The sequence below is a fragment of the Struthio camelus genome, chromosome 2 (genome assembly GCF_040807025.1).
Source record: "Struthio camelus isolate bStrCam1 chromosome 2, bStrCam1.hap1, whole genome shotgun sequence".
Lineage (NCBI taxonomy): Eukaryota > Metazoa > Chordata > Aves > Struthioniformes > Struthionidae > Struthio > Struthio camelus.
In genome coordinates, this window is record NC_090943.1 from 28384448 (window position 1) to 28445395 (window position 60948).

At 41.3% G+C, this 60948-nt stretch overlaps 1 protein-coding gene across 2 annotated transcripts; it reads left to right on the forward strand.

The window, feature by feature from the left end:
• Positions 1 to 17820: 17820 nt before the first annotated feature.
• On the forward strand, positions 17821 to 60548 carry COL1A2 (collagen type I alpha 2 chain). Of its 2 annotated transcripts, XM_068934861.1 has the most exons (51): positions 20838 to 20947; positions 21213 to 21230; positions 21909 to 21947; positions 23607 to 23690; positions 25064 to 25120; positions 27352 to 27396; positions 27500 to 27553; positions 27882 to 27935; positions 28319 to 28372; positions 28902 to 28955; positions 29268 to 29321; positions 30992 to 31036; positions 31287 to 31340; positions 31448 to 31492; positions 34080 to 34133; positions 35867 to 35965; positions 36053 to 36097; positions 36187 to 36285; positions 36820 to 36873; positions 36975 to 37082; positions 37970 to 38023; positions 38124 to 38222; positions 39076 to 39129; positions 39502 to 39600; positions 40366 to 40419; positions 41171 to 41224; positions 41351 to 41404; positions 41502 to 41555; positions 42374 to 42418; positions 44693 to 44791; positions 45520 to 45627; positions 46982 to 47035; positions 47608 to 47661; positions 48248 to 48301; positions 48405 to 48458; positions 48564 to 48671; positions 49665 to 49718; positions 49812 to 49865; positions 50934 to 51095; positions 52458 to 52565; positions 53064 to 53171; positions 54940 to 54993; positions 55098 to 55205; positions 55391 to 55444; positions 55792 to 55899; positions 56581 to 56634; positions 56772 to 56879; positions 57347 to 57593; positions 57999 to 58189; positions 59314 to 59556; positions 60131 to 60548. In XM_068934861.1, the coding sequence occupies exons 5-51, from the start codon at positions 25118 to 25120 to the stop codon at positions 60275 to 60277; spliced, it is 3819 nt and encodes a 1272-aa protein (XP_068790962.1). In that variant the 5' UTR covers positions 20838 to 20947; positions 21213 to 21230; positions 21909 to 21947; positions 23607 to 23690; positions 25064 to 25117; the 3' UTR covers positions 60278 to 60548. The 2 variants fall into 2 exon arrangements, with proteins under 2 accessions (XP_068790961.1, XP_068790962.1); XM_068934860.1 differs by lacking the exons at positions 20838 to 20947; positions 21213 to 21230 and adding an exon at positions 17821 to 18191 and having other exon boundaries at positions 21893 to 21947.
• The last annotated feature ends 400 nt before the right edge of the window (positions 60549 to 60948 follow it).

The following is a 60948-nucleotide window of genomic DNA, read 5'->3' on the forward strand; positions in this document are numbered from 1 at the left end:
CGTTAGTGCCCTGCAGAAATGGCTAGGAGCAATCTATGTCCCTTATCTGTAGATAGCAACAGTGTCTCCTGCTAAAGACCAACACTGTGTGGCATTTACTCAGTGCAGAGCTACACTGTCTCTCCGAGAGAGCACATGCCTGAGAGGGCAGGCCAAGGTCCCCAGGCGCATTGCCCACATCAGAAGTGTACATCCGACCATCCATGCAGGTAGGGCAGACAGCCCCGTTGGCAGGGAGACTTGGGCCCTAGTGGGGAAGAGAAGCCACAAATGATGGTTTCTGGACCACTGCCACGATCATCTGCCTGTGCACCATGTGTGTATTTATTCACCCTCCTTCCTCACCCTTTCAGGGGCCATGCCTCCTGCTATTCCTGACAGAGAGGCGCCTGAAATAAATTCGTGTAGATGAGAATACCCTGAACAGGTGTGCTATGCCTTGTTCAGGAGCTGATACTCTTTTGTTTTCTTTCTCTCTTTACAAAGGTGATCATGAGGTAGGTGTTGTTCTTGGAGGAAACGAAGTTAGTTAGAAGAGAGTCAGCCTTCCAAAGGATAGGAGAAGGGGGAGTGTATGTTGTAGTCTGACTCAGATGCGAGGATCTACAAGCCATATTACACTCCAAGCAGAAAAGCTGCAGAAACTCAAGACCAAGTTGGAATTTGGCAGCTGCTGCCTGGAACCCAATTTTTAATACTCAATTTGTAATCAAAGTCCATAAGATGAGCCACATAGTTACTGCTTAGAGACTTCACTGCAATGCATGGAAGAACTTTATGGCTTTTGAAACACGTAGGGAGAGCTCTAAAATCTTTAGGCATTTGACTCTAAAATGCTGAGCCACAGAAACCCTTTTAATTACTTAGACACATAATTTTGCTGGAAAAAGCCTCATTTATGTTAATGAACCACTGCTAAAGTGGATAGGAGCACTACCTTTTCAGCTAAGCATTTTTCCTTTAGCCCAGGGTGTATTTGGCATCTCCATGCCAACAGCCACTGAGCAGCCCGCTAGATATGCTCAGACTATACAGAAACACCACAACAACATAAAGTAACTCTGTCGTTAAGCCACACAGACTGAGGGGATCCCCCCTTTTGTATATGGCCAGCTGTCCACAGCACTCACCCAGGAAGAACTGGCTGCACCACCTTCCTTTCCCTGAGATATAAACCCCCTTTTTCTCAGGAGAATGATCCGCCTTCCAGGATAGAAGAAAAGTATGCACCACAGCTTCCTCTCCTCACACCATTGTACAAAATGGAACGTGTAGGGCCGGCAGGAGAAGATAGGAACCACTTAGACTCTGCAGCCCAAACCTGAGGATGCTCAAGTTTTCCTAAGTCTATCAGTATCTCTCATGTGATAAAAGAAAAGCACAAGTCAGCTATTCAGGCCCAAGGAGATGGGATAGGAGGTTATGTCCAGGATACAATCTCAGTCCATGAATCCTACTTCCACAAGGGCAGAAGAGAAAAAGGATTTTGCAGGTGACCTTTTCTCCAGCTCTTTGCCTATTAGCCAGCTTGGAAATCTCACATTCACTGTTTTATGTGTTGCAAATCCTCCCCAGAAGCCAACTTTTCCTGGGCCCTAAGGGAACTCCAGTTCCCAGGTCAAATGCACCTGCAGACTTGGCTATGCGTCTTCCAGGTGCTGCATATACAGTATCATAATGCTTACAGCCCACTACAGAGATGGCCAGAAACTGCTTTTTGCATAACTTAATGCAAGTCTCCTGCCTGCTCAATGGGAACTCTATTTCTATTGCAAATATTTCATGTTCAAATTGCTGGGAGGGGGTAGAAGCGTGTGTGTGGGGGGGGGGGGAAGTTCTCTTTTTTTTTTTTTTTTTTTGAGAGCTCATAATTTTAAGCATAGATTCTGAGAGCTGAACTGTCCGTGGAGCCCAAGAGAAGAAACGTAATGATGAAAGAATCCTGTTGCAGCAATAGCAGCAGTGCCACATGGCTGAATAGCTGGAACAAAGTCAGACCCTCGCTCTCCAACCCTCTCCTTAAGATACAAGCAAACGTGGCTCAGCAGTAAACTCTCCAAACCAGGGCTCCTGCTCTCATGTGAAGGGATTTCAAGGAAACTTTGTCACGCTCTCTTTAGGCCTGATAGACTTTCTTCTGAAAATATTTCCCAGTATTCTTTTCTCCCTCATCTCTCTCTTTCCAAGTCCCTTTTCTGAGGCACAGCCTGCCAAAGCTCTCCAGGATCGTGCTGATAAAAGTCAAATCAACCTTTTCAAGGCTTTTCTCTCTTCAACATTTGTACCACCAGGTCCATGGGCCATAGATAGGTATTTTTGACTATTTCTTCTGCACTAAATTGAAACATTTGTAATATATTTTTTAGCCTGTTTGGTGGTAATTACGAGCTAACTCTATTTACTCCAGACTAATAGGGAGTTAATATGAAATAGCATATCTGATACGCAATACAGTGAAAAGCGAAGGCCCATTCTAGCAATATTGCCAAGCAATTTTCAACAATTCTCACCTCAGCAATAAGCCCTTTTGCTGTCTTAAAAGCCATGGAATAAAGCTATGTCCAACCCCATCAAAATGCTGAAGCCACTTTTCTAGCATTTACTGGAGGAGAACAAAGCAATTATAATATTTTACTAGATAAAATATGTAGTTTTCACACACATGGGATGATCAGGGTGGTCAAAAATGGGATACGTACTTTTACAAGAAGAGTATGGTATTAAATGAGGCCATTCAGGCTGTGCCAAGGGGGCAAACAGAGGGAAGATCTTTCAGAGAACAATGAGGTGGAGAGGTTAAAAGGATTAAAGACTTAAAACACAGTCTCTCCAGGACTGACCTTACCCAGAGCTAAAGGAACAAAAGTAATCTGTAGTGGCAATGAGTTTCACTGCTCTTTGTACACATACACCAAGGCACTTTTCAATCTCGTGATTAATCCCAATTCTAAAGACATTGGGTATTTTTCTTTAGCTGAAGGTCCTGGATTCAGTTGACTAAATAAGAATGTAAGCTTTCCATGTGAACAAAATCAACTCCAGGTCTAATTTTTATGCTCAGAAATCACAGAATGTGCACAAAGAATGTCAAATGTGTATTTCCCATGTTCTGATTTTTAAGGCAATCTCATGATGAGGAGCAGAGAGAAGACATTGAGTCAAGAGTCGTTTGTATCATCAGCAGTGAGATTTTAAATCATCTTTCCACTTTCCCACTCAGAGTCTCACTCTGAATCAGAAGCCATGAAAATCCCTTGTATAAGGGCCTTTGAAACGGCTTTAAAGTATACTCTAAAATAACAGGATTTGGGGCAGATAAGTTATCTGGTGTGGGGCTTTGGAGCACGTATACAGCACTTTGGGGTTGGGGGGAAGCTATCAATAGGAAGTTTCACTTAACTGAGAAAAGAGACAATACTGTCCAAGAAGTGCAGTGCACATAACACAATTACTCTGAATAAATTGCCACTAAAGTCTAAAATGGGAGTTTCACTGGACATTGCGTTTAAATAAGAGAGTAAAACTAGATGCCACAGCCAGATAGAAACTATAGCTCAACCAGTCCTTCCCAGCTGCCTTTCATATCTCAGAGTAATAGATATATTTAGTTCTTTACTGTGTCTGGTTAAAGAGCCATGAGTCATGTGGATTTCACTGAAAGGTAAATGGTTATTATACTGACCAAAGGGTGTGCCCTTCTCTGAGCACACCCTTTTGCTCAGAGCAAAATTTTGGGGTCCATGTTTACATGCTGTGAGCTGAATGCCTGTGAAATGCTGCACAGCACTGATGAGAAGCAGAGGAGCAGGAAAATGAAAAGGTTTTCTCAAAAGTGGGTTCTGACAAAGCAGCTAATTTATCCCTGCATCATTTCATACCCCCTATTTTTCAGGTGAATCAAAGCGCATTGCTGACAATTTCTGCTCAGACTTCTTTCTGGGACTAACACTCCTTCTCTTCTTCTGAAGGGCTGCATGAAAGAAAAGAGTGGTTTAAATATGATTATTTTCAGTCACTGGTGGCTGTCTCTTACTTTCCTATGACAGCCAAAGGCTTTATTCATGGTGGCTTCTCTCCCCCTCCCCTCTTACTGCACTCAGGATAAGGAGCATACTCAGAATGAACTTTCTCTGCCTCAATACTGAAATCAAGAAGGAACTGCACACAGTCTGAGTAAGAGGAAGGAGGGGGAAATGGCTACAGCTCTAAAGAGCATTTGGAGGACGGGAGAGACACTGTACTTCCCAACAGCTGCACTGCATCAAGGCAAACCACAAAATAGTTTTGCAGCAGCTCCCTAGAGCACAGTGGAAACAAAAGCCAGACAAGACTGTTTTGGGTTGCTTTCTTTTTTAATGGCGGAAGATAGAGGGGAGAAAGAAAAGGGGAGGAAAAAGTGCCAATATACCATTGTATATAGGCTGGTGTACAAATATGGGTAGTTGTCAGTAATATAGATCATCAGATGTTATCTATTTTCTGTGATTTATATGCTAAGTTTATAGGATAGAATCCATATAGTAGTCCATTATAGTATTAATCTACTAATATAGACATGTGCATACGAGACAGCTAAAAGTATAAGTAAATGCGATTACTCAAACTAGTGGTAGCATGAAAAAATTTCACTGAATTTACTAGCTACTCTAGATTAAAACTTGTGCATATGAAGGAAGCTTTTCTTTTCCCTTTCCCAGTTATTTTGCTTGCGTCTTTATTCTCCTTGTCTTATTTTTCATGATGGTGTATCTCTTGTTTTAGTAAGAGCCAGGCAAAAGATGCATTGACTGTCAGCACGGCTGCCTGTAGCTATTCCAGTAGTCAAGTACTAGTGAGAGGGTTAAGAAAAATAACTCCTCCTCAGGACCTGAAAAACTTCAGCTGAAATCAGAAGAATGTCTGAGCTGAAGTTTTGTCTCCCTCCCTGCCCCCATTCTTCTGACTGTGCTTTACTTAAATAAACTATTTGGGATGGAAAACATTCCTTAGGTCTACTCTGACTCATGATTCTCTGCTGCTTTAGAATCTTTAAAACACCAAGCAACTTGTCAAATTTTCATTCTACCTAATCTGCTGAAAAACAGGCAGCACCTCAGTTCTTTGAGCATAGGAAGCTCAGTCGGAACAGACAAAGCCACCACTCCGGGTGACGGCTGTAGCGTTACACATGAAGAAGGTATATCAGCTCATTCCTAGATTTCCTAACTGCAATCTCAGAGGGACTCAGGTTGATAGAGAGCTGACTATGCAGAACTCCCACTTTTTCGTTCCAGCTTTTTCTCTCTCTCTCTTTTTTTTTTTTTTTAAACAGATCTTGGGACCAGTCCTTCAAAACTTAACCTTTGACCCCTCCAAAAAAGGCTGACCATTCCATATAAATACAAAAAGAAAACTTCTGTAACAGGGAGTATGGCTCTGAAATAATAACTATTGATGCTATAGCAAGACCGTAATCTCATCAGAATTAACATGTGTTTACTTACCAGACGTTTCTATTAAGAACATATTTAGCTCTTCCTTCTTTAAAGGACACAGTGAACCTCTATAATTACACAGTTTTAGATGGAAACAGATATAATCACAGACACACAATCAAATTAGTTGTTTAAGATATGGTTGTATATTAACTATTTCTAACATTGTGTATGTGCACGCTTTCAGTTCATGTAAAATGTAAGATAATACAATTTACCTTATCCCCTAGGGGAAGAGGGATATGATAATCTCATTTTCTCATGTTTGTCACAGACTCTTAATCTGTGCATGTTCAGAGACACTGATTACATCTCAGCTGGTGCCAGACAATTTGTTAAACCACTTATACTCAGTAGTCACGTCTTTATTTATGATTGCGTTTTATACAAAGACTCTGTGCTTATTTTGCCAATTATTGTGACTGCAGAGTGTTCTGTCACAAAGACTGGGATGTTCTTCATCTGCCATCAAAGGGCATGTGGCATGGTGAAGAAACTATTCTAGTAGCTCATAACAATAACACACAACAGACTGTAGAAAAGAAAGTGGAGAATCTTCTGTGCAGGCAGGAGCAAGTCAACCTACTTCACATCCAGGAACTGCAGCTCTCGCTTGTTAGCTGTTTAGACCCAGTTGCCTAAGAAGGTCGTGAAGAATAACTCAGAAATCAAGTGGTAAGTGATCCCCATTTCATACAATATTTTCACCCACTCCTTGAAAAGCCAGCTCTGCCTGCTCATACTTCTCTCATGCCTCCCCACAGTCTTTCCCATAAAGCACACTGTTCCTGCTTCTCTCACAGCTGGCACACAGCTGCAGCTCCTGGCCCATTAGGATAGAGGCAGATGTTTGTTGCCAGATGAACAGCAGCCATTTCTCAAAGATCCTCACCTTCTCTCCATCCCTTTTCCGTACTACTGCTACTTGAGTGCTACCTGAGTGAGCCTGGCTGCTTTCCCCACAACACAGCACCCAGCTTATTAGACTCAAGCGTACTGCAGTAGGGATACCAGAAGCCAGGTTACTTAAAGACAAGAATTGCAGGTCAAGTCCTGGGTCAGTTATTTGCCACGCAACAACACACACAACCAGGTAATCTGAGTAGAACTGCTTTCCTTCTGCCTGAAAAGCAGATTATGTCACATACACAAACACATATGTATACTTGTAACACTTAAAGCAATGGAAAGGTTGCCTTAAGCCATTTCCTGACCTCAATCCCAATCCCTATGTTACAGGCCCATCTTTGCATCTTCTTACTGTACTTTGTCTGCTCTTCCCATGTAGAAATGCAACACATGTTTGCATTCTGCCTACCAGACAGGCTTCTGCAAATCTCTGATCTGCAGTCTCTGATATAGTTAAACAGTTGTTAGCTGGCTCTACATAAACATACATACTGTTCAAATTAGGGCTTGAAGGCAAGGTGTTCTGTTTTTCTCTGATTGTTTCACAGCCTTACTTGACCGATAAAGTTTCTACAAGTGACTAGGCAACTCATTAAGAAATATACATGAGAAATAGAGAGAGTAGCTAGAGCACAGCTACCTTCCTCTCGTTCAAAGCTAGTATCTCAGGTCCTCAGAAGCATATCCAGCTACAAATTTACCTCCAGAAGTTCTTTAGAACTGACTTACGTAGAGCTGGCCATCAAGACACAGTCTTCCAAGTGCCATGTAAATGGCCAAATATCTTCTGTCCACGCCTTCATAACGTGAAGAAGGCTGAAGAGCTGGATTATAGTCATGATTAAGTTCAGGTAGTGAGAATGCAGTAGGTTTCCCAACTTTACTCACAGTTATACCCACTCAGTAATAAATAAGGCCTAATGTCTGCTTGGTGGAATTACAACGATTAGAAAGTATACAGGTGATGACTGAAAGACAGTTCCTGAAGGATCACTTACTTGCTCAGATATACTGCCAAGGCATAATTAGAGCTAAGTGAATAGACACAGCCCTAAAGATTCAGACTAGCATTAGAGCTTAGTCATAGTTTCTGCTTGAGCCTAAACATTAACATTTCTGTGTCAGTTGAAATTAAGGCAGGGCTGACTAAAAGAAGAATATTTAGCATCATTGTTGTACTTTGTATCTTCAAAGACCTGTGCCAGCATGAAACTATTAGCATGCATCACACAGCTGCAAGGCCTGTAAATGAAGGCTCCTGTATGTATTATGCAGGGGCAAGAAACAAGAACCCAGGAGGTAAATTGCCAAAGGTTAACTACTAAATCAGCAGCTGCAGGTAAGGTTAAATACTTGACTGCTGGTCTTATGGCAACACGATCGTGCTGACTTTTTGTATAACTTGTATGCAAATAGCCTGCAGCTGTAGGAAATTAAGAAATGATCTGGAAACTTAATGGCCTTTGAAGTCACGGGATTCTGAGCTCTATTAAGACAGAGAGCAGGGTATGTGCTTAACTAATCTAAGTTCATTGACTATATTAATGACTTAAGGATTGAATACTGGTATATGCTACCAGTTTATCATGTAATTTATTTGCCAGATTTCTAAATGTGAATCATATTGACTGCTAAGCCAGAGCGTGGAGGGGGGGAAAATAGCAAAATAGGTTGAAAACTGAAGAGCAGAAAACTATGAAATTGATACTGCAGAGAGTGACTGTAAAGGTATTCTCTGCTTTACTGTGTCTACTTTTGGCAACTATATTGAGAAGGAAAGACAAAGTACTGTCACTTCTAATAGTGTCGTTCTTGCACCAGTGAGGTTGCATGCTGTGCTGTGATAGATTTTCCCATGTGTAAAGGCAATCCTTATTAGTTCTGGATCTCTAATAAGTGAACCCTTGTTCCTACTCTGACCCCAGTTTAGGAGTAATTGTTAGTTTGGTGAAACAAGAACTGAGAACCTGAAATCAGTGTAAATAACTGGTGTGTTTTTGTTTTTAATGAACAACTTAGCAAGTGTCAAATGCAGTCTTATATAAAAATAATTAATCTACAAGCTAGAGAGACTTTTTTTATGCTTACAAAAAACAAAACTGAGAAAATCTCTCATATTGCCAGAAAATGGACTGTGGGTGTAGGAAAAAAGGCTAATTGTGGGGAAAACACTGAAGCTATTAAGGGTAAAGATATAGAGTAAAAATCCTCTCTAGGCTGATGACTGATGGAAATGACCGTTCCCTGTTACATTTTCTATCATTGTTTTTTTACCATAGATACTTGCTACCTCCTTCCAGTTTTCCAACAGTCTTCAGAGACAGGTTAATGTCTGTCTGGCATTTTCACTGCCAGCCTTGGAAGGCTAGCTTTCCCACACCCCCATTTTTGAGATATCCCCATCGGTCAGCATAGAAACAAAAACGGGGAATCACAAGACAGAACTGGACCTATCGAATATCTGATGTCCTTTGAAGGATGCTCTACTTTTGGCAGTTTTTAAATGATCTGAAGTTTACCTTGAGGCTTTTGATTCAGAAAGCATTGGGAGCTGGAACTTTTGAGGTCTATCTAGGCACACTTCTTCCCTGGATTTCTGAAGAGATACTACTATTGATAAAATATTATTTGGAAGAGAGAGAACAAACTTAGATTTTCTGGACTTAAGAATAACAGTGTAGGAATGAATTTACAACAGGCTTTCTTCTTTTCCAAACAAAACCCTAAAACCTCAATTCTTCCCAGGCATTCACTCAGTATTTTGGATTAGAATAAGAAAGTCTAGCTGCTCAACAAATTATGATGTCAGCTCTTCCGTTCCAGCTAGTTACTGAACAAGGCTTCCTTGTAAAAGCCAGAAAAGTTGCCCACAGACCCCTCTGATTCTTTCTTTCCCCAACTGCCCTGCTTGTAATTGGTGCTCTCAAGCGCACCAGAGCTGCAAACATGCAGGCTCCCAAGGGGAAGAGGACTCAAACTCATCTTTCATAGTCCTAATTCCTGTGAAGGCACTAGCAGCTCAGAATTGAGTCACTGTGGCTCTGTGCTTATTGGAGAAAAGTCTATAATCGAATCCTATGACTCTGGCTATAAGGTCTGTATCCCATGATACTAAATAGTTATGGCTTACAGTTATTTTGTAAGTATATATCTACCTACAAATTAATACCCTACCTTGTATGTGATGGACTTATTATCTATGTGTTACATAAAGTCTATCTATAACTCAGTGTATCTCCTATAGTAGGTGAGAAATGTTGTTCCAGATATCGTCAGTGAATAGCAGTCAAAAAACCTTGCATAAAATAACCATATTTCATTTAGCTAAAGAACTAGCATTATTTTTTTTAACTATGAGCTGGCTTCTATTTTTGTTGAACTATTTCCTTCTGTATCTTCTCAAATGCGGATGAGAGGGAACTTTACACTATTCTCTAGATTATTCCATTCTTCAAGTCAAGTTTGTGAATCATGAGAATTTCTTGGAGAGCAAATTAACCCTTGGTAACCAGACAGAATGATTCAGTTTCCACTGACCTCTCCTGTTGTTTTAAAATAGAAGCAAGTTCACTGCTTCGCTACTGCTGTTTAATGAAATGCCAGGATATCACCAGGATATTGTGTTGTATGACAAAATTCACCGTCCAAACAGAGTTGTAGCAGTTGGTATTGCCTGAACATCAAGAATGCCATTCCTTTTATCCCCAGCTCATCTTTGTGCACGAATAATAGACAGCAAGCTTGTGTGTTTCACTTCCTTGTAATAAGGGGCAGCAGTTCCAGCAACTTGGAAAGAGCTAAGAAATATGAGAGTCTGGAAGCAGAGCAATAAAAGTTCAGCTGGGCAACTGCAGTCAGAAATCATCTGGAACGTGGCAACATTGAGTGCTTTGCAGGGTAAATTATGAATTTGGAAGCAGCTAAGGAAAATGTAATTAACCCAAAGCAAAGAAAAAAGTGAAATCCTGCACAAGCTCAGATGCACATTCTCTGCTGCAGTTTGCTTTTTCCTTTGTTACCACTCAGACTCCACTGATGATCAAGTATTTGTACAGTGAGGTTAGAGTTTGCCTGTAATGAACGAGCAAATCCTGTCCTGAGCCTGTGATGCAGAGACAGGATGAGGCCTGCATTTTGAACCATGCGCCTGTCTGAGCTAAAAGCGCTAAATGCTTAGAATACATGCTTGCAAGACGGACTGTGCCGATGTGTCTATATGCACAAAGGTATGTATGGTTGCACAGGTGTCTGGGGGCTGGGATAGTGCACAAAACTGGAGTCTGGGAGTAACTGAGAGCACAGACTGTCTCACCATTTAAAATTTGAGATGAAGGCATGAGTATTCAGTACAGAAATAAAAAACTAAGGCTGATGTAACTATTCCACACTTTCTGTTTTAAATGCTCCTAGAAATTATCGCTTGAAGCTATTTATTTGCATTCAATTGAGATGAATTTTATTAATCAGTATTGGAGGGCATACACACAGTTAGATTGTACTTCCAGAAGTACACAGCAGCTCTCAGAAGAGCTGAAAGCGGCCCTCATCTGAGTTTCCTTCAATTTCATGACCGAGATCAAGGCAGGGAGATGCATTTCATTTGCAGCAAACATATTCGCCTTACAAAAATAGTGTGTCATTTGATGGCTAAGAAAGAGTTCAACTTCAGATGACTGAATAATCCAAAGTCTAGATCTGCTGGGGGGAAAAAAAAGAGCATATATAGCTGTGTGTTCTCTCAGGAAGAGTAATCTTTTCCAGCGTGGGCCCTGAGGCTTGGAAAGAAGATTGGTAAGGAATGATTGTGAAAATTAAATCTCTGGAAATAATCATTATGTAAAGTAGTAACACTATAGTCATGTTGCTCATGTTCAGGCTTCTCAGACCTAAGCCTATAAACCTTTGTTGTGCTCAGAGTTTGAAACTTGACGGGTCTGAATGAGATTCCTTCTGCTAGTGGCTGCCTCGCACTCCACAGGTCATAGCACTATAGGTGCTTCATCCCAAGCTGGACGCCTCTGAGCAGGATCCTGTTCTTGCAGGGCCTATACTGAGAGAAAGCTGCCCTGGAAATCTCTCCAATGCCACAACGACTTCCCAGGACCTCCTCCTGCGTATTTGACTACTCTGTGAACTGGCTGTATAGGACACCTGCCCTGCTCAGTTGACACCATGTATGTGAAGTGCTCCTATGGGGAGGGCCACAGCATGGTAAACGCAGACTGACAGATGAGGCTAGATCAGTATTTAATTAAAGTCCGCTTTATTTTTAAGTGTGAATTTAAAAAGAGCTAAGTGGAAAACAAAAGCTAAGTTTTGTGGGGCTGCCGCAAGTGGCACTTCTGAACACTTACCCACTGTTTAGCAACAACCTTCTGTGCTTTAGGACACAGGCTATGGGCTCGACACTGCTGCCATTCAACTGAATGGCAGTTTTCCTTCTGATTTCAATGAAGGCAGGATCTGATCCCTGTCCCAGTAAATGCCTGCCCGCAATCATGCTCTGCTCAGAAAATTACTTGGAGTTTTCAGTTTAACTAGATGGAAGGCAGCTTGGATTAGTCTCGCGGCTAGCTTTCCTGCCATGTGCTTGAGGGGACAGTAGTAGGCATGATCCCCTATTCCTGTCTATAGCAATGTTATAACACAAAAGCACCATCCCCTGCAGTTGGAAACCTTTCAGAATAGCCTTCCAAAAGGCAAAGAAGTACTAAATTGTAATTACTCACTTAATTAGCCAGTCTGTTTTGTTTTGAAAGCACTTTAAGTCTTTATCCCTTTGTTTCTTTTTCCCTCCTATGAAACTTTTTTTTTTTTGGTACAAGGTTTATATATTTAAGGAAACATTTTTGTTTTCAATTTAGATAAACTGTGATGTGATCGCAGCCTGTGGTCCCAGTCCTGTAACGGGCTGCGGGAGATGCTGAGTGGCTGCTGAATCACCCCTCTTGAGGCTATCCTGGCTTCTTTAGTTGCAGCCCCAAATTATCCTGAGAGGGCATTGAGCTCTGCAGAGGCTCAGGAGGGAATCCATGCAGCTCGTGTTCTTGGACTTTGTGCCATAGGGTTCCCTTTTAATGCATGCTCTTCTTTACCTTACCTGTAGCCACTTCAGAGCAGGACAGCTTGCTCACTAGCGGTATAGTCCTACTCTTCTTCAGTACCTTTCCTACGAGGCAACATAGCTTCAGTTCCACTGGGGATCTTCCTAGGTTCTTGCAGTTGTTCCTAAGAGGCAAAACATGTCGGCTTCCGACAGAAGTTTCACAAAGAAACAGAAATTTCACAAAGTCCTATCTCTTAATCATTCATTCTGTAATTTCTAACACTGAAAAAGATGCACTAACTCTAAAATATATATTTCATCATTTGTACGAGAGCAAGCATTTATATACGTATCATTCATTTAGAGGTCTTCTGCCCAAGTCTTATCCCTGCTCCCTACTGAGCATCTTGTTTCATATTACAGACTACACATAAAGCAGAGCAGACCTCTGTCCCTAGCTGCTGGAGGAGATTAAAGCATGTCAAGCCTGTTCGTAAGGGTTTTCTCTCTGTGGGATGACAAGGGGTGAAAAGCTTAAAACTCAGGGAAAAGCCTGAACTGACAGCGCAACATTGTTCTTAAGTCTTACTGATATTTAGGTGCTGCCTCATTTTTGAAAGCAGGTTTTAGATGCATATGAAAACTACACCCACTGCCTGTGGGAATTCAGCTGCTTCAGAAGCTAACTTCAGTGATGTGCACTGTAGGTAACAAGCCATTACATGCACCGCTGCTTGTGTTAGACTGTCAGCCTGCATACCAAGCAGTATCCATATACTGAAGGATCAGGTTGAAGGTGCTTCCTTCATTGATAAGAGCTGGATTTCTTCCAGCTGGAAATTATCGCTTGGTATTTAAAACTACCTTTTATTAACATTTGCTGACATTCAGGACTTGAAAATAACAAAATGACTAATTAGTTTTTCACAAGCTATAAATAGCTGTGGGGTGGCTGAGCTTTTTTTTCCTTAGTGTGCACAAACTTTCAGTTGTTAACTTCAAGGCAAGGTACAAATTATTTGTCAATCTCCTGGAATACTTCCTGCGTGATTTTTATTGCTATTTTAATTGTATCAAGCTAGATAGTGTAACTAGAGCTTTATGTGATACCCTCCATAATCTTTTGTGCAAATACATATTCACATAAACCAGATACAGCCCATGATCACGTACACTTATATTCGATTACTCCACTAATCTCGATCTCCTACATTTTCTAGTGTTTATGATATTCATGTACTTCTAAGTCGTTAATCTTATTACTCCCAAACCTATTGAGAATGTGAAAGACTAGCTCTATACAGATCTGCTACAAGTGACGTTCATTGTTTGCATTTTCATCTTTCTTTACTCTGTCTGTGATGTAAAGAAAATTCTGAAACGCCCCAGGAGCTGCGGGCCTCTGTAGCTGTCACATCACAGGGTATGCTATAGAGATGCAATGGATTCTTTTCTATTATTGTCATTGCTTGATCTCCATCTTCAGCGACCTGCTGATTAATAATGGTGCAACCTTGGTATACCAGAACACACTACCACATTAGAGACTTACCAGCACATTTAGGATCTATTTACACACATTCATTAACATTTGTGTGCATGTAGAGAAAGTATTCTTATCAGCATTACATGAGTTTGCTTACTGAGACTGAAGATCATTTTAACAGCACCACCTGCCTTAATTTTCTCATCTTTTTTTTTTTCCAGAATCTTGTGTGCTTTACACCAAATTTCTAAGGCTAGTAAATAGAATGGGTCAACAAAACTAATTAGATGGTTAAAACAGACAAAAACATCTTTACAGTTCATATAGAACCTGTTTGGTTCTCATTAAAAGTCAGTTTGCTGGACAACTTCTCAAAAGTCTTTTTAGATGATTCTGAAAGAACTCTCTTAATATATCAAAGATGCATTATGAATGATGGTTGTGAGCTTTTTGCATTAAGAACAGTGTTCCCACTTCCATACCTTTCTGTGGCATTCTACAGGCTCCCTCTAAATGTGGTCCATGAACCAGCACGAGTTATGACTCTCTGTGTACCTGTGCCAGCCTCTCAGAGTCTGCGTACCTTCAGCCCTATGGGGAATGGTGTCCTGGCCGTAGAAGCTCACTACACCTGCCCCTTCAACACAACATGCAGTTGGCTGGTGATATTTGCACTCCCTTTTCTCTCCTCAGGTTATCCATACAGGGGCCTGACACAACTAACTTACTGCTTGCTTTCTTTCTTTCTCTCTTTCTACTAAACAGGAAGGAAAAAGTAAAGGTGAAATAATGAATTGGAAGAGGGAGGTAAACTGTTTTTGTTTTCTCTGCTAACAAAGCACTGGTCTCCTTGTTACTCAGAGCAAGATACTGGCTACAGCCAAGCTAAGAAGTGCAGAACCATGCAGAGTTTCATTCAAGCTAGTGCCAATTAAGCTGATAGGTCTACACAGCAGACACGAAGAAGAATCTATCCAAGGTCCGGCTTAGTGCTGCATTATATCACATAGGCCCTGCTATCTCCATGTATCCAACAAAAGAAAGTTCAGAGCACTGTGCTACAGCCAGACTGTGTCATTTAACCAGCCCCAGCACTCAGAGAAGACCCCCTGGAAAACTGCTTCCCCTAATGGAGCTTTGTTACTGATCGTTCACTGCTATTTAACTGCACATGTATCCATTATCTGGACTAGTGGGTGAAGCTTTGTGTTGAAACAGAAGTGGAGAAATCTGTAACTAATTACAACCACGAATGCTGCAGTCCTCCCATTCATACCAGCCTGAGGAGAGCTGGGCTCCGAGAGCATTCCAAGCCCAGTTACCAGCCTCGGGGTATGAGGTTTGGGTATAGCCTAAAATGATGCAGATTCTTCCTTCAACCTCTGTCATTGCTCTGTTCTATTGTAAAACGGTACTGGCTAGATGGCATTAAAGTGTTAGACTGAACAGTAGCCCAAGGACTAATTTTTGAAGGAGTAGGCAGGACAAACACTTCCCACTGCATTTATTAAAAGCAATTATAACTTTCAGAATTTTAGGTCTGCATTTTAATGAGTTGCTCAAAATTACAAGAAATAAATCTGCTTTGACAGCGCCTGGAATCTCATCTCTTTCAAAGCCTGCCATAACAGCAGATTTTCCAGAGGTTTCAGCTTAAATTGTGCCATAGGCGTTATTGGCCCCAGCATGAAATACTTCCTTTAAATTGATATAATGCAAAGGGAAAATGAGTTCCTTGTTAAAGCTGGCTGACCAAATCACTTCTGTTGTGCTAATACCTCCAAAGACTGTCATGTTGCTTCTAATGAATTTAGGGGTTCCTGTACTAGTGAAGATATTTGCATAACAACAAGCACTTGTAATAATCGTATTTTAAGGAAAAAATTATTTTCCAAGTTGACACCATATATCTAATTTCACTGAGCATTCCCTTTTTTTGAAATACTTCTATCATTTTTTTTCCAAGTTTCTAACAAGGTAACTTTTGCATGTTTAGACCAGCCAAGTCATGTAACTTGTCTTCAAAATGGAAGCTGTGACTGTATCTGCCTGACAAAGATATGGTTAATTTAAGTCCTATTCGATTTAAATTTCTGCCTTCACATGAAAGATGCTATCACAAACAGTATTTATGTACTGTTCATGCTATATACTTTAATGATATTGTTTCCATATAGCATCATCCATTGGTCTACCATCTTGTGGTCAGACATATTTTGGTAGATTAGATTCGGTCTTCTAGCCAAACTGCAGGTAATCAGTGTAATTCCATGCATGTTTGTCTTGCATGTTACCCATTCCATCCTACTCTTGATCGCTAGGGAAGGTCCCGCGTGTGCGACCGGTTTCAGGCAGGCTGTTTGGCCTGCGCGCGACCAAGCCTCCCAGACACGTATGCGGGGTGGCCAGTTCCCGCAGTGCCCGGCCAGCAACGCCCCTGGGACGCGGCCCCCGGGCAGACCCGGAGCACGGTGGGGTCCCTTTCAAGGGGACGGGGACAAAGTTTCGACGTTGTCTGTAAGCGTCCCTCGGAAGCAGCGTGCAGACGCCGTGTTGCGGGTACCCCGCACCGGTGCCGAAGGGGGCCGCGGGCGGGGACAGGACGCCGCGCTCGGCGGCGGCCGGCGGGCTCCCGACGTGCTGCTGCTGGCCGGTTTATCTGCGCAGGAAGCCGCCTGGGTTTGGCCACCCGACGCGGGGGCCGGGGGAGGGACGGGCTGCGAGCAGCCGCGGCTCCCTCCTCGCCCCGGAGAGGGGCCCGCTCCGCCCGCGGCTCCCGTCCGCCGTGGCGGTCGCCTCCGCCCTGTAGCCGGGCTCCCTCCGGCGAGCGGAGGGGACGCGGTGGGGGCCGCCCTGCGGGAGCCCCACGGCCGGGCCCGCGCGGCCCCCGGCACCACGTCGGCTCCCGCGGCCGGAGGCGAGCGGGGCGCGGGGGCCACCCCAAGTGACTCCCCCCGCCCCGATCCCCGGCTGCCGGCCCCCAGCGCCGGCCCCAGCCCCAGACACCGGGCGGGGCGGCCCGCGGCTCCGGCCTCGCTTCCTGCCTCCAGCGCCGCCGCGCCGGGCGAGGGACGGGCCGGCTGCCGCACGGACGTGGCCAGCCATCGCGCCAGCCCTGGCCTCCGCGGGCGAGCAGCGGCCGCGGGCGCCCCTCCGCCTCGGGGCGCCGGGCAGCGCCCCCGCGGGCGGCGCTCGGGACGGCGGCACCCCCGGCTGCCCCCGCCCGCAGACGTCGCGGAGCCGAGCGGAGAGGCTCAGGGCTGCAGAGACCTGCTGGGGGAGAGCAAATGACCGGGGTGCAGGCGAGCCCTGCCCTGGCCGGCTGCGAGCGAGCTGCTGGGGCTGCCCGCTGCAGGGAGCCGAGCATCCACAGCGGTTATCTGCGGGGAAATGAGAAGGGGTGAGGGAGCGGGCTCAAAAATTGGCCGTATCCCGTGTGCGGATGCCTCCGGACCTCTGTTTTACTGGCTCGGCAGGAGCGTCTCGCTTTGCTCGCGGTGGCGGTGGGGCAGCGGGGAGGGCTTGGATGCAGGACCCAGCGTTTTCCCTGCGCTGCTTCCCCACCCACCTTGATCCGAGCTGGGCGAGAGGTATCGCAGGACCTGGACAGCTCCTGCTTTGAAAGCTCCCGGAGCGAGCGGCCGGCCGCTGCCAGCCCGCTGCCCTGCGAGGCTCCCAGCCGCGCAGCCGGGGGCGAAAAAAAAAAAAAGCGCGAGGGGCGGGGGATGTCTGAAAAGAGAAAGAAAAAAAAAAATCAGACGACGAGTCAGATTTTCCTTCGGAAAGCCTCAAAGTGTCCACGTCCTCAAAGAATGGAACCAATTTAACATCGCCGCCTCCTCCTCCTCCTGGCCCCCCTCCTCTGCCCAGGCGGCCGCTCCCCGCCCGCGGCCCGGCCGCCCCACGGCTGCCGCGGCGGCGGCGCGGGGCCGCGCAGCACGTGACGGCCTGGGAGCCGCGCGGGGCCCCGCGGCCGCCGCGCTCCCATTGGCTGCGCCGCGCGCCCTGACTCGCAGCCCCGGGACCCTCCTGCGGTATAAGTAGGGCGGACCGGGGCTTGATTAATTTAGCATCCCGGGCAGCAGGTTTCTGCTAAGTTTGGAGTTACTCCTCAAGACTGTATGCCTGCGTCCCATAGGTAATAGCTAACCACGGACCAGGGACTCTGCAACACAAGGAGTCTGCATGTCTAGCTACTAGACATGCTCAGCTTTGTGGATACACGGATTTTGTTGCTGCTTGCAGTAACTTCATACCTAGCAACAAGTCAACGTAAGTGCTTTTAGCTTGTTTGTGGCATGGGTGGTATCACGGGGCGGCTGTCCTACTCTCTATGCTCTATCCCGACGTCTTCCCCGCGGACGGTAGTCTGCGGGGCTGGAAGTGTCGATCTGCAACTTTCCAAGCTAGACAGAGCATCTCATAAATTGCCACCTCCGTCCCAGTTCAGAATCTAGCTTTTTTTTTTTCAGAAATGGCAAAGGATGGCAAAAGGCCAACGAGATTTTCCCCCTCCCCCCCTCCCCCCCGCAAAAAGACGGGCTCGTATCCAAAGGAGAATGCAAAGCCCTAATTCAAGCGCAGATGCTTAAAGTCTAGGAGCACGGTATCCACGGCGAGCGGAGCAACGCCGGCTGCACCCAGACTGCACTTCTGTGAGGCTTCAGGCGCGCTTCCTGGGGCGGAGGAGACGGGAGGTCCCGGGGAGCCACGGCTGCCCCTTCCTCCCGCAGCGGCAGCCTCCACGGGCGTCGCAAGAGCGTTGTGCGGGGGCCGCCGCCGCGCTCCGCCGCCGCCGCGCTCCGCCGCGCCCCGCGCCGCCCCCTGCAGGCGGAACGGCGCCGCTGCAGGGCCGGCGGCGGCCGCCGCGCTGTGCGCCCGCCGAGCCAGTCCCGCGGGGAGAGCTGTGCAAAGCTGCCGGGGGGGGGGGGTGTCCCTGGAAGGGGGGGGTCCCTGGATACGAAGGCTGGCTTTTTTGAGGCCTCAGGAGAGGGAAACACCGTCCGAGGCAGTGAGAAGGAATCTGTCTGAGCCCGAGTGCAAGACGTGGACGGGGCTTCCCGACGGTGTTGCGCTGCTCTCCTCCGCTTGCGGGGATGCGGGGCTAGTAACGCCCCCTCCCTCCCCCCCGCTGGGGAGAAATGCAGGCCCCCTCACTGTCCTGAGGGAGAAATGGAGCCTCCTGTGAAATCCCCCCACGGCTCCTAGCCGCTGTCTCTTTGAAGGACTTGCTGTAAAGCGGGATCTGGCTGAGTTCTTATGCACAAGATGGCCGACTCTGCCGTCGGCGCGTCCGCCCTTGGCGCGCCTCGGCCACATGGGCGCTGCGAGCGCCGCCGCCGTCGTCCCGACGCAGCTCCCGGGCGGCCACCTGCCCTCAAGGCCTCCGCGCAGGGCGCCGTGGGGCCGGCCGCGCCCTGCCACGACGCCACGCCGGCCGGCCCTGCCCCGCCACGACGGCCCGGCCACTGCCGCCCTGGCACCAGGCCTTGGCCTCGGCCCAGGGGAGGCCCGAGGGCACGAGGTGGGGCTGCGTCCTGGCCGCCCTCTCGGCGAGGCTGGGCCACTGGGGACGTTTTCTCCTCCTGGTGACAGGCAGGAGTAGCAAAAGCTTTGTGGAGGATGGATGAAAAGTGAGAGGCTCGTGTGGGAATCTAATTACGTCAGTCATCCCCATATTCACAACAGACTATATTTTTCCAGAATAGTCAGCTGTGTCATCATCATTCGAAGGCAATCTTTTTTTTTTTTTTTTTTAATTTTATGTTGTATTAGTACAGGTAATCACAGTTTTTTCAAGGTATTTCAGTGCTTTTAAAGTTTTGCGCTTCATTGTTTGCCTTCATCTTTTCGCTGTGCTGTATGAACCATTTGAATTTGGTGTGGTAATACATTGCCAGACTGATACTTTCTGGGGAGCAAAACCCAACAATCTATAAGCGGAAGCATATTCCTGGGATAAAAGTGTGGTGCAGGAGATTTTCACTGTGGTGAATTTCAGACAAAATAGATTTTTTTTTTTTTTAGTGACATGCGATTTGGGAAACAGATTTTTACAATTAATTCCTCCAAGTAATTAATGAGGATCTATTTAATAGTAAATAACATACAAAAGTAAAGTTATTTTCCATTTTGTAGTTTCAAACTGTTCTGTTATGCACAATTTTACAGGAAATTTTGAGAATAGGTATGTTTAGTTAGGCCCATTCCCCATAAAATGTTAGATGGGGCCACTTATATTAAAGTCTAAAATTATTCATTACAATTAATATCTTTGCATGTATCAGCATTTCTGGGTTTGTCTATTTCTAGCATGTGTGCATATATGAATATATATATATGCGCACACCATTTCTTTTGTTTTTTCCACAGCTTTTTGAGAAGTATATTTAGAACAAGCTTATATAAAGTATATTCCTTTTTACTGTATCAACCATATCACTTGTTTTCGTTTCAATAGAAAATCTCTTTTGAGTTTAGGATTGTTCCTGTAAGTCTTTACATTTTGTTTTAAGGTAATTACATTGAAAGAAAAAATTACATTAAGAAAATGTTTCTTACATTAGGAGAATTAACAAAATTATGTTTTAAGAGCATTGAAATGTAAACCTGCTAAAATAATTGAATCCACAGTCTAATTATCTCTTTTTCTCTTCTCTCCCTTCTTTTTCCAGATGTGAATGAGGTCAGTATAATTATTTTTTGTCTAGTATGTAACATTCAACTTCATTTAACCTGCTAGACTACTTTTCACGAGACTAGTATTTACTAACTTTAATTCCCAAGATGGTCGTGGAACGATACGGATTAAGTCCTGAAGGGACTGCCCGGGAATGTACCCACCCCAATTTTTCAAGTGGGCTGGCCTTTTTAAGAGCCTGCCTTCATAGGTGTAAAGAACATGAGGAGAAAGTAGCAGAGCAGTGACATTTGGATATTATACCTGGCAGTTTGAATCAGAGATGACTATACTCTAAAGCCAATCTTCCTCTCTAAAATTCATTGCAACAGAAGAATTATGAAAGAATTCAGGTGTGACTTTCATTTACACCACTCTTGTATGGTTTTGGGAAATATAAAGTAGTCAGCCTTCACTGGAATGGTGTAATGTAGCTGCATATATCTTCGCAATGCAGTGAACTTCTAGCTTTCCTAGTAATTTGCAAAGCATAGGGCATGCTGAAATATATTCATCAAGGAAATTGAAGTGTGAGAAGATGAGCCAAAGTCTGTATGTTATTTTAGTTTAAAGTATTGGGGTAATTTTTTTTTAATTATCTGCTTTATTTTTTTCCAGGCACCTGCAGGGCGGAAGGTAAGCATTTTTATTTTTCTTCATTGGAAATGAAGATAGTATCAGATATTCGTAGGCAGACTAATGCTTTGCTGAGTGTTAGATGAAAGGAAAATTAACCAAATTCATTATATCCAGTGTTTAGTGAGAATGGAGTTAGCACTGAGATGAGTGGGAGGTAAGAGAAGAGAACAGCGGGTGGGTTATCCTAACACCCAGGTAAATTCAAATTTTGGGCTTTAATTGCTCTACTCGAGAGAAGAGCTAAGCCTACCAAGAACCAAACTGCATCAAGGAGGCGTTCTTGTTCAGCAACAGTTGCTTTGGAAAGATTAACGTGAATTGAACAGTTCAGCAATACCCACATGGGTCTAAAAGGCTAAGTAGATTCTGTTTAATTTCTAAAAGTCATTGTTGTTAAACTAGAGCTAGTTATTCAGTAGAGAATAAAACGAAAACTTTACATGTACTTCTGTGAACTGTGCAATGATAGTTTGACTGATATACTACTGGTATTGACTAATCTATTTCCAGTAGCATACTGAGGAAAAAGTATATGTTGTCTGTGGAAAATAACTATAGAACCTATATGGGCAGTGTTGTTTCCATTTTACATGTACACTAATTATTTTTAATGTATCTGTTTTGCTGTATTTTCCTGGAAAACTTCCACAGTAACTCAGTAAGTTTTTCTTCCAGCAGGGCCCCAGAGGAGACAAAGGACCGCAGGGAGAAAGGGTAAGGAACTGGATTGACATTCATTTATTTGTGAGCTTAGAACAACAGCTGTTGGAAAAAGACCAGTAGAGAAAGAATAAGTTTAGGCATTAATGTGAGATAAAATGAATTTACCTCTAGAAGCTAGCATGTACATTTTTATTAAAAATAAAGCAATTTACCTATGTGCCCCTGTCAATAGCTCTGCAACCTAATTATGGTCATTGTACCTGACCAAATGTGACTGAGTTCCGAAATCAGCCTAGAGTTCCAAGTGATTGTTTGAATAACTTTTTTCCAAATGGACACAATAGAAATAATGCCTGAAAAAGCAAAAGGAAAAGCTGTCACATGCAGATGGAACGCTATGGCATAAAGATAAACTCTGAACATCAAACCCAAAAAGACAAAAACAGCCTTGAGGATCATTCATTACCTGTGCCCCCAAAGATGGCTTGAAAAAACTCTCTTCTTGGCAGTTAGATGTTTGTTATCTACATCCTATCGGTCAAAGAGGATATTGTATTGTTAGAGGCTATTGTAAAAGTAATCATGAATGACACCAATTGAATAACTTAATTGTAATATTAACATTCATGTTGCTGGCATGTGTTTTTCCTATTTGCTTCTGTATCACTGCTGGTTTTTGTGAAGCACTATTATGAAATTCGTATAATTACAAGAGCCCTGAGCAGTGTGCAGTTATGATGTATTCCTTTTCATATCTTCTCCTGAAATGAAAATGCCATGGTACTGTTAGTTACTGTTATATTTCGTAGGTCATATAATGCCTACAAACATCATGAGAACTATTAGGAAGAGTATGTCTACATGGTGGATTGTATATTTGCTTTAGGCTACCACTATCTAAATCTGTTCAGTGAAATGAGATGCATATTTTATGTCCAGAATATAGCAAGCCTAATCCTGCTCCTTTAGAAATTCATAAGAAGTTTATTTTGGATTTCATCTAGCACTGAGTTGGGCCTGAAATACAGACCACATGAAATACTACACCTCAATTACCTTGATGGAAAAACTTTACCAGCTTTGTGTATTAAGGCATAAGAAGAATAAAGGCTAATGTTGTTGAACTGAACGCATGTCATTTCAAGCCATTGTAAAAGTAGTTATGACAATGGTAGCAGAGTGACAGTATCAAAAAAAGTCTGTAGGGCAGTGCTGTGTTACTGTTATCAAATTTGCAATTATACCGGCAAATAATCCGGACTGATAAAAAATGGCCTTTGATTTGCTTTGACTGAGCTATGCTAGTTCATATCAGTAGGGCTAACCTCTACCAATCATCAGTTTCCTGGGGAGATTTTTTGGCTCTCACTAGCAGAATCTGACAGGCTATGTGGAAATCATGGGTACAAAATTTGGTTGCTTACAGTAAAACCCCCAATTTGAAGGTTATGCTTTGATAGTATAGCTCCAATATACCCTCCATAGATCCTCTCAAATGTGAAACTGTAATAAATATCTGATACGATGAGTGGCAGAGCAAGGTTAAGTTCAGGCTGTGCTTATCTTCCAAAGTTAGCCATTAACTGAAACAACATATATAGCAATGCTACAATGTGTACTGTAGATACCTGGTTGTTAAGGAATTCATTGCTTCAGAGATTTCTTTATCCACTTCTAATATTCACTTTATAATCGTCTTTTTGGTTCTAGGGTCCACCAGGTCCACCAGGCAGAGATGGTGAAGATGGTCTACCAGGTCCTCCAGGCCCCCCTGGTCCTCCAGGCCTTGGCGGAGTAAGGCATCCAAACTTTCTATTACTGAAACTGATATCTGCTTTGTGACATCTAAAGGCTGAATTAGCACTGGTCAAAAAACACTTGAGACTGCACTGGATGATAGTGGGAACGTTCTCTGGAGTTCAGCCGGCAATTTGTTGTCCCAGTTCCAATGAGACTCTCCTTAGGATTTTTATTTTCCATGGCAAGTTCGAATTCTGAGTTCAGGAGGGACCTGTGCACAGGAGCAAATCAACCCTGTTAATTAGCTTTAGATCTGTGCACCCGTAGTGTATATTGATTAAGAATTAGCTAAATGAAACCTGTGCTATTAAGCAGATGGGCAAAGGAAACGGCACTTCGCTGTTGGGTTCAAGAGGCAGCAACTGTATTGGAACAAGCTGAAGAAAAAATCTACCGTTAAACTAAAATTCTGCACTTAAAAGTCAATATTCCACTTCCTTTTGAATTTTTTATTTCTGTCTGTATTCATGCTGTAGAACATGGGTGGACTATGTCTCACATACACTTCCTGCAGAAATAAAGCGTCCATCATTATTCTCTGAAGAATGCTTTTTTTAACTCTATCTGCTTGACATTAACTTGCACAGGGAGCATGAAGACATATAGGCAGTATCTTACTGAGCAAGTGAAGTAAATCTTCCTGCATGGAAAAATGTTCTTTTGGCTTCAATGTGGATAGTTATAATTTATTTTCCCTTTGCCAATGCTAAAACTGTTTTCGTTAGTCTCTATTTATATTTGGGAATTAAAAACAAGCAAGAAATGATTGCCTTCTATTTAATTTTTGATTTTTTTGCATAGTTTTTTTTTTTTTTTTACTAAAGAGGGAAATGTCCTCTGCAAAATTATCTGCAAGAGTTCTGTTGATGAAGGATCAAAAATCCAGTGCAATATTTCTAAAACTGCAGACTCCTCATATCTTTTTAAAGCTGAAAGGCCTACCTCGTCTGATAGTCTATCAGGGATGAGATGCGAATTTTACTTACGCAATGCACGAAAAATATGTGTAACTTCTCTCACTGGAATTTGTGCAGAATGGTTGTAGTGTTTCAAGAATGTTTTCAATTTTAAACATTCATTCAGTTTGTTCTTACTTTTCACTTCACAGTATTGCAGTGCCTCTCTGTCGCTACTGCATAAGTATTTGAGGCCAATGTGTGAAACAGCCTTCCTAGTGAAATCAATCTTTCTGGAAGCAAGTGAACAGAAATGTATTTATAGTAGGGCCATGTTTACTGAGTTTTAAGTATATTGTTACAACATACCGTCTAGGAAGTCAGATGACAGATATGATATAGAATGATAACTACTAATACTGGATCTTAAAATTTTTAGTATTTTAATTTCAAACTTTTTATCACCTACAGAACTTCGCTGCTCAATATGATCCATCTAAAGCAGCTGATTTTGGCCCGGGACCTATGGTAGGCATATGATCTATCACTTGATAACTTGAATAGATGTTTGTGTTCTACTGAATCCTAATCATTCTCTTGCTTATATTAACTCAAAGTGTAGTTTAAAATTAGTGTTTTGACCACGTCATTGAGTCAGACTATAAGCTGATGCTTCAATGTAGGACAACGTGAAGTGTTTAAAGTATAGTTTTTGGACTACGTCTTCAACTTGAATATAGTTTTACTACTTTTTGTGCTGTAATTCTGTTGATCACACTTCTGTGAATCAGTGAATCTCGTAATCTGATGCCAGATAACTTGTCTAATTTGATCTAGTATTGCTTTCTTCATATTGAGACAGAAGAGAATTGTGTTTTAGAAATGAGATTGATTGTGAAGATGCTATGAAACAAACATAGATCTAGTAAATAACTCCATATCTCAGCTTCAGCTGGGGACCATTTTTTCTGCCATATCTGCACAACCCTTTTGACGCCCTTCTCTTGCACAGATTTGGTAGAACATTGGCCACTGCATTTAGATCCGAGCAAGTGGGACTTTAGTACTTGCTACTACAAGGCTATTCTGAGGAGGAATCCTTCTTCGTTGCTGTTTACCTGAATGGATATTTAAGGAGACCATGGTCTCTCCACATGAATTTCTAACCTTTCCTGATGCTAACAGATCTTGTCAGTGTACATAGATAGCAGAACATGGGTTAAATTCATCACACACTGTCATCACAGATGATATTTTTAATGAGTGAGCTGGCCAGGATTATTCTGGGTCAAGTACTTGTTTTTATTCTTGAAAATAGTGTAGTGTTAAATGAATATTTGAAAATATGTTGGCATCTATACTTAATAGTAATATTAATTAGATACTAATCATCATAGGAAAATAGGAATCTCTTTAAACAAGTTCTGTCCTCATTGTCTGTGTGGAGAAGAAATGAGAAAATGATAATTTTTGGGGGGCCCTTACAATTTCAGATTTCCAGTTTTTGAGTCAAATATGGTTCATCTGACAGCAATACCAGTAGATTCTACCTACCATGAGAAATTTTTAAGTTCCGCAAAGATGGGAGAGATTGGGAAGACAGTAAGGCAGGGAAAACCAATTATGAAATGTAAATTTGTGAAGAGATTCACAGGGCTTATTTAGCACATATGATTCAGACTGTCCAGAAATAGTTTTTTCCTAGGATTGCTACATATAGCGATAAGATTGCTTTAGATCCCATACATAAATGCCTGTATTTAATACAAAAGTATTAATATAAAAGTGGACTATTAATACAAGAGTAAACTGTACAGTCTTATGGGAATGCTACATAAACTATTGAAAAGCTATTACATAGTGTTCATCTTGTAATGAGAAAATCTAAAAGCATTCCCAAGCAAGATTAAAGCCAATTAAAAACTTAATGGTTTCTGTTGAAACAATCCCATAAAATATCTATTTATTTGGACAATAGAAGCTTAAATTACATTTCATTTTGCAGTTGTTTACCTGCTTAATAAAGCTTAAGAGAACTGTTAATAAAGTGCAGTATGCTTTGAAAAATTCCTTTTAAGAATGATTTTGACACATTTTCAGGATGTGTATAAATTTCTAAATTCAGTCAAGGAAACTGTGTAAGCGACATATTTTCAGCGGTGCAGTGAAGAGAATTTAGTCAAAAACTGTCAAAAATGCATGAACTTTCCAGTTCAAGGTCATATAATTTTGTTTTGCCTTATACTTGTCTACTGTTCTAATGATCTTTCTTCCCCCAACATCTCTTCTTGAAAACTTTCATAAAATTGACAGGCCCTAAAACACAACCTCTCTTAATAATAGCTGGCTTTGGTTTTACTGCGGGTTTGCGTGTAGTTACGACTCCCCCTCCTTTAAATTCTGGAAGTGCCTGCACAGGAAAGGAGAGGGTACTTAGAGGAATGAAACAGTGCACAAAAAGCATTCATTAACAAGCCAGAATAGAAAAATAAGCTAGTTACAAGATTCTCAGCCATAATAGTACATCCTTAATGATCTTTCTGTATTCTATGCTGATTCATTGGCATCAGAAGATCTGCTTATACTTGAACCCCCTATGTAAATTCATGCAGATCTCTTAACTTCCTTTGACTTGATTTAGACATTGCACACTGAGAATTGTAATCCTTACCATGCTTTTAGGAGTATTGGGAAATGGTGTTACAGAGGAGTTTAAATAAGGGTGATTTTTTTTAATATTTTGTATTTATTTCCCCTAGGGTTTAATGGGACCCAGAGGCCCACCTGGAGCATCTGGACCCCCTGTAAGTACAGTCGCATTGATGATTCAATGGGAGAGATTAGACACACCTATACAATCCTGAAGTATTCTTTTCAAACACTAACAATATCTCACTCCTCTTTTAGGGTCCTCCTGGTTTCCAAGGTGTTCCTGGTGAGCCTGGCGAACCTGGTCAAACGGTAAGTACATATGTCCCCCCCACACACAGTTAGCGTTAGACATAGGAGATAGAGGTAGGCCTGTCGTGCTTAGGCCTATTACTCCTATCCAAATGCACATCCATGCATGTTTAAATTGGATGCTCCCGCTTGATCCTGTTGCAGAAACAGAGCTGCAACAGGATTCAGATTCCTACAGATTGGAAACTCGTGAACTGCAAAATCAATTGTGAGGGAAGGACCTTGATTCAGTTCAGGCTCCAGCTGTGCCCAAACTCAAGTTAGAAACCAGCAAAGGGTCTTATTTGAAGAATGATGTTTGAAGTAATCCTAAATCTGTTTTTAATAGGGTCCCCAAGGTCCTCGTGGTCCCCCTGGTCCTCCTGGAAAGGCTGGTGAAGACGTAAGTGGTTATTAAATATTTTTCATCTCCGTTACGGCTGTGATTCAGATCTCTACATTAGGTTATTATTAAGCTGAGCATTCTACTGGCCATAACTTTTTTACATCTTTCATTAATATTTGATAGCAGAATTAAACCCCTGAAATAGTTATTTTGCAGTACAAGAGATGCTGTATGTTGGAAATGTATACAGAAAAATGGATAACTTTAAAATCGCTCCAAAATACATTATTTAGCTTTCTGAATACAGGAAAAGCATAACAAGTCCTCCGTATTTATTGAAAAGGAGAAACTCTGATACTGTGTTTTCTTTTTCAAATGGTTTAAGTTTTTCTGTTATAAAATAAGCTTTCCTTTTCGTGCATTTTTCTTGTATTTTTTAGGGTCACCCCGGCAAACCTGGAAGACCTGGTGAAAGGGGTGTTGCTGGCCCTCAGGTTAGTAAAGATCTACTGTATATGATGTATATACGTATATTATGTATATAATATATGTTTTCATGTCAATGAAGCATAAGGATGTTTCTGCATTGCACCACACTGACGAACTAGTAATATTCCCTATATGGATAATTCTCAATTTCAGTCCTTACCTTCAGGGATATTATGTAGCTGTGGGTCTTTTTCCCCAATAAAGCCATTCTCACTGTGTCACTTCTGTTATTAATTAGAAGTTACATGGGAGGAGGTGAGCAGGCACCTTGTCATAAAAAACTAAAATAGCTATGTTATTGCATGTTAATGCATGAAATTTGTGGGATTCAGAACTGGAAAATCAGGTTAATTATTGTTAGTCTTAGAACAAGTCTGATCCTGGGAGGTTTGGGAATTGACTGTACTCCTTGTTTGATTGATCAGGGCCCCAATCTACTCACAAATTTCTGCTGAAGGGCTTATGCTTTTACTTTCTTTTTAACTGAAGTATATAACATGAGAGACAATCATTCATGCTCTGTGTGTCTTATAGGGTGCTCGTGGTTTCCCTGGAACTCCTGGTCTGCCTGGCTTTAAGGGAATTAGGGTGAGTGTGTTTGTGTTTGTGTGTGTGTATATGCATGTGTATATATTTCACCTGTATGGTTAAGATTGACGACACTTCAGCATGCTGAAAGCTTCTGGAAATTCCCTCAAAGATGAAGGTATATATTCTAAGTGCATGAATCTCTCTAAATTTTTGAATGTCTCCTGATGTAAGAGAATGATTTAAAAAAATCGTATGGTTATCATTAAGAAATCATTTTGCATGGAAAGAAGGATTTACCTTATATGACAAGAGTTTGTATATACCAGTTGGTGAGAAAAACAAATTTAATTATTTTTCTCTCCAATGTAGGGACACAATGGTCTGGATGGTCAAAAGGGACAACCCGGTACTCCTGGCATCAAGGTAAAGATGAAATCTGAAAACGTAGAATGCGTTTACATCTCTTTCTAGCAAGATACTTATTAAGTCCCCTCCAATTAATCTTCCATGTTGTCATTAAACATTGCTCAGCTGAAATAACCTAAAAGCCAGAGGATCCATGTAAGATAAATACACGTACCTTAACATGATAAATCATGCCTGGGGCCTTATGCCTGAGTTAGGTGAGTACGTCTAATGAGTAAGAGCTGCAGAGCTGGACTCCTAATGATTAGCTTTCTCACAGCACTTGCAATAAGGCTGGTTTTCCTGTCCCTGCTTCACTGTGGAATGTATTTTGAGTTTTGGTATTTTTTTAAGCACACTAAAAAAAATTCTGTTGTGTGAGGCACATGCTCTACTCTAAGGCTTTCTGCTAAAACTTTGGATAGATGCAGTGCTACTCTGATTTCAGTCTATCTGATTTTCAAAATCTTTTCCTTTTTACCTTCCTCAGATTAGCACATATTTAAAAAGAATCCTTATACAAATTATTTAAACAGTCGAGAAACATTTTCTGGCAAACTCTCCATCTCTTAAATTCTTCTTCTGTTCTTCCATTTCATTTCAGTCCCTAATAACATTGTTCTTAAAACCACTCCTGGGTTGTAGGATATTTTAAGGCTGTTGGTGACTTACAATAGATGTGGATTCAAGAACCATTTATGTTACTATGCACAACTCGAACACTAATTCTCCCTATTATTTGTTTCCAAGTGCTTAGCACTACTTGTTTATAGAGTTATTGATTGTAGCATAGCATTCTCTGTTATCAGTGCAGTTTGTTGACCACCAGAGAAAGTTTTAGTAACCAGACAGCAAATGCTCAGGCTGTCTAGTCTTTGGAGATTAAAAGCAGATAAAGCAATTAAGTAAATGAGGGAACAGTTATTAGTGAGAGTACTAATCTGACTGGAAAACACAAGCATAAGAAATCAAGGTCACTCATGATATAACTGTGCTAAGGCAGTGATGAAAACAAACTGGTGCTGTTTGCAGAGTCTAAAGACTAGATGTATCCGTATATATTCAGGATACCAGTGCTCTGGGACAGATCTTGTCACTATAGGCCAGAGTAGGTGAACTGCAGGCCTGTTGGGAGCACTTAACAGCAAAGAGAGAGAAGTCATGTTGTAATGGCTGTCATTCATATCTCAGTATTTTTGGTCTTAAGCTATGAATAGCTAAGGCAGATCCTTATTTCCAGCCATTTGACAAGACAGCATGGTAAATTTGTAACTTTAATCTAAGGCAAACAGTAACATAATTATGTTTCTACTCTAGCTAAGAAAAAGCTGTCGATTAATCTGAAGTGGTAGTTAGCTATCCAGTCTGTATCTCTCAAGTGTGTGCTACACAGTGAATATCAGAGAATAAAGAAAGAGGTAAAGAAAGCTGGGAAGGGTAAGTGAAGCTAGTGGCTCTGGGGCCTCCTCTTCTATGAGGACTGCAAACTGCTGTGCTCCAATATACGCAGGGGCAGTTGCAGCCTCTGCCCTGCCAGGAGCTGATGTGCTGTTATTGTACGCTCTGTCAGTGCCGCAACAGACAATGAGAGCAGGATCCAGCTGTTGAATATCTCTCTAGATGATCTAGTGCTGTCTATCTGAAGCATCCTTGGAGTAATTTAAGCCTTTGAACTTTCTTTTTTGTAGGGAGAACCTGGTGCCCCTGGTGAAAATGGTACCCCAGGACAACCTGTAAGTATTTGCTACTGTTCATAATGTGCAAAATGATGATCTGATAGATATAGTCCAGCCAGCATTTTGGGCAATTACTGTCATCAGTGACACTCCAGCTACCAAGATGCTCTAATGTAATAGAAAGTGAATATCTGGAACAGCGTTGCCTGGCTGCAGCCCACTTCATATGGAGACTTAGCAGAAGAAAAAATAATGTATCTTTGTTCAGTGAATTGGTCTAAATGAGTTAATTTAATGTTTCTTGCAGGGTGCTCGTGGTCTCCCTGGTGAAAGAGGAAGAATAGGCGCCCCTGGACCAGCTGTAAGTGGCTTCCCACCTGTCTGTTATCGTGACCAGCCACTTACTGTGGCTTTCTCTGATCTTCAGATCTCCTACCAGGTTCTAGTTCTCATGTTCTTTACTCATAGGGTGCTCGTGGAAGTGATGGCAGCGCTGGCCCCACCGGACCTGCTGTAAGTTCCATTCTTGATCTTTGACAGTCCAGTTCTGTTAGGTCCTGTGTCTATCTCTGTTAACAGAGGACTTCTCAGGCTTCAGGGAAGTTGGCTCTGTGGACTTCTTTAACGCTGTTCTTTGCTGTATATCAGATTACCACAAAAAGAATAAAACAAACCCTTTTGCAGACTATTTCCTTGGAGCCTCAGAATTTAGATTAAACACAGCTATATCTGTGACAAGGAACCAAATGTTTATTTGCACTGGTGAATTCATGAGGAAACACCTAGTGATTCCCCTGATTTACACCAGTCTAGTAGAACAGCTCTCATCCCAAAACTAAAGATGCCGTGTACCTTTTTTAACAGTTGCATACCATGCACATGCAAATGGCTAGTATTATACACAACCTGAAACTGTTATAAGTACTCTAGGATACAACTTTCAGCACCTGCAACACTGTCCTGTCTGACTAAGAGGAGTTAACCTTTTTCATTTGAGTTATGTGAGCGAAGTATGAAAGGCTAACAAGATGTGACTCTTCTGATCTGACAGGTAAAACAATGACTGCTCTAATAAGTGCTGATCCAATCCAGAATTATCCTGTTATTAGGATAGGAGTTAGTATTGCCATAGCTTACCACTGGCTTTGGTAAACCTCATTTATTTTGCCGAAATTAATTTGTGTATAGGGGTATAGTTTTAAGCTGTAAAAACTTCAGGAATAGCCCAGAATATCCTACCCTTCCAGCCTTAAAAATCTGAGTAGATGGAGCTGATGGAGCAGCACTTGGTTTTGCCAAATTTGCTGAAGTGATGTAAATAGTCCTGGTCAATGCAAACATCTGACATACTTTAACAGGGTAGAACATTAGCAGAGGTAAGAATTTCACTTCAGTTCTCCCATATGGGGCATTTAAAAAGTATATATGATTCGGCCTTTTATTTGCAGACAAATAGAGACCTTACACCCAAGATCTGATTTATACATTTTAGTATAACCAAACCTCTTTAGGTATCTTGAAGGCTAATGAGTTGCCACGGGAAAAAATCCTCTGAAGTTGCTGACTGCTGAGGTGTTATTCTGTATGTTCAACAGCATGAGATCTGTGTTGGGTCCCAGTGTCTGAACTATGCCAGGCTGAAGTTATTTTACATGTACTTAGGATATGATGATGTAAATGTTCTGTATAGCACTTCCTAACATTTCTTTTTTAAAACTAAACTGAGAAATATTTTTATATTTATAAAATATATACTTTATATATACATATACATAAATACACACACACACACACACACAAACATCTATATTCTCCTTGCCACTGGGAATTTAAAGCATCAGAGGAGTCAACATAATGGAAATTCAGCAAGTAGATATTTTCACACATATTTTAGCGTGCATTGAGCCTCTTCCTCATTATTTATGTAATGTCAGTGAGAATTCCAGGAACCTAATATTTAACAAACACAATAGCTTATAGAATGGCAGAATCCAGTTCCTCCTTACTATACAGGTTGGCCCATTGCCTTCCCTATGATTTGTGAGGCAGCTGAAGTCAATAAGTTTTATAAAAAGTGTTTACAATTAAAAGATGTTATCTCACTAGAAATGCTACACCAGTCCCCAGTAGCTATGAATGAGTTGGACATTTCATTAATAATTTAAGAAAACTTAAGAAAAGATATCCCTTTGTATTTGTAGGTATTAAAGAATAAGCAAGGGTATGAATCAATCAGTGCATTTCCCCTGTGGTGTCTCAGTATCATATTATAGGAAGTTTGTCCCATAGTAATTATAAACCTCATAGTGATAACAAGACATAGTAGAATCAGCAAAGGCCCTCTTCAAGCTGACATGCCATTGCCTTTGCCATTAAAAAAATCTTTAGTGAGTGGGCACAGGGGCTGCACATTCTCCCAGCCTCAAAACACATCCTCTGGGTATGAATCAAGATTTCTAATCCATTCATGCCTTAGAATCAACTCTTGCTCTCAGCTGCTGTTAAGGCTGACACAATTTCTGGTGAAATCAATGGAAACTTTCTTATTGACTTCAGTATAGATTGTGTATAGTTTTCTAAAGTGGTTCAGAGATCTTAGGAAACCAGTCCGGTTCCCATGTGCAGAGAAGGATGGATGCTTCCAGCAACACAGGGCTCTTGTAGCTGGCCAGAACGGCTGCTGAAGTGAAAGTGTGCGCAGTTTCTTCAGCATAGGAAATACACTGGAAATGGCCACCTAGTACTTAACAGTAACAGGGTGCAGTGCTCTCCTTCATTCACTGTGGGAGTGTACAGCAAGACAGTTTGCCTTGTAGATGCCTGCCTCTGCCCATCCTCTATTTATTCTTTCTCAGGTGTGTGGCCTCAGGGCAAGATTTAGCCTAACATTGCTTAATTCACATTTTTGTAACTGCAAATGTTTTTCAGCATTGACCTCAACAAAACGTATCAGTTTGGAGATGCAAAAGGCACACTGATAATGTGGTGCCTAAGTAACTGTTTTTGTTTGTTTGTTTTACTTTATCTGTTTACTTCAGGAAATAGACGCTTGCGTTGTCATTGAACACCTTTACACAACTACTTTTCTTTCATTTTATAGGGCCCTATTGGTGCTGCTGGTCCTCCAGGCTTCCCAGGTGCTCCTGGCGCTAAGGTAAGAATATATGCTTCTACTGGTACCTCTGACAGAGAAGAAATATAGTAGCTAGTGTTGATGGGCAGCAAAAAACACCCCTCTCTAAAATGGGGGTGCTTTCATTTTGGACAATTATAGACCAGAATGAGGGTAAGCCCCTACAGTACTTGCAGAACTTCATTTATAGGACTACTGCTTTGAAATACATCGATTATTTCACAGTCGATTTCCCCTCGCCTTTCCACCCTCAGCAATCAAACATTCCCAAGGTATTTAATATTGTATTATATTCCTGAGAGAAGGATTCTGCTGTGGAATCTGAGTCTCTTTCTGTTCCAGAAGTGACTGTATTGGCTTGTGTGACGGTTGCGGTTCTACACGCAAAATATATGTAAAATAAAGACCAGGAAGCCAGCCTAACCAACAAGTTGTGGTCTAGGATCTATGGCTACTAATCAGGTAGATGCTGACTGAGCGAAATGATGGAAGGCAGGCTCAGTGAGATATAGAACCTAATTTGTCTTCTGCTTCTTACATGGTTCAGTTGTATACACCTTTGAAAGGTAATACGGATCATGACAGCTAAGCAAAGTAGCAGTTTGCATCACTTTACAGAAGTATTGGAGGCCACAGAAGCTACAGTTGAGTATCAGGGTGCTTCCAATGTGAGTTCTTAAAATTGCATTGGAAAATTGCATTTAAACTTTTCAGGTTTAGAGTAATACCATTTCGCGTTTGCTAACCTTAACATGGAAGATTCTGTTTATGGCTCAGATCTTAGCATTTTTACCTGAGTAAAACTCACTGTTTTGAACTCGAGTTTGTCTGAGGAACGACAGAGGATTTGGGACAAGAGTGTTCCGTTCTGCTGCATGTAAAAATTCCACTGACCATTTGTCAAGAAGCCTAGAGCTGTATTGGATCTGCATACACTTAGATGTATAGTGGCACTTTTTTCATCCTGAACACAAATACACAAACACCATATCTGAGCAGGCAAAACTCTTATCTTGATCCACATATAGAAGAAATTGGACCATTGATTGCTAGGCCTCTTTATATTAGCTGCAGGGAAGACGAGGAAAATTTGAGATCTTACTCTAGTTACTCTTGCCAAAAGACAATACTTCTGGAAACCGTGAAGTCTTCTCTCATGCACATGTCAATGTGGTTACAGCATGTAATTTTGAGAGAAGACAACCTACATGTCCAGGGTGAATCCTGGCTAGTTATAAAATTGCTGAAGAGAAATTGTCATATTCAGTTTATGCATCTATAGTTGACTTAGTGTATGCTTATACCAGGTATCCTTTTTTCCTGTTATTTACACCGCTGCAAGCATTGTCCCACAACATTCTGATCAGGCATCATTTACCTGCAAATGGCACCTTAAGGTGCAAGGTAGTGGTGAATTAAGTCTGTTAAACTTTGGGATGCATCTCAGGGCAGTTCTGGAGGCACTAGGCTGCAGTCTAGGTTAACCTTCTGTGTGATCCTGGGTTATAGTTTCTCAGATATGTCCAGCATCCATTGTTTCCATGTTAACCATGAGCTTCAATGAGGCCTGCCTAGGCTACCCAGCTTCAGTGGCTCTAAAATCCAATACAATTTCTCTGCTCCTTGATTGCCTGGCCTCTGAAACAGGAATATATATGAGTCTGTCTTCTTAATATCAGGCTGATACAGGATTGCTCCACTACTGCCCTAACACTGTGCGCGCTGATAGCGGGCTCTGTCCTTTTCTCAAATAGGGTGAAATCGGACCTGCTGGTAATGTTGGTCCTACTGGTCCCGCTGGTCCAAGAGGAGAGATTGGACTTCCTGGTTCTAGTGGCCCTGTTGGTCCTCCAGTAAGTACATTGTCAAACTGTAATTATTACTGGATGCGTTCATCTGAGACTCTAAATTAACCAGTATCTTTTGTTCTGTCTTAACAGGGAAACCCTGGTGCTAATGGTCTTCCTGGGGCTAAAGGTGCAGCTGTAAGTACAGCCGTATTCACACTTACTTTCTTCAAAAAACACAGAAAAGATAATGGGTTCACAACACATTTTCTCTCTCTGCTGGATAGGGTCTTCCTGGTGTTGCTGGTGCTCCTGGTCTGCCCGGACCCCGTGGTATTCCTGGTCCTCCTGGCCCCGCAGGTCCTAGTGGTGCTAGAGGACTTGTGGTAAGTGACCTTGTCTATTACATATCATCTTTTGAAAATTGAACAAAGTGTCCACAGTAGTAAAGGATTTTCTCTGGTTATATTTTTGTTTTTAATGCAGATATTTTCCTTGCTTCACTATAAGTAAACATCATAGCTCATTTCTGTATCTCACTGCTTGCTTCAGCCACTGAAACTGAAGAGGTTAATTTTGTACTCCTTCAGGTGCAAAGATTATTAAGCTCTGTCTATATGTTGATGCTATCCAGAGAGATCTGCCAGTGGTCTCGCAGTCAGGCCCTCAGTGGGTATCCATAGCAGAGAAACCAACCCTGAATGTTTCATAGTTCAATTAATGTCCTTTCTAATCATCTTTAATATGCTTGTTGTCTATACATAGGTCATGCCTATTAGGGCTAAAAATGTTCTCTGACTATAAAGTAAAAGCAGGCATGACATTGGATGGTTATTTTTTGATTCATTAAAAAGTTACATAGAAGAAATATTTTTAGAATGATGCTTAGTCCTATGATCTGTTTTTGTGTTGGACCCTAGGGTGAACCAGGCCCTGCAGGTGCCAAGGGAGAAAGTGGCAACAAGGGTGAGCCTGTAAGTATGGTGACATGTGGAAGTTATTTCAGTGGATAAAGTTTGATAGCATCTCCTACACAGCATCTGATGACTTACTTTCCTCTGTTTGCCTCAAACAGGGTGCTGCTGGACCCGCTGGCCCTCCTGGTCCCAGTGGTGAGGAAGGCAAGAGAGGCAGCAATGGTGAACCTGGCTCTGCTGGTCCCCCAGGCCCCGCTGGTCTGAGAGTAGGTTTTTTGGGTTGTTTGTTTTTTTTTTTCATGTTCCAGAGTAGAAGCAAAAAGGAAAGAGAAAATAAAGCTAGACTCACAAAGGAAAATTAAGAAATTATGAGTCATTAAATTTACAGTGTTCTTGCTAAGTAAAGACCTTTTGCCATTCTGAGTCTTTTGATTACTTTTGATCAAACCTACTTTTGCTTTGTGTTAATGCTGTTTGTTGTCTCATCCCTGAAATGTAATTATAGGTTGCTTTCTTTATCCGTTGTTTAATATTTACTGCATTATCTCTGCTCTTCTTGAAGCCTTGTGAGGGGATTTAACTGCTTAAAAGAAATACTGGTTCACGTGTTAATATGAGGCAAAAGTTTCAATTTAGTGTCTTCAGGGGTGCTTAGTACCCTTTTCACTGGGCAAAAAAACAGCTCAGTAACCCTCAAGAGGGACATGGTCTCCTGTGGGAGCAGGAATTCACTGGGACAGGATAGGAAAAATGACTGTTTCCACCAGGTTTTTTGTTAGAAATTGGGATTCAGTATTTTATCATGTGTAGGGTCTGCAGAGCCTTACTGGCTTCTCTATGGCTCTGCAGACAAAGTGAAGGTGAGACAGCACAGACCAGGTAGGGGTGTCTAGCTGCTGGCCAGACTCATTGTTAGGTTACACTGAACACTGAAAATGCTTTGATCCCAGAAGACTTGAATTCAAAGAATCCAAAAGGAGGGGAGGATGATTTCTTTCAGAATATACATTTGCACTGAGCTCTGCGTGTTTAGAGCTACACTCATCTCAAATTCAGCAGATCTGCTTGGAAGGCTGAAATTTAGCAGAGGTGTCCACCTCACAGAAATTGATTTCTCATTCCCTTTCTTAATTTATTTTGTGTTCATTTGCAGGGCGTGCCTGGATCTCGTGGTCTCCCTGGAGCTGATGGCAGAGCTGGTGTCATGGTGAGGCTTTTCTCTAAGTCACTGTTTCTGAACCATCTCCTTTTACTATATGGATGTGATGCTTTTTGTTACGTCTGCCTAATTTTATTTATTTTGGTAGGGACCTGCTGGTAACCGTGGTGCTAGTGGTCCTGTTGGTGCTAAGGGTCCTAGTGGTGATGCTGGCCGCCCTGGTGAGCCTGGTCTTATGGGTCCAAGAGTAAGTTTGAACTCTGATTTTTATTACAGAATTGTGGAAAAAAAAAAAAAGGACTTAAATGACTTAACTTTTAGGGATAAAATTATTCAGAATTCCAACTGCAAAAAATCGGTGCGTGCTAACCACAATTAAGGCATTTCCATCAGTTTGTTGAAAAAACACCTGTATGGAAATGATTAAGCGGCATCATAATGTTTATTTAAATTGATTTCTTTTGTATGTGGTTAGCATCTGATTGCCTTGGTCATGAAGAAGGTTCTCTTGGACTGGATACTGCACTAACTTCTGAGAGGTGATTCCTCTTGTGATGATTTACAGAACATGATCATTAAGATCACGTTTGAAGTGTGAGTGTCCTCTGTAACTCGTACTAACTAAAAGAAAAGCAAATCCTACTAAAATGTTGTAGGATGACTGATCTCAATTATTTTGATTTTTATTTTGCATCTGATTTCACTGAAAGCCATCCACTTCAGTGGCACAAGATCCAGCCAGATTAGGTCCATATCATTTACTTCCATCCTCTTTAATCCTCCCTTCTTCCCTTCCTACTCCACCCGATGGAGTGAAAGAGTTTCCAGTACACATGTGCACCATTAGAGACTTGCAAATATTTAAGCACATCCTCTGCTAAAGCAGGATCTAAATGAGTCCATAGGTACATACCTAACCTGAGTCATTTTCAGCTGAAGTGGAAGCACACACCACCAAATTAAACTTTGTGTTTTAGATGTAAACTTGATGGGACGTGCAGCCGTGTTTCCAGAATGCATATAGATACTGTCTGTGTGTATGTGTAGAAAAAATAATTTTTTTTGGTAAGCCGTTTGGTAAGAAACGTCTTCTTTTTCAGGGTCTCCCAGGTCAGCCTGGAAGCCCAGGCCCTGCTGGCAAGGAAGGTCCTGTTGTAAGTACCTTGTTTTTCACTCAGTGCTTCAGTGCATTCTAAACATAGGCATAAACTGAGATTTAGGGAGCAGAGACCTCACCATTGAGCTCTAACACAACTGTTTATCACCATATTACCCAGAAGATCAGTGAGGGATTTTTCCATTCATTTTTATGAGCCTCCGATCAGGTCTTTGTCCTGGATTAGGGAAGAAATAAGTACCTCTACAAAAGGGAGATGAATGGAGGAAGTAATGCGCATGTGATCTGTAACCACCTTTTAAAAGTTAAAGGGCATTTAATTCCTGTCAGTGCACATTTCTCTTAAAACTGAATTCTAAGCAGTAATCAAAATACCCCAGCCATTTAATAGTATGATTTCTTCTTCTAGGGTTTCCCTGGAGCAGATGGTAGGGTTGGGCCAATTGGACCAGCTGGTAATAGAGGTGAGCCTGGCAACATTGGATTCCCTGGACCAAAAGGTCCCAGTGTAAGTACAATAGAGAAACTTTCTGTTACTGTGACTTTATTTCTAGACTGAGCTGTAGGTCCCCAATCCTAACAGGAAATAAGTCTCCCTATGTCCTGCTGCATTGTTCATTGGAAAACACCTACTTACACTCAAAGGTTCTGTCTTCAATTACTTTCCAATTAATCAAAATATGATTAATCAAATGAAAACAATGATTTAGGCATATTTGGACATTAAGTGATAATATATGTTCATATTATCATATGTCCATTTTATCGTTTCCGTATGTACACTTCTGTAAAAGTTCTGTAAAAGTTGTCAAGCTTAAGTTTCAGTTCCAGGGTATTGTTATTTATAGAGCACAATCCAAAGCTCACTCATTATAGAAGAAAAGCTACCAATTTCTGCAGGGTTCTTGATACATGCCACAGATGCAGCAGATAACAGTAATTATCTCGTGGATTTGTGGTGTTGCTATACATACACATGCACACATATGTATTGTATGTATGTATGCATATGTATTACATATGTCACTATGCGGAGTGTGATAGGTCTGGATCCTGATCTCAAAAAGAAAAAAAGAAAGGAATTTTGAAAAGAAATTACATTTATTTGAACAGGTTTTCGTTCTAATTGGTTCAACAAGCCAGATGGAGCTTTTTTTTTTTTTGATTAAAGTTAAAGGAAATGTTACAATAAATCTTCTGGCAAGGAGAGTATCAGTCTCTATCCCAACACAAAGTCTTGATTAACTGTTTCATCTTTTTATTTCAACTTCAGGGTGAGCCTGGCAAACCTGGTGAAAAAGGCAACGTTGGTCTTGCTGGCCCACGGGTATGTGGATATGTTTTTTCTATGAACCTACAGAGAGAATAAAGTAGATACTCAAGGCCACGGTAACAAGACAGCATTGTCTTGTGCAAGCATGAATAGATGATGAAACTCTAGCACTTTGCAGTGCATGCATCTAACTTCATCTCAGTGGGAATTCTTATTTAAGGACTGACAGTAACATGTATTAAAGTTACCCTTCCTATAGTTGCCTTTCCTATCAATAGTAAAAAAAAAAAGTATTTCCCCGTGAAAATTTAAGAGGAGAATTTATGGTTTCTAACTTATCCTGCCAAATTCCAGAGCTTTCTTACTGATAGTTGAAATGTACTAAACCTTTAAGAGATCGAATAACTGTCATATAACTGACTGTGATAACTGACGTATTTACTGTCAGTCAGTAACTGATTTCAGGGATCAAATGACTGACTGTCTGGTGGGGGGAAAAAGGTAGTCTTTCCACCAGATTATTGTATCTGTAATTTGGAAATAAATTTTCTTAAGGACGAATTTGCTACAATAACTGGATTTGCTACAATCGCCAGGATTTAAAGTTGTAAGCACTGCCGCTATATTTTGATAGTGAAGCCCTCACAAGCAAATGGATATAAGTTGAATAAAACTAAGACTTCTGCTTAGGCGTACAGGTGTGAGTTCAAAATAGGCAGCTGGAGGCCTCTGCTTTCAGCACAGAAGCACTTTAGAGAGATTCGTAACAAATCAAAACTTTAATAATAACTTTTAACATGTTTAGGGTGCTCCTGGTCCTGAGGGAAACAATGGTGCTCAAGGTCCTCCTGGTGTCACTGTAAGTAACAGCCTCCACATAGATCCACTTCGTGGTTTACCTTGTAACCATGAGACTTCCCATTTTAAAAGCCGTTTTCCTGTATTTCTGCTTCCAAATTAATCACTTGTTTTTCATTCTATCCAGGGCAACCAAGGTGGAAAGGGTGAACAAGGTCCTGCTGGCCCTCCTGGCTTCCAGGTAAGTAGCTCTGCTCTGCTCAATCTTATCCATGATTTTCAATGTATTAAGTGCTTTTCCCTTTATTTTATTTGTATCCTTGTTTCTTTACACTTAGGGTCTGCCAGGTCCCTCAGGTCCAGCCGGTGAAGCTGGTAAACCAGGCGAAAGGGTGAGTGACAGATACAGTACTCCACAAGTAGGGACAGGGTTTGCACAAGTATTATGTTTGTGCTTGCACATGTGGTGAAACGAGAGCCTGTTGAATCCATTTGCCAAAACAAAGTGATCTGCATTATATGCAAAGTTTAATATTCCTTTTTGTTAAAGCTCGCCACAGGTGAAGAAGTTATTTGGCATTTGCAACACAATTATTTTTTTCAAAGCTTTGGTATGAAAAGGAACAAAGCCAATCTTTTGCTTTTCAGGTCTTAAGAGGGAATAAAATGCCCCTCAAAAGACAAGACAGTATATGAAAAATATTTGATTTCAAATTTCTTTTGAAATCTTCATGGTTCGATCTAACCTGCATTACTCCAGTTGTACGCCTTTGCATTTCAGTTGGTTTTAGTGGCTTAACAGTGGCATACAACTGAGGTAACTCTTGTGGTAATTCAGGCTACAGGCTCTGCACAGTAGAAGTGCATGATGTAATCTGTAAATTGTACGTCCTGCAGGATATAACCACCCTTAAAGCCCGTAGTTGCATCTCTGTGTCCCTGTTAAAAGTTTACACTGCATGTTCCTGATACATGAGCAGTGAGCTTGGAAGTTAATAACTAATTCTTTCTTCAGATGAGAAGTGTATCTTCTTCATTTTTCTGTGTATCTAAAAGACTGGTTTAGTCTGAAGATTTTTTGATATGCTGCTGCAATTTGAGAAGCACTTCTATTTACTACTAAGAAACAAAACAAGGCATAATTTAAGCTAAGAACTATAACAACTTTGCTTTAGAAATAAACTTTACTAATCCATCTCCTCTCTTTTAGGGTCTTCATGGTGAATTTGGCGCCCCTGGTCCTGCTGGCCCAAGGGTGAGCAACTCTTTTGTAATATACTACAAATTGTCTTAATGAAGTGTTTAATAATGACATTAACTATATACATTTCCAAATTCTTCAAGACAAACAGCTCCTCTCAGTTACAGAACCTAATTTGTTGCAGCAGTCTAGTAGGAATGAGAGAGAATTTTCTCTGCTCTTTCCACATGCTGGGGTATATAATTATATAATGCACTAGTTGCCAGTGTTAGTAAACTTCTAGATAAGCAATGCAGAGATTACTTGTGGGATGATATCCTGATGAGCAGATTCAATCTTCTGAATTAGTGAGTCCCACAAGGGGAAGGTGAATGACACAAGATTCATCTCCTGTGATGTTGAACGGAGGCTTGGTGCATATAAAACGGTTCAGCTCCAGTACCTCTGGCTAGACCTGCTCATCCTGGCCAGTTCAGGCATACCATACCTTGCTAGCCAGCTCCTGTCTCCCATGTAGGTAGTGTCTGACCTTTAAATGAATGGTGGGCTGGAATAGTCATTGGAAGCCTGGAATAGTCATTGAAATATATTGCCCCATCTCCCTTCACTTCTGCACTGTGGAAAAAGCATCTGCAGAGAGCTTTGTGTGGAGGCTTTCCTAGATGAGAGAAAAGTCCCATTTATGCAGAGGAATGAGTTGTCAGGTTTCAGAATCTCAGTTTATAAAATGCTTGATAGATTATTTCCTTTCCAAATACCCCTATAAAGAGACTGAGGTTGACATTTAAACTAGTTGTACTGCTTCCTCATTTCTCTGATGGTCTTAAGCCTTCTGACTGTCAGACTGAAAGCATTTATGACAAATGCTGCCATTCATTCTTATCATCGATGTCATTCAGTTTAAACAGCACTCCCCCTCCCTACATTTACTCTCCCATGCTGTATTACAGACAATGACCTTGTCCTCTTTCAGCTTTCATTTTGCTAATCTGTCCAAGCCAAGTTCTCTAAGGTGTGTTCTCTGTTCCCTTCATCACTGTAGTATCCGTACTCTGTACCTGCTCCAGCTTGGCTCAAGCATCTTGAACCCAGACAGACTATTTCATTCAGTATTCCAAATTAGGTCTTACCAGTGCTTTGTACAATGGTATTAACACTTCTAAAAATACGCTACTGCAAGCTCAAGATCACATTTGCCTTTCTCATGTCCACATCATATTGTTAGCCATCAGTGGTTATCGTCTTTCTCCTTCTGTTATTTTCACCAGGTGAAACTCCCACTTACAGCACAAATCCTCATTTTGGTACCTAAATACATGGCCTTATACTTTGCATTACTGAATTTTGTCCCACTTCTACTATTATTGTCATCCACAAGGTTATCCACTTTTTCCTGTGTAATATGCCAGTCCTCCTTCCCCTTGACAAGAACTTCAATCTTTGATATCTGCATATTTCGTAGACATTTTCCTTCTTTTTCTGCTGCTCTGGCTTTAATGAAAAAAATATATATAATAAATATATCCCTGGGAGAACAGCACTGCAATATAAGTTAGTCTTCTGCGTTATAGGTGCTTCTCAGGACAATATGCCATCTCTCCTGTAGCCAGTTTTTTGACCACAATGTAGTTCTCATTCTAACTCCCCAATTCTCCAACTTTACTAGAAGTCTCCATTTTACCTTATCAGATTATTTACTGATGGCTGGCTTAATCACGCTGGGATAATTTGAGCTTTCTTTAGTAAAAGTGATGTTTCTATCTTTGATAAATCATTGTGCATTTGAGCCTAGTTTCTGGTTACTTCCACATCTCTAGTTGACCTTTCTTTCAGAATTTATTCTTAAGCCTGTTATAAAATAGAGGTCACATTAGTAGGTGCTAGTTGTTGCCATTTTTCTCCAGTGTACCCCAGGTATTTGCCACTGTAAAAATAATTGTTTGCCAGTTACTATGGCTCTAACTTCATTAGGATCCATAATCTGCCCCCAGACTGGTATCAGGAGCTCCATCTGAAAATGTTATGCAGGACATTTATTAACAGAATGAGCACAGTAGCCAAAATCTGTGTTCAGGAAGTACTTATACTTAAGCTGTCAGCTGTTATCATGATGAAAGGCTTTGGCATTTCACTTATATGTCTTTTTGTCAAAAGCTGGAGCCAGTTCTCTTAACCACTTTAGTTAATATCTGCCCAGTTCTATTGTAGCTCTTAACATTTTGTTCAGTTAAAAACACCTTTAACCATCACTGCTACCAATCAGTGCTTTTAAGTCTCTGAGCTAAAGAACTATTCAAGGAAAAACTCAAATCAGGCTGCCTCCTGCAGGGTGAGCGTGGTCCTCCTGGTGAAAGCGGTGCTGTCGGTCCTGCTGGTCCTATTGGAAGCCGTGGTCCATCTGGCCCACCAGGCCCTGATGGTAACAAGGTATGCCTTTTCCAGCTGCTGTTGCCTCACTTGAATTCCTGATGTGGGAAATCAAACACCTCCTTGGCGTGACTGGTTGCTGATAACAGTTAGTTACTTATACACCGTAGCCACTGGGCTGTGTCCTAAGTCATGCCAAGTGGTAAAGCTCCATCCCAGCCTGTCCACAGTAATACAAAATTTTTTTTATGTTTAGCATTACATGCAATGGGAAGGGAACTCCAGTTTGGAACCTTTTTGAATGCAGCTTGTCAGCTGGGTGTACTATTAGTCTGGTTTGAGATAGGGTCTGAGACTTTAGCCAACATTCATGCTGACCAATCTTTGAACATACTCTGGGGCAGAAGTTCTTGTGTCTAATATGCAATGTTTTCCCGAATGCATTAGGACAATAATGTGTGGTCATCTACTAAAATAAAGTTGGCTTGATGCTAATTGAATATGGGGCTGAGTTTTCAAGTTTATTAGGGGTAGTCCCTCCATTAAAATTTAGCTTAGAGTATGGGACTCAGTAAAACCTCAGGAGACCGGAGAATCAGGGAGAGGGTTCATGTCTGGCATCTTCACTAGCTGAAAAGTAGAATATATGCAATAGCTTCAGGCCAAATACTGCTACTCAATCTATTTACAAGCAAGCAAATAGAGGGACAAAGTAGTAATAATGAAATTTTGTTCCAAACTTTATGAACGGTTTGAGCCTGTCTTACATGATAACCTGTTGCTGCTAGGGTGAGCCTGGTAATGTTGGTGCGGCTGGTGGTCCTGGTCCTGCTGGCCCTGGTGGAATCCCAGGAGAAAGAGGTGTTGCTGGTGTTCCAGGAGGCAAGGGTGAAAAGGTAAGGTAGATGGTCTAACCTGCTCTGTTACAGCATGCACATGTTTGGAGGACGTTGAAATTTTTTGTTAACTGAAAAAAATATAGGTTACCTAAATGTAACTTATCTACTGTGAAAGTGCATTTCATGATGAATCATGATAGTCAATAGGTAAACGTTTGGTTGTTCCAAGAGATTCACAGTCTTTTGAGATGCTAAGGCTGTACTGTGATCTTTGCTTAGCATTTGGAATTGGTTTAAGTGGCAGTTATTCAGTGCTTCACAGGGCTGGGTAACCATGAGCCTACCTGTACCAAAGAGATGCTAAAGCTGTCTTTCAGTACAAGCTTTGCAGTAGGAATGCACCTACTAATCACAGAGGACTGAGCCTCTGGTTAAATCCTTTACAGCTCTGCTCCGGGTGCAGTGCCTATAATATATAAATCAGTCACAACAATTATATGATTACGTCAGATAGATTAAAAAATCAGAAAACATTTTAGACAGTGTAAGTCCTTATATAAAGCTGTGAAGTCTGGTGGAGTGCAAGTCCTGTCACTACCTCTGTTTTATCCGTGTAATAAGTCATATAATTTTTTTATTGTCAGGTACATCTTCCATATTCTATTCCGTTCACTATTTAAACTCTAAACTGAGATTTATAGAACTGCTTTATTTGTTTTAACTAGAAGACTCAAAAGTCATTTAGTATAAATTCAATTGTAAGGTAATTAAGATAAAAATTCCTTTTTATAAAACACTGTGTACTGTTCTGCATATTAATACAGAAGAGTAGGATGCATTTGAAAAGAAGAGCTGAAACAGAGTGATAATCTGATTTCTTGGCATGAGTGATGGTCTTGGATGTCACTTTTTGCCGTCATACCAAATATACAGTGTCTTATTTGACCACTTGTGCAACTCTATTGGTTTTAACAGTTCTTTTCCTGCTTCAAATGTAAGGAATAACACAAATTCCCAAGAAAATTTGTACATACAGTTATTTCTTGGCCAAAAGAAAGAATTTTGAGGGGGAGTTATACGTACCATTTGGAATACACTCCAACTTGTATCTGAATTTTTAATTCCATTCAAAATTCTTGCCACCTGGGAGAGAATAAATAGGTTTCGCATATAAGAGAGAGTTTCACATTTCTCAAAAGCATGCCAGACCCCTTCCTCTGCAAATTCTCTTCTTGCAAGTCCATGCATACTCAGCAATAAAAATGAAATAATAATCAAAGTCCATTCCCAAACCATGGCAAACATCTTTGTTAATATATGCATACTCAGCAAACAGTTCAAGATTTCTGTCTTAGAAATTACTGTGTTCACTGCCAGTATAATGCTTTTTTTCCCCTTCCGTATATTCCAGGGTCCCCCAGGTCTGAGAGGTGATACTGGTGCAACTGGAAGAGATGGTGCTCGTGTAAGTATCTTTTGGTGATATCTGAGTTTACCTTGCTACACTTCAGAACTTAGTAACTAAAGAGGATGTTCAGGACTTTCACTTCCTAGCATATTTCATTTCCTCTTGTAGTTGCCTGCTTTTGATCCAAATTCAAGTGGTTTTGTTGCTCCTTGTCCAGGGAGGTTTGAATTTGAGGGCTGGGAGAGAAAAGTGATCACATCTCATGCATATTAGGAGAGAAATAACATCAGCAGAGAACCTCATATTTCATAGACAGTTGTTAAGTGTGATGGTGCCCTCTATAACTTTATGGGGTCGGCCCAGAAAACTGATTCTGAAGGCAGCCTGCAAAGACACTCAAAACATTATAATTAACTTGAATTTCGGCTGCCCATCTTGGAATCATACTTTGGAAGGAAAATAACAATACAGATTTTGTTTTACAAAATCAGGTGCCCTTTCAATTTAAAACAGCTGGAACAAAGCCACAGACCTATCTCCAGGGTGAAGGAGAGAAAAAAATGTTTAAAGTGATCACTCTTGCTTACATTTTGCTGGAAATGGTGATTTGTCTCTGTGTTGATCTCTAGGGTCTGCCTGGTGCCATTGGTTCCCCTGGCCCTGCTGGTGGTGCTGGTGATCGGGTAAGTTTCTTTGAACAAAAAAGTGTCTGTTTGTTTATACAGTTTACCCACTCCAAGAATATTTAATATAAGGACGTCTCTATTCTAATAAAAAACAATTCCATCTTGCCAGTGTGTGCAAGTTCTTTCAGTTTTTCACATTTGGGAGGGATGGGTTACTGGGGCTGTAGAACAAGTTAAGGAAATTTGCCATAGCCCCTCATGCCTTTCCCTGAAAGGGGCAGAGGAGACGTATGTCAACATGGCAGTGGGTTGTAGAGGGGAGAAAATTTGGATTTGAGCTTTGTCTGAGTTCTCTCCAGTTGAGAGCAGTCATCTCCACAATCCTCCTCACATTGTGGGAAGAGATTCTGATATGGTAATAAACAACCACACATTCGCTCAGAATGATTCTTTATCCTATCCAAATATCATGAGAAATGTTTATTAACATAGTGCAGGTCAACACTGAAGTATTTCCAGTAACATCTTCTCCGTTGGAGACAGGGGGAAACACACTGTGTGCACTGTACCACAAGATCACCTCTTTTCTGACTACAGTGTAGCCTTCCTGCAGTGTCGTAATGATTTCTGCCATCTGTTTTAGGGTGAAGGAGGTCCTGCTGGTCCCGCTGGTCCTGCTGGTGCCCGTGGTATTCCTGTAAGTAGCAATTCCAACAATTATGCCTATGTCTGAGATGCTGCCTTCAGAAAAACACCCCTTTCAAGCCAGTCCTAACAGTTCCTCTTCTCTTTGTCTTTAGGGTGAACGTGGTGAGCCTGGCCCCGTAGGTCCTAGTGGATTTGCTGGACCCCCTGTGAGTATCATTTACATTTTCCTCTTCTTGATGCCATGCCATTCATTTATTTCTTCTACATGTTTTTCCAACCCTTTGTCCTATTTATTTCTTTTCTGCCCATAGGGTGCAGCTGGTCAGCCTGGTGCTAAAGGCGAGCGTGGGCCTAAAGGACCTAAGGGTGAAACTGGACCGACAGGTGCTATTGGCCCAATTGGTGCTTCTGGACCACCAGTAAGTGAACTACATCTGTCTGTAAAACACATGGTTCTTACCTGGGCTGTGCAAGCGGTATGCTAGCCTGAAGGCCATGAATTTTGAAAAGGTAATTACGAAGAAAACAAAACTTCAAACTAGGCTGTGAGGAAAGTCACCATTCTGATTTTCACACACTATATAAACTTTGTCAATCTATTTATATGGGCTCAGATCGTGAGTCTGGAACTGAAATGAAGAGAAAAAAATAAGTAATTTTCAACTTGCCCTGAAGATCAGCAAAATCAGGCTATCTTGGACCATTCAGGGGGGTGTTTGTGGGTAAGTTACTGAGCTGAGGACACTAATATCTTCCTCTCAGACAGAATGTGCTGTCACAGTCTGACTTTCAGATGCAGTCTTCCAGAACTATACACGCGAATTTGTCTGTGTACCCACTTGCACAAAGGCTTTTCATGTCCTAATGCCTCTGTAGCAAAAAGACGTACACTACTTCACATGCATGCAGATCGTTATCGGGGAACCAGGTGAAATAATGCAGAAAGTCAGGCCCTAGTGTTTCAAATACTGTGAAGTGCTGCAGGATAACATAGCTTGGGGATCATACTGTATGCTTCTAATAGAACAGTATTAGGCCCTGGCACCACTTGGCTGCAGTAGCCGTACGGTGCAGAGGACTTGCTCTTCTTTGCATTACTAAGCCTTTCATGTTTTGACTCCCAAATTTGCTTAGATGCATGCAACATTTGCAAGGCAAATTCATTTGAGTCATGAATCCGTTATGCAACTCTTCTCAGCCCTTACCATACTGATCCAAAATGTCTATGAGAATTTACTGATCCTCCTGTCAGAATAAGAATTGTTTTGGGGTCCAAATCCCCATCCCCAGTTAGTCAATGGCAAAATAGCCCTTCTCTTTCCCGAGAGTGAGACTGTGCCCTTACTCTAAATTGTGAACATTACTGTTCTTTGCTTGGTTCATCACTGTCCCTTTCTGTCATTCACACATAGGGTCCTGCTGGTGCTGCTGGTCCTGCTGGCCCTCGTGGTGATAGTGGTCCTCCTGTAAGTCTCAAGGCTTTTGGCATTGACATTGCTGCTTTTCATAAAGTCACTGTTTCCTTTAAACCAAATCTTCATGTTGGCTTTCATTTGTAGGGCATGACTGGTTTCCCTGGTGCTGCTGGAAGGGTTGGTCCTCCTGGCCCTGCTGTAAGTAACTGATGAAGAAATCTAATTGGGAGACAAGTCAGAAATTGCATTCCTTAGGGGCATTCCTCATCTTGTTACATGGACACAAATTCTGACTGTACTGGAATCATTTCAGATCTTTACAGGATTGGGGGAGATAAGAAAAAGTATTTTAACCATTGAAACTCCCACAAGTGTGAGATACACATTTGGGGCATTCCTCATCTTGTTACATGGACACAAATTCTGACTGTACTGGAATCATTTCAGATCTCTACAGGATTGGGGGAGATAAGAAAAAGTATTTTAACCATTGAAACTCCCACAAGTGTGAGATACACATTTGGTTTGTTTTTCACACTCCCATCAAGCATGCCTGTGCATCTTGAAGTATATAGCTATTTAGAAACATCTGGATTTCTTTTGCCCTGTTTCACCATCAGTAAGTGCATAGCCATTGATTTTGAGTGGGATAAGAAAGCCGTGACCCATTTGACAAAGGATGTCACAGCTCTCTTGTGTCCGTGCTTTCAAAAGTATCTGCAATTCCAGCCCATCTCAAGCAAGGCAACCTCTCATCACATTCAAGAACATGAGCCCCCATTTCTTTATTTATCATCCAAAAACTCTCATTTCAAATTGAGTTTGTAGTTTAATTACTCTTGTAAGGCTGGTTTCCTTTTCATAAAGGTGTTTCCATCGTTTAGAAAAAGACACATCTTTCCTTAGGTGTCCTGCATTTAAATATATCATAAATACCGATATCTTCTAATAAATAAAACAAAATAATCCTGCTGAACGGGAGAAGGTTTTTTCTTCATTGACTTTATAGCTGCCACTAATGTCTCTAGAGCTAAATTGATATTTTCATACCAAATGTTGCTACTTTTATCTGCACTCAAAGGGTAATTCCACTGATTCCAGAAATCCATTGCTAACAAAAGCAATAGAAGTTGCTGCCCCAAATCTGATAACTTCTTTATTGCAAAGTGCCATTTTGGTCCATGGACAGAATAGGAAGCTTACCTCTGTCTTTCAGAAAATAGTTGGTCTACGCTGTAATGACATCATGTTTCTATTCAATCCTAGGGTATTACTGGTCCCCCTGGTCCTCCTGGCCCATCTGGCAAAGATGGTGCTAGAGGCCCACGTGGTGATGTTGGTCCAGTTGGCCGTACTGGTGAACAAGGTATTGCTGGCCCACCTGGTTTTGCTGGTGAGAAAGGTCCATCTGGAGAGGCTGGTGCTGCTGTAAGTTACTCATTATCTCTTCTCATTAAAAATGTGGTTCTTCAAGTAAATGTTACAGCTTCTAATATTTAGGAAGGGATTTTCTCTTTTATCCTCAAATTTAGCAAAGCTCTTAAGCAGAGCCTGTACTCAAGAAATTGTTTAGACATGTTTGACAAACAGGTCAAAAAGTGAACCTGATCTCTGGGTAAGGCATTCCTCTCTCTTGTGCTGAATAGCACTTTTTGTACAAGCAATCCAAGTGAAAGCAACAAAGCTAGAGGCAGAATAAATCGGTACACTAGGCTGAGAAAGGGAAGACAGTCTGCTGATCTGAGAGTAAGCATCATAGGAGGAAAAAGGAGGAATTTGTGAATGTCTGTTTTAAACAATCTCAAATCATTTCTGCATCAGAAACTCTAATTTGTGGAGATCACATAGTTGAAGTGATTAAAGACCCAGGATGGTTTAGAATTATACAAGCAAATGAATTATAAGTGCCTTTAAACTTGCACATCCAGAGTTATTGGCTCTTTTGAAGTCAGATGCGTTTCTGTATTGTGGAAGTAGGCACTTGCGTGAATTAGTACTTCATTGTTTCTCAGTATAAATTTACAGAAATTCTCTGATCTGCAGAAGTTGCAGCTAAGAGTGAAATCTTCAGTGTCGTTGTCAGATACACGTTAAAGGTCTGTAGGAGACACTTGAACATTGGCCCTTTGATGTTGAATATATAGCAATACATTTTCTAATTTCATATGGTAAGAAAAACATAGCTGAATGAGTGAGCCTGATAGTAAATTATCTAGATTAGGGGAATCTGTCAAGATGATCACTTATGCATGCTCAAATGTCAGAGAGGTTGAAAAGTCTCTCCTTAACTAAACTAGCTTTCCCTTTCAAAGGGTCAGCAAAAGACTCTGAAGTTTTTTTTAAAGATGTCGGATATCACCTAGCTATCTCCTAAGGCTGTCTCAGGATGAGAAGACCGGTTTCTACACTACAGAATCCCCTCAAATAGGCATCTTCTCTAGTTTTCAAGCATCATCCCCTGTCATTGACTGGGAATGACACAATAGGAGATCTCTACTATAAATTAAGGAAAAGCATGTGCACAGTATTTTCCACAAGCAGTATTTTTTCACTGGAAAACACTTGAATGGGGAGTACAACCAGCATTACCTACTTAGAGATCTTCAGCTTTGGTGTTTAAAACGTCATATGGCTTAATTATAACTCTCTCCATGTGGGAATTGGAACTGACACACAGTAAGAGCCTTGGAATGCAGTTGGTACTGTTACAGAGCAAAGCAAATGACAAATGTGGTGGGCCATAAATGATTTTTCTGCATTAATAAAAAGAGTCTTCTCATTGTGTCATAGGGTCCTCCTGGTACCCCTGGTCCTCAGGGTATTCTTGGTGCTCCTGGTATCCTTGGTCTGCCTGGCTCTCGGGGAGAACGTGGTCTTCCAGGCATCTCTGGAGCAACAGTGAGTATATAACATTGGTTAATCTTCTTTAAACAGAGACCAATGTAAAGAAAAATCTGAGCTAGGGAACAAGAAGTCTAGATTCTGCTGTCACCACCACTGGTGCCGAGAAAGGTTAGTTATATGAACCTAGCAGAGCAGTGGAAGAAATTATTGCTTACTGCAAACAAACAAAATTTATCTCTGAGTATGCTCTCTGGGCAGGCATTTCTGAGCCCTGCACTTCATTTGTTCTAAAACTTACTACTATGCAGGTAGTACGAGCTTTGAATGGCATCAGAGGCTTTTGTTTTTAGCAGAGAATGGAAGATATAGAAAACTTAGAACTAAGATTAATGTTTCATATAGTTATATATGTTTCTTGTCTCTTGGTTCTGTTTCACTTCAAGAAATGAGTGCAGAGAAATGTTTTAGCCTTAGATATAGGCTAAAAGATTCTATAAGTTTGATTTGTGTTGTATTATATGTTACATTTTGTTACCACTGTTCATGTATTAGGGTGAACCTGGTCCCCTTGGTGTTTCTGGTCCTCCTGGTGCTCGTGGTCCTTCTGGTCCCGTGGGTTCCCCTGGTCCAAATGGCGCTCCTGGTGAAGCTGGTCGTGATGTAAGCTATGTTTCATTTCCTCTTCAGAATTGCTTTGCTTTTGTTCTGAACTAAAGACAGATATATAGAAAGACTTGATGCAACTGCGGGCAGTTCTGTTAGCAAACTTGTACCTTTGGTGTCTTAAGAGAAAGCTATTGCAGGATCCTAACACACAATCCTAACACACACAAGTTCTAGATTTGGCAGGGTCTAAAACAAAGCAGTGGACCTGCTCACCAGGGAGCTAATTCTCCCCTACTAGGTGACAAATTCTTCAAGGCAGAAATGGTATCTGAAAAGTGTCCTGGAGTCACAGTCAGAATCTTTTGACTTTCTACTTAGTTCACAAAAAAGATGGAGCATGAGGAAAAAGAATTCGTTGGTAAAGCTGGGAAAAATACTACATCCCAGGGGAAAATGTTTTGGCTAGAGAAAAAATATATTAGGAAAGCTGGCTATTAGCATTTTTTTTAGCGTCATGCTAGATGCAATATGCATATCTTTCAGTGAAGCGTAAAAATTGCACTCACTTTTTCTTGAGGGATGTAATGACTCATAATAATAAAGACAAAGCATTTTTTTTAACTTAAGGCTTACTCAAAAAGCGTAAGAAGCAAATAACAATTTTGGAATTCAGTTATCAGACTTGATAACACAGCATGTTTTGGAGTCCTAGCAAAGCAAAGACATGTTAGCATTGCAGATGAGCTGCATAGCATTTCCCAACATACATTGCCTCACCATAAAATATAAAGTATGCTTGTAGGCTAAAAACATAATATATCAGAGTCTGGCTTGTGTGGCAGGTACTTCTGAGCCACGCAGATCAGTATGGGTAAAGGCAGAATGCAGGAGCTGTGTCCTGTGCGTAAGGGAGAATGGAGTGCTAGACTGGAGCAAACTGCTCCCTCTAATGCCCTGCCTCTGCTTTACAGATGGTTATTTGGAGGAGAGGGCCTTGCTCCCAGCTCTTCCCAGCCCATTTTGGCAACCTTGTTCTTAGAGGAGAGGATATACTTATCCATGCAAGTTAGAAGTTCACCCTGAAGAAGGACATCCATACAGTGGCCATACATGATTTACAGTATAAAGACAGCTAACATAAATACCCTTTATCTTGCTTCCTGTAAGGGTAACTGTATAAAGCTTTCTCTGGGCCTCATCAGGAAAGCTTGTTTGATAACCTGAGGTGTTGTGATACTTAGACTCACAGGATTTCAAAGAGATAAGAGAATAGTCATTTTGTTTTACAAATATTATTAGAATAATATAACATTATTAAAAAGAAAAAACATTCCCGCTCCATGAGAATTTTCTGAAGGAAAAGGTTTGCTTGTGAAAGTAGCACTCAAAGGAAGCTATTTAAGCTTGTGTAGTACCACAACAGAGTAATTCAACTGTGACTAGTGTTTGAAGTCCTTGTGGGTTTTTTCCCCACTGACATTTTTCACCTAAGTAGATCCAAGTTTTACAAGAGTGCGAGGTCAGTAAAAGTGACTATTGTCTTGAATTTTTCATGTAAAGAAATGCTGCAATGCAATAACTTTCTTCTATATTGATCTTGTAAAACCTAAAATATTTGAAGACCATCTTTTTTTTTCTGGAAACATTAACATATCTAAGGAATGTGAGAATGGCATTTCTAAGGAAGAGTCTGTTATCTTCAAGATTTATGCTGTCCCATCTTAATGTCTTCTTATTCTCATTGGGAGCAATTAGTCTGACACACAGCTCTGTGTGACATGAAAGGGATGGAAATTTAATATTTTTAATGATATTTTAACAGGGCAATCCTGGAAATGATGGTCCTCCAGGTCGGGATGGTGCTCCTGGTTTCAAGGTAACTTGCTCTTTTCTTTATTTCATGCTCATGGAAGAACTGTTCCAGTATGTGTAAGTCAGTAGTAACACACTGTCTCACCTATTGTGTTCCTTTGTTCCCAGGGTGAGCGTGGTGCTCCTGGTAGCCCTGGTCCCAGTGGTGCTCTGGGTGCTCCTGGTCCTCACGGTCAAGTTGGTCCTTCTGGAAAGCCTGGAAACCGTGGTGATCCTGTGAGTTCATGAGACCTTATTTTTTGCGTAGCCTAGTACAAAAGCTTTTCCATCATACATACATTATAAGTCAAACCACTGTAATGTGTGGATAATTGTTCTGCTTTCTGCAGAGATGTGTTAAGCATGGAACACTTTATGTATGAGATACAGCAGTGACATGCAATTTTCTCTTCCTCTTTCAGGGTCCTGTTGGTGCTGTTGGTCCTGCTGGTGCTTTTGGTCCAAGAGGTCTTGCTGTAAGTCTGATTTCTAAATACATTACCACACTGATGCAAGAAGAGAACATAGGCTTTGTTGCTAAGGGTCTACAACTGTGCTCAAGATAGGGGCCCAAAAGGTAGTATTTAAGGGATTTTAAATATTTATAGACCTGGAACCTCAATCAGCATTCTCTCTCATGGAACTGATCCTGAAGCTTTTGGGTATTGACACTCTTCCCGTGTGTTTTGAAAGAATGTACATGCATATATCGGGAGCAACATTTTGCGTAATGTAGAATACTCATGCCTCATGTCTGCTTTGACAGTAATATCTACCTGGAGCTTTCTGTTTTATTCCACTGACATCTATATCCTTTCCCTAGGGTCCACAAGGTCCACGTGGTGAGAAGGGTGAACCTGGAGACAAGGGGCATAGAGGTCTGCCTGGCTTGAAGGGACACAATGGATTGCAGGGCCTTCCTGGTCTTGCTGTAAGTAAATGGTTTTCAGGATTTTGAATATAAAGAGCAAAACAAGTAAGTAAATAAGGTCACCCTAGTCTGGAGATACATCTGCACCATCCTGCAGGTTGATACCACTAACTCCATTTGCATCAACTTTCGAAGACCATAGGATCATCTTTAATACTCAGCATTCCCCACAGAAAATGACAAGTTGATCTTGCTATTGACAGTTGGCTTTAGAAGTGTGTCAGTACCTTTGGATGCCCTGCAACTCAGTTGCATCTGGCCAGCACAGAATTCAAAAAACTCTGCCTTTCTTATAATATTACCGCTTATTTTGAGCGGAACATCATTGTAAAGCTTTTGTATTACAGAGAAGCAGAAGTCATTTTTAGATTTTCTTCCCTTTAATTTCTGATATTTTCTTTAGGAATTCTGATTCTTATTTTAGAGCCTTCTCTGAAAATCTGGAGAGACATTATAGAGACTTTGATAATCTCATTAAGAGTATCATTAAGTGTATCTCTTTACACTCTCTACGCTGCCCAAAACAGGCTTTTTAAATCCCAGCTCCACTAGTAAACTAGGTTAATCCCAGATTCCCGTTCTCAAATACACTTGACTGTAACCACCTCTTGAATTATGCTGACACAAATGTGTGCCACTGCATTTTTTTTTAACTACTATGCATGTGTTTTTTCTCAACAGGGCCAACATGGTGATCAAGGTCCTCCTGGTAACAACGGTCCTGCTGGCCCAAGGGTAGGTGAATTTAAGAGCATATTCATATAACTCCCTCCCATTTTATTGTGGAATGTGTATGTGCACACCTATTTATGTAAATCCCTATTTGCAGTGTTCTGTACTGTCATCAGACTGTTCAAACTGTTTCCTTTTAGGGTCCACCTGGTCCTTCTGGTCCTCCTGGCAAAGATGGTCGCAATGGTCTCCCTGGCCCTATTGGCCCTGCTGGTGTACGTGGCTCTCATGGTAGCCAAGGCCCTGTTGTGAGTATCACTTTTTTTTGATTTAACACAGTTAGGTCACAGATACAAGAAAACTGCCTCAAGAGCCTAGTAGTTTAAGGAAAGACATGTCCTTATTAAAAATGAAGAAGAAAGAGAGAGAGACTTCCAAATGTCTGTTATTTAACATTAAACACATTCATTATATCTATTTTTTAATACATATTTATAATTAAAATATTTAGGTCCTAATGAGCCTAAACCTGAAGTCCTTGTTCATTCCTTGTAGCCAGTCAGTATATACACAAAGAGAAGGTAGTAGTCCTACCCTGTGCATCTGCTGCTGCAGCAGTGCATAGTAGTCACCACATGGCAGGTCCATACGGGCTGCTGAGCTTAGAATTGAGGGTGCTAGGACTTCAGCAAGACTATGCCTGTGTGGAAGAAGTTAGCTGAGAGAACCGTATTTATAATAGGATGCTCTTGTCTTTTGTTTCTGAATAACTTAGGGTCCCCCTGGTCCTCCTGGCCCCCCTGGTCCCCCTGGTCCCAATGGTGGTGGATATGAAGTTGGCTACGATGCAGAATACTACCGGGCTGATCAGCCTTCTCTCAGACCCAAGGATTATGAAGTTGATGCCACTTTAAAAACATTGAACAACCAAATTGAGACCCTGCTGACCCCTGAGGGCTCCAGAAAGAACCCAGCTCGCACCTGCCGTGACCTAAGACTTAGCCACCCAGAATGGAGCAGCGGTATGATAGTGCCAGATATTTGTCCCTTCTGGCTCAAATACTTTCGGCTTATTAGCTTTCTTTGATGTAATCTTGGCCAACCAGTGAAAATACTAAGTGAATGAAGAAGTTCTGTCTGCCTCCACTGAAAGTATATACATGCAAGGACATTCCGAAAAGCTGTTTAAAGCTATTGTTGTGATTATTGCAATAACTTTTCAAAATAATGCAATAATACTTAAGCTTAGCTTTCAAATATTTGAAAATTTGAATAATCAAAAATACATTTTTTGCTCAATTATCAACTTAATATTGTACCTAGTTCTAATATGACCTCTGAGTTCTTATATCTAGTCACTAAATATAAACTGAATGCAAATGTGAGAGTGAGTGAACTATTATTCATATTTCTTTCCTCCATGGCAGGATTCTACTGGATTGATCCTAACCAAGGCTGCTCTGCAGATGCCATTAGAGCATACTGTGACTTCGCCACTGGTGAGACTTGCATCCACGCTAACCCTGAAAATATTCCCGCTAAGAACTGGTATGTCAACAAGAATCCCAAAGACAAGAAGCACGTATGGTTTGGTGAAACTATCAATGGTGGCAGTCAGGTGAGTGATGTGTTGGAGGATGGTTGGCTTCCGGCAGTGCTGTCTAAAGAATTCCCCGCCCACTGACTCTTGGCAAGCATACACATAATTGAAATTCTCTCTTAGAGGAGAAATATGAGGGGGGAACTACCTTTTATCTTGAGAGAACTCGGTCCTAGTTCTGACTTGGATCACGATTTGCTAAAAGGGTTTCTCAGCATTGTTCTAATCTTTTATGGTGTCTGCATATGATCAGTTCATCATGATTAATGGCTTTGGCTAAGAAAAGTCTGGACTGGAGTATGGTACACCAGTTTAAAAACACTCCAGGAATTATTTGAAAAAGTAAGCTAACCATCTTTGCTTATTCTTTTAATTGAGATTTACTTTTGATATGTTACTCCGTTTCTCGAAAGATATTTATATTACAAACACATATCGGACCCAAAGTTTACACCACCATAATACTCGGAATCACCATTGTATGTAAAAACAGGAAATACATCTGCTTGCATGTTAGGTACTCTACCATCCTAATGAAAATAAATCAATTTTGTACAGTTAAGGAGCTCTAATTACATAATTTTGAAATGAAATAGAGTTGATCGTATGATGAAATCCCAGTATCCAAGATTTTTAATGTAAGAACATAACCGTGATCATACTAGGTCAAAAAGGTCTGGGTAGTTTAGGGTCCTGTCCCTTACAGTGGCTAAAAGCAGATGCTCTAAAAGTATAAGAATGAAGCAAGTATTTATAATATCCACACACATATTATATTAGACTCCAACAAATTCAGAATCTTCTTGAGCCAGGCGTTGTTCCTGTGTATTTATGGAAACAGTGGGTTTCTCATGCTTAAACTTGCCTGATCTCACCTTTAAATCCACATAAACTGTTAGCATAGTAATAATCTGAGGACAAAGTGTTCCACAACTGAACTACATCCCCTTGTGTCTGTTTTCGAACCTACCTCCTGCTAGTTTAATTTGATGCTCTTTAGCTCTGCAGCCGCAATTGACAACTGCGCCCAGACTTGCGTGGGGTTTTTTTTAATGTTCCTATAGCAAATACCACATGTTTCCATTACAAATATCCACCATCCCCCAGCTGTACAATTGACTGGCTTCCTTTCTGTTTTTCAGTTTGAATACAATGATGAAGGAGTGACCTCAAAGGATATGGCTACCCAACTTGCCTTCATGCGCCTGCTGGCCAACCATGCCTCCCAGAACATCACCTACCACTGCAAGAACAGCATTGCCTACATGGATGAGGAAACTGGAAACCTTAAGAAGGCTGTTATACTGCAGGGATCCAATGATGTTGAATTACGAGCTGAGGGCAACAGCAGATTCACCTTCAGTGTTCTTGAGGATGGCTGCTCTGTAAGTAACATAAACCGTGGCACTGTGACTGAGGCAGAGTTGTGCTTTGATACAGAACTAGATAATCTGTCTGTCCAGCAAAAGTTTACCCAGTGAAGATAAATAGCCTGTAAAATCAACTGTGCTAGGTCTGTAATGAATGTGCACGAGACTGGAGTACAAATAAATCCTACCTGTATCACGCAGTGTGGCAAAAAAGAAAAAGCGTTTCAGAGGGAACAGACTCAAATTCTATGTTAGCTGAAGAATGATGAGAAAGTAGTACACAAGATGCAGGAGAGACAGGATCCTTAAATCCTGAACAACTCAAGCAAGGTTCTCTGATTTAATAGTAGTATGTATAATACAGTAGTTAATGTAACTACTAATGTAACTACATCAAACATTATTTCAGAATATTAAAGTAAATGTTTTCTCTGTATCCAAGATCTAAATAGTTAGGCATGGGTATCTGATTTGCAAACAATAGCAGTAAAATTAATATGAATTTCTTTCAGAAGTTCTCCAGTTATCTGAAATAATTCTCAATACTGTGAACTGTGCAATAACAATTCTAATGAATTTTCTCTTGCAGAGAAAGAACAATGAATGGGGCAAAACAATCATTGAATACAGAACAAATAAGCCATCTCGCTTGCCCATCCTTGACATTGCACCTTTGGACATTGGTGGCGCTGACCAAGAATTCGGTTTGGACATTGGCCCAGTCTGTTTCAAATGAATGAACTAAAACTAACTTAAAATCCCCTCAAAATTATTCTCTTTGTCATTTCTTTTTATAAAGAAAGCTGACTCCTTCCACTTCTTCTGTTCATCTACTTGCTTAAACTCTGGGCGAAAGAGAAGGAGAAGAGTTGATTGGAGTATTGTGCAATGAAATTTAACACAGCCCCAAAAGGACTTGGAAGTCTTTCAAGATTTAACACCTTGCTTTGGGAAATGTCAACCTTTGTAAAGAAAAAAAACAAAATAAAAAATCATGAAAGTCTGCACCACTTGTGGCCTTTGAATATCTTCCACAGAGGAAGTTTAAAACCACAGCTTCCAAAGGTTTAAACTACCTCATACACTCAACCAAGTGTGATCCGCATTCTTTGTAGGTACTTCTTAATATGATCTGAAGTACTTTCAGTTCCACTTATAATACAGTGGTGCTAATTTCATTATTACAGATTATCTTTCCAATACTTGAACTTTGATGGTGCTAGCAGCAGTTAATATACGACTTGTCTGTTTCTCTGAAATCTGTCTCAAAACTCAGTGTCCTATCTCACCCCCAGCTTAAGCATGTGGATCATTTTTCCTCATCTTTTGTCTTCTTCCTCCAAAGTCAGGTGTTCCTGCTTTTAAATCTCATTTTCATCCTCTACAATGGATAAAAAAAGAATTGCC

Bases quoted from the DNA above. Each gene is read 5' to 3' on its own strand.
- COL1A2 (XM_068934860.1), top strand. From the start codon at position 18,118: ATGCTCAGCTTTGTGGATACACGGATTTTGTTGCTGCTTGCAGTAACT. The intron at 27,397-27,499 runs GTAAGTACAGTC...CTCCTCTTTTAG, and splicing joins CTGGAGCATCTGGACCCCCT to GGTCCTCCTGGTTTCCAAGG. The intron at 37,083-37,969 runs GTAGGTTTTTTG...GTTCATTTGCAG, and splicing joins CAGGCCCCGCTGGTCTGAGA to GGCGTGCCTGGATCTCGTGG.